This window comes from Bidens hawaiensis, unplaced genomic scaffold (assembly GCF_021521415.1).
Source record: "Bidens hawaiensis isolate Kalapana, Puna unplaced genomic scaffold, B.hawaiensis_p1.1 tig00040689_1, whole genome shotgun sequence".
NCBI classification, from domain to species: Eukaryota; Viridiplantae; Streptophyta; class Magnoliopsida; order Asterales; family Asteraceae; genus Bidens; species Bidens hawaiensis.
Genome location: NW_027497198.1, coordinates 1 through 57,759, shown reverse-complemented (window position 1 = coordinate 57,759; position 57,759 = coordinate 1). Strand labels below are relative to the sequence as shown.

General features: G+C 33.1%; 1 protein-coding gene, 1 long non-coding RNA gene and 2 pseudogenes across 10 annotated transcripts; all 4 read left to right on the top strand.

Annotated features, from left to right (window-relative positions):
• Positions 1-2,074: 2,074 nt before the first annotated feature.
• On the top strand, positions 2,075-41,519 carry LOC143592314 (cathecol O-methyltransferase 1-like). 2 transcript variants are annotated; one of them, XM_077072259.1, is made up of 4 exons: positions 2,075-2,488; positions 39,815-40,125; positions 40,951-41,015; positions 41,104-41,519. In XM_077072259.1, the coding sequence occupies exons 1-4, from the start codon at positions 2,094-2,096 to the stop codon at positions 41,416-41,418; spliced, it is 1,086 nt and encodes a 361-aa protein (XP_076928374.1). In that variant the 5' UTR covers positions 2,075-2,093; the 3' UTR covers positions 41,419-41,519. The 2 variants fall into 2 exon arrangements, with proteins under 2 accessions (XP_076928374.1, XP_076928376.1); XM_077072261.1 differs by lacking the exon at positions 2,075-2,488 and adding an exon at positions 35,189-35,489.
• LOC143592324 (caffeic acid 3-O-methyltransferase pseudogene) lies at positions 4,524-7,933 on the top strand (annotated as a pseudogene). Its single transcript, XR_013145903.1, has 3 exons — positions 4,524-4,836; positions 7,419-7,483; positions 7,568-7,933. The product of XR_013145903.1 is annotated as a caffeic acid 3-O-methyltransferase pseudogene (transcript).
• LOC143592322 (uncharacterized) lies at positions 9,476-12,356 on the top strand. Of its 6 annotated transcripts, none has more exons than XR_013145899.1 (8): positions 9,476-9,524; positions 9,627-9,773; positions 9,841-9,920; positions 10,537-10,631; positions 10,705-11,068; positions 11,172-11,243; positions 11,456-11,638; positions 12,148-12,356. It is a non-coding gene; the product is annotated as an uncharacterized LOC143592322 (long non-coding RNA). The 6 variants fall into 6 exon arrangements; XR_013145902.1 differs by having other exon boundaries at positions 9,841-9,967; XR_013145898.1 differs by having other exon boundaries at positions 10,537-11,068.
• Positions 41,520-46,186: 4,667 nt separating the features above from the next.
• On the top strand, positions 46,187-50,326 carry LOC143592315 (caffeic acid 3-O-methyltransferase-like; annotated as a pseudogene). The gene is made up of 4 exons (XR_013145896.1): positions 46,187-46,587; positions 49,145-49,455; positions 49,861-49,925; positions 50,017-50,326. The product of XR_013145896.1 is annotated as a caffeic acid 3-O-methyltransferase-like (transcript).
• The last annotated feature ends 7,433 nt before the right edge of the window (positions 50,327-57,759 follow it).

Genomic DNA, 57,759 nt, shown 5'->3' with positions numbered 1-57,759 from the left:
TTTAACGCATGGTAAGTGATGTGTTTCATTATCTAAAGTTGAAATAAAAAACAAAATGAACTACTAATTTTGATATGTAGGTTAAAATTACAAATATTGTATAAAAAAATATTTAGAGATTTATGAAATTTCAACAACTTTTTATTTCCGTATTGTGTAATATGTAATTTATTATACTATATATTATATCTTTATATCATTTGAACATATTTACATTGTGTTATTATCTAAACAAATTTATTTATTCTAAATCGTGTTCTACACGGGTCTTAATGCCATATGTCATTACACATGAGTGATCCTTACAAAATTTTCCCATTTCTCACATGTTAAATATATATTTCTTTTTCTTATTAATAGTTTTATATTTTGTTCTTTTTTTTCTTTTCAATATATTATTATTGAGTGAACTGCGGTTTTCGTCCCTATGGTTTGTCGAAATATGTGGTTTAGTTCAACAGTTTTCCTTCATCTCTCTCATATTAACTATGTTGATCTTTACAAAATTTTCCCCCATCTCTCTCGTATTAACTACATTTCTTTTTTTTATATTTCATTTTATTTTTTTTAATAATTTCATCCTAATTTAAAAGAATTAATACCATCATAAATATGTTAATTTGTTTAATATAAAATGTAATATTAGTTTTATTTCCGTATTGTGTAATATGCAATTTATTCTACTATATATTATATCTTTATATCATTTGAACATATTTACATTGTGTTATTATCTAAACAAATTTATTTATTCTAAATCGTGTTCTACACGGGTCTTAATGCCATATGTCATTACACATGAGTGATCCTTACAAAATTTTCCCATTTCTCACATGTTAAATATATATTTCTTTTTCTTATTAATAGTTTTATATTTTGTTCTTTTTTTTCTTTTCAATATATTATTATTGAGTGAACTGCGGTTTTCGTCTCTATGGTTTGTCGAAATATGTGGTTTAGTTCAACAGTTTTCCTTCATCTCTCTCATATTAACTATGTTGATCTTTACAAAATTTTCCCCCATCTCTCTCGTATTAACTACATTTCTTTTTTTTATATTTCATTTTATTTTTTTTAATAATTTCATCCTAATTTAAAAGAATTAATACCATCATAAATATGTTAATTTGTTTAATATAAAATGTAATATTAGTTTTTTATAAGTAATACGAAACGGGTTGGTTTCTTTACCGATTAAAGTATCAAACATTGTTTATATCAAAACAGTTTAAGATTAGAATGAGTTTTGGTCCACGAGTTGGTTTAAAAAAGTTGTCATTTACAACTAAGTTTTGATATACAAAAATAACAAAGAAATAATTTATTATTTATGAATTTTCTAACAACTTATTTCCAAATTACGTAATGTGTAATTTTTTTTATTGTATAATATATCTTTATATATGTGATACATTTTTTTTGTATTTCACATTATGTTATTATTTAAAAAAAATACTTATTCTAACCAGTGTGCTACACGGGTAACTAACATAGTATATATATATGACCCGACTCGACCCGACCCGATTCGACCTGACGGTTGTATTACCGACCATAAAAATCCCCGACCCCTGTGAGAAAAATTTCTGAATCCGCCACCGTACTCAAGGGGCCGGTAGATATATTTACACTATAATAATAAAATAAAATAAAATCAAAGGAGACAACTGGCCTCCATACCACAAGAGTAGATCCGCTTCTAGAAAACAAAGACTAAAAAGATTACCGATAGCCACTTTAGACAGCTTCACCAATTCAAACCGAACCATAAACTACCTAACAACTAAAATGTTGTATATATATATGAACCTTATAACAACTCCGTTTTTTCCCGGCAGTTACACAACACGCTCGCTTCAATTTATTGGTTCACAATCACCTCTAAAAACACATTAAAAATATATAATATTTCATGTTTATAATTTATTGGCGAGGAGTTGGTGAGACTTGCCCATCCACTAGCAACTAGGAATAATACGGTTTTGAGTGGTATATATATTATTGGAAAGTGAAAATATATTTATTAACAATAATACTAGTGGTATATATAACACCACTCAAAACAAAGGTTCACCACATCACTTCCTTCAACCATGGACTCTTACAAGATGTCTGAAGAAGAGGAAGGGCTACTTAGAGTCTATCAAATCAATGAGGGCATAGCTCTTCCAATGGTCATTAAAACCGCCACAGAACTCGATCTCTTTGAGATCATGGCGAAGACTCCTGGTGCTCACTTCTTTTGTTTTGATCTTGCTTCTAGTCTTCCTAGACAAACCCATGAAACCCCAGCATTGATTGAACGAGTTCTTCGGTTTCTCGCTAGCCAATCGATTCTCACATTAACCGTAGTGAAGGATGAACATGGAGATTCTAAGACCTTATATGGCATGACACCCTTGTCCAATAATTTTGTCCGGAAACAAGATGGAACCTCTCTTGCTTCATCAGTTCTTTTTATCTATGATAAAGTATTCATTGATTGTTGGTTAGTAATCCGTATTTGCATCTTAATATCTTTTATATATCTATGGACTATGTGATAAAGAATTTCTTGAGTGGATAACATGTGAAACAAGTTGTAGTTCATATGAACAATTGTCTTTCTCCTCCAACCACCCCCCCCCCCCCCACCCACAAAAAAAAACAAAAACAAAACAAAAAACAAATAGTTAAATGCTTTATGACTCAAAAGGGGGTATTACTATGCCAATTTTATTTTAACCCATTCATATATTAGGCATTATGTGATATTGTGAAATAGTATGATAAGATATGACATAGCCTAGTATGGTACAACGTAAGATAACATATAACATAACATAATGGTTTAGTTGTAATATAACGAAAATATAGTATAATGTTGTGTGGCTAATTAGTGTGGTATGGTGGTGTGCATGGTGTAGTTTTACCTTTTTGTTTGTGCATGGTGTATACATACACTATTTTGTTATTCTAAATGACATGCTTGCCTTTTGATATACTTAAATTACATTTTCGTATAATTGTATATTTATAACTACTTTTAATATTTTGAACTAATTGATGTAACAACATTGCATACAATTGCTTTAAAAATGATTTAAAACATATTGTATAATCACAAAAAGACGAAAGGGAGTTGGTTCTGATGCAAATCACCTAAAGTGTGATATATCCAAAATATTGCAAATTATAGTATTTTAGATATTCTAAATGCTTGATTAATTACCTATGATTTTACTTCTCTACCTAATATTTTTTAATTTGCTTGCACCAAATCTGTTTTAGATAAAAACAAATTTTAGTGAGTTGCAAATGGTTTTATTAATTAAAAGTTTAAGTTGTTTGGTATGTTTCTTTTATAGCTATATGTTATAGTTAATGGTCATTTTCGTTCCTGTGGTTTGCCACTTTCGCCACTTTAGTCCAAAGTTTGAATTTTTGTTAATTTTGTCCTCACAGTTTTAAACATTGGCCAAATATGTCCCACCGTATAACGGCATCCAACTATGCCGTTAGTTTAAGGGGTATTTTCGTCTATTACATTTTACTAAAATTTTAATAAACAAGTAAATAAATAAACATATTTTCGTTTTCTCTTTCTTCTCCAACTCATCCTTCTCCTCCTCCACCACCACCACCACCATCCCAACCCACCTGCACACCCACCTGACCACCCCTACATCTCAAACCTCAATTTACAATAAACCACCAGCCAACCCGTCTTCCATCTCCCCTAAATCAATAATGGGTTAACCCTCAATTTACCCTCACCCCCAATTCCACTGTTCCGATCGTCTTGATACAATTGGCGACAACAACGGGCGTGACCCACCTGCTCTTCCTCATGACAACTCCGCCCTTAATCGGTTATCAGAATCCATAGAAGTAATATTATTAGAACCCTCCAGTTCATCTTCAATACCAAGATTCTGGTGGCCGGAATTTGGGATTTTTTCCGGAAAACGAGCGGAAACCGCGGCCGGAAAACGAAAAAACGAGCAGTCGCCGGCGTTGAATTTTGGGAAATTATGTGACGAAATCTGAGTTATTTGTGGTGGTGGTAACACGCGGTGGGGCTGATAGGTTGTGGTGGTCATAGACGGTGGTTGTGGTGGTCATTAGTGATCGTGGGTTGGTGGTGGCTTGATGGTGTCGAACTACAGGTTGAGAGAAGAGACACAGAGAGAGGGATAGAATATATTCTTTTAGCTTATATATATATATACTTATTAAAATGTGTTTTATTAAATAAGTGGGTAAAATGACCAATATACCCTCGTATAAAAAGACAAAATACCCTTAAACTAACGGCATAGTTGGATGCCGTTAGGCGGTGGGACGTAATTGGCCAATGTTTAAAACTATTAGAACAAAATTAACAAAATTTTAAACTTTGGACTGAAGTGGCGAAAGTGGCAAACCACATGGACGAAAATGGCCATTAACTCCTATATGTTATATAATAATATGATATATTATCTATTTAACCTTTTATCAATGAAATAGTTTTTTTATGATTGACCCATTTACTTGGGGGCATGTATCACCTGAAAGATGCAATTGTTGAGGGAGGGGTCCCATTTGACAAAGCTCATGGGGTAAATGCATTTGAGTATACTACAAAAGACAACAGATTCAATGAGGTATTTAACAAGTGCATGTATGACAACACAAGAATAGTGATGAAGATGATTCTTGAGAAGTACAAGGGATTTGAAGGGATCAAAGAGTTGGTAGATGTAGGTGGTGGTTTAGGTGCTAATCTTGAGCTTATTGTTTCTAAGTACCCTGATATTAAGGGGATCAACTTTGACCTGCCTCATGTTATTAAGGACACACCTCCTTATCAAGGTATGTGTTCAATTTCATAAACAGATACACATTCATTGTATCATGTATCATTAACAAACCGTAACCGGTCATAGGTGACCTAGGTTATGTTATACATAATCAATTACAACCTGTAGCGTCAACATTGATCGCATGTACGTGGATAATCTGTTTTTTTTGTATCTATATGATTTTACTTTGTTTTGTGAAGAAAGTGGTCCTAAGTCCTAACTTGTCTTGAATTTTATATTTGTATACTAGATTAGTTACCCGTGTAGCACACGGGTTGAAATAAATAAATTTATTTAAATAATAATATAATGTCAAATACAAAAAATATGTTCAACAGATATAAAGATATATTATACGATAAAATAAATTATACATTACACAATATGAAAATAAAAGGATAGAAAATCCATTAATCTCTAATATTTCTTTGTACACAATATGATACGATCCAGGAGACCCGACCCGTAACTGACCCGGGGCTTGACCCAGTAGCAACTCAGCCGAATAAGAAGGAAGAAGGAGTCAAGGCAGTTAAATTTGTTTTTCCATGTTGCATTTAGTTATTTATGTTCTTTTCCATGTTTCATGCATTAAGTAGGCTAGTGGGGTAACCACCTGCACGTTGTTTCTTTAGGCTTAAGTTTAGGTATTGTTAGTTTCAACTTTCCTTTATATATTATAATGTTCTGCATTGAAGAACATATTAGAGTAAATTGTTCCAAATCCTTTGTTTGTCTTCTTTCTTGGAGTTTTGCCTACTCTAAAGGCAACCCATCACAATATTTATAGTTTTACTTGTTACTTTACATCCTATATCAAAATTTAGTAGTTTAACATTGTTTATGATTTTAACTCTAGATAATGCAACTCATAACTGGCCACGAGTTAAAATAATTTGCTTAAAAAATAAATGAACCATCTATAGTGACTGACCTTAGTTTTATCAATCTTAATTGCAAAACACAAAATAAAGTGAAAATTTCGTTTTTTGAAATTAAGCATTTCATCTAAAGGTGTAGAAAATTTCTTTTTAAGAATAAAAATGTGAGTTTCAGTATTACTTCTGGATATGAATTTCGCTTTTATAACACAGTTATCATATTGTATTTTCACATGTATTTTGGTTTCATTGCGTAGACCATTTAACCATCATCACTTCAACATCATCATTAAGGACTAATCTATAACTTGACAACCTTAGATTTTGAGGTCATTTAAAACATCAAGAGATATATAGTTTCTTGTAATGTATCGTTATATGTATGATAGATACCATAACAAACATTTGCTAATTTCTTGAATGACCTCATTTTTTGGTGCAAGTATAACTCGTTCACTAAAGAAATCTATATATTTGAAATGTTTAATAATTGAAGGATATATAAAGTCAATTTATCATCTGATTAACAATGTGTTAATGTCTAACATTTGTATATCTGTGGTAAGAAGTTGATTTATCCATCTAAAAAACCAAAACATGTAGTCTAGTATTTATATATTTTTGTAGATTTTTAAGATGATAAACTTAACATAAACAATGAGTTGATTAAAAAGTAAATTAAAAAAAGAAGTTGTAAGTGACTCTTTTTTTAAACCTACCTGTGGGCCGAAATTCATTCAAACTATAAATTGTTTTAACCTGAATCATGCTTGATACTTTAATCATTTATAAAAACCCGCTCATTTTAATTAACATCAACATTGAGAATACATCAACAATGAATTTAAGGGTTGAAAGATAAAAAAAACTTGTAATTTAGTAAATATTATATATATTTAATAAGTTAAAATTTATTAAAATTTAAATTTTAAATTAATTTTGTCTCTTCATCCAATAATACCATTTCATATAAAATCTCAATATTAATTAACTAATATAATATATTTAAAACCTTACTTTTTGAAATCATTATTCAAAATTAACATGAAAATTAGTTACTTATAAAAAGTTAATATTAATAACTAATTAGGAAAGAATTATTAAAAAGGGAGAATGAAAGATTGAAAAAAATATAAAAATAAAATTATTAATAAGAAAGAGAAATTGTATTTAATATGAGTGAGAGGAGGGAAAATTTTGTAAAGATCACCATGGTGATAACATGTGACACCTAGAAAGCTTTGTTTATTATGTAGTATAAATATATGTATATGTATATGATTTTTCTTTGTTTCTCGAAGAAAGTGTTCCTGATTTCTAATGTGAAACAATTATTGGATTATCAAAGCAAACATGAATTTTTGTATAATGAATTATTGTTTTTCTATCAAACTCATATGCAATTTCCTTATCAAGAATAAGCTAGGCATTTTTGTTTATCATGGACTTAAAGATGAATAAGCATATTTTGCTAGTATATGCATATAACTAAACTTTGACATCCCAAACTCATATGCAATTTATATATTGTTGTTGTAGTTTAGTTATATACATTGTTACTAAAAACGGTGATATAATTCGTTAAGTTTGCTACGAGTTGGAAGTAATTTGTTTTCTTACAATTCAGTCGGAGTTGTTACCGATGGTCCTAGTTTGTTGGGATATATTCCTTTTATCAAAGGATTTAATGATGGTTGATTCTCTTGACTAGGTGTGGAACATGTTGGAGGAGATATGTTCCAAAGTGTTCCTAAAAGAGATGTTATTTTCATGAAGGTTGGCACATCAACCTTTTTAAGATAATCTTTGTTTAAATAATAATCTTTTTTGTTAATTAACTTCAATGATTTATTTTTTTAGTGGATACTTCATGATTGGGGTGACACTAATTGCCTCAGGCTTCTAAAGAACTGTTGGGCGGCGTTGTCGGATTGTGGTAAGGTGGTGGTGGTGGAAGCAGTCATTCCCGACCCTGAAAGTGATATAAGTTGTAGTGATGAAGCTTCTAAGAGCGTCATCGGTAGAGATATGATAATGTTGATTGCTAACCCTGGCGGCAAAGAGCGAACCGTAAAAGAATTCAACGTGTTAGCCAAAGAGGCTGGATTCACTCCTATGAAAATTGTCTTTAGGGTCTCCAACTTTTGCGTCATGGAATTTTACAAGAATATCAAGCTTATATTTTGAATGTAATGACTATGTAAGAGGATTTGAAGTTTGGACTTAATATTTAAGTTCATTCTATATGACAATAAATAAAAACATTGCCTTCAATACAAATAAAAGTCCATTTAATTACGACACACATTTTTAGTGGCATTTAGATTTTGTGCCACTAATTTAGATTTTTAATGGCACTTAACAAATTTTTAGTGACACTTAGTTTTAGTGCTACTAATTTATAAATTTAGTGACACTTTGCGTATGCCACTAAAAATCTAGTGTCACATATTTTTAGTGACATTTAGCTTTTGTGCCACTAATTTAGGTTATTTAGTGACACTTTGTGTATGCCATATTTGCTTCACACAAAATTTTAGTGATACTTAGTTTTTGTGCCACTAATTTATGATTTAGTGGGACTTTGCGTATGCCACTAAAATTCTAGCGTCACACGTTTTTAATGACATTTAGCTTTTGTGCCACTAATTTAGTTTTTTAATGGCACTTTGTTTATGTCATATTTGCTTAGCTCAAAATTTTAGTGACACTTAGTTTTAGTGCCGCTAATTTATGATTTTAGTGCCATTTTACGTATGACACTAAAATCTTGTGGCACACGTTTATAAAAGCATTTAGCTTTTGTGCCACTTTTTATTGGCACTTTATGTATGTCTTCTTTGCTTATAACACATTTTTAGTGTGACTTAGCACCAATCTATGATTTTAGTGGCACTTTGCGTATGCCATTAAAAACTAGTGGTACATGTGTTTAATGATATTTACCTTTATGCCACTAATTTAGGGTTCTAAGGGCATTTTTCGTATGCCACTAAAATCTAGTGGTACACACTTTTGATGGCATTTAGCCTTTATGCCACTAATTTAGGTTTTTACGCATGCCACTAAAAATCTAGTGACACGTTTTTAATGAAATTTAGCTTTTATGCCATTGAGTTTAATTGAAGACGATGCGAGTGTGCCATATTAAATTTTCGTCAAAACCTTGATGTCGACTAAAAGTTAACCAACGTAAATATGAATTATTTAATGTGAAAAACCGAGGAATGACGACCATTCTCCTCTTACTAGTCAAGATTTTGTCAAGAGAATTTTTTTTAATTCTTTTATAATGTAAAGGCTGTATAAAACCTGAATGTAAGTAGTTTACAAATGATATGCACTTTAAAGTAATCTAGAAAGGGTTCGGAAAGAGGGTCAAGTTAATGACTTTCCGTTTGTTATTCCATTTACCTGAACAAAATAACAAGGGGGCTTCGACCAAGGTACCAATCAATTGGGATACAAGGGGCTTCCACCAACTCAGTTGCGTCTACGGTGTCTAACTTTTTTGTGTATTTTATACTAGGGATGAGCAAATTGATACCGGTACCGGCACCAAAATCGGTACCGATTTGGTACCGAATCTGTACCAAAGTTTTGAGTTTCGGTACCGGTACGGTATGTGACCGGTATTTTACGAATTTTTACCTTCAATACCGTCCCGGTCACGTACCGGTACCGAACCGAATATGTTAGGACCAGGACCGGTCGGTACCAGTACGGTCCCGATCTGATCACTATTTTATACCATGTCAATAACAAAGAAAAAAAATCTGTACCTCCTCGTTGGAACCTGCCCCAAGTTGCAGCATAGGTCTGTTTTCTCTGCTTAATTGCTTAAACCTGCACTTTTCTTTTCATAGGTTGACATTTTTATTCCTAATGATGCATCTCCAATTCTCCCTCCCGATCGCAGAAACCCTAGTTTTCAATCTATCGTTTACATCTCCGTTCTGCATCTTCATAACTCCATCCTTGCTGCAGCTCCCGTTCTGCATCTTCATAACTCCGGCGATCCTTCGATTATTAATCCACTGAATCTTCGATTTCTTCGTCACCGAAGGTAATCAATCGTCTTCAATTCATCGAATTCACTTAGAATTTGACCTAATTTCATTTAGAAGTTGCAGTCTATCAGTTTCAGACTGAGACAGAACAAGTTTGACCGCCGGTGACGGACCTCTGGATGACGACTGTTTCTCTATCTGCGGTATGTTAATATATGTTGGTTCATTTCCGTGCTTGAGTAGAAATTAGGTAAACATTTGGATTATTTTGCTGCTAGGTTTTCATTGATGTATTTTACTATTTGTACCTTGTTTGTTGCTAGCTGGTATATAACTTGTAGGAAAAAAAAAGATCTAGGTTATTTCTGCTCTTTGTGATTTACTTATAAGCACACAAATAGTTGATCAAGAGATAAGTATCATTGTTAAGAGTAAATTGCTTATTTTAAGAGTTCCTGAAGATATGTGTTATTTTCAGTTTATATCAAGTTGTTATATGAATGTACACATTGTGAGTATTAAATTTCACAATCTTATATAATTTCACAATATGCAGAAGTTATTAAAAGTTCATAGTGTTAGTGTGTTGGTGCTTGAAATTTTGTCAAGATGTATAAAAGGAAATTTTGAGTTGAGAAGTTTGAACCAATGTATACCTCTTAAGGAGCTTTTTACTTAATAATATCACATAACTTGATATTGTTTATAGGCTAGCATACTCAAGGCTTATTTATAATCTTTTCATAATTGGTTACATTTATAACTAGAATAGAGTTCCATTAGTAATATTTTGATTTGAGATGTGGTTTTGAATTTCAGTTTAAATATGGACGCAGATGTTGTGGCTAGCAACCTGCTTGATAAGTGCATGAAAATGGAATAATTGACAATGATGTTGGCTTTGGTCAAATATCGTAAACCACTATAAACTTTGTTGTATATAACTGAATCATTGTGTTTGATATTTATGATTTCACTGAAATGCAGCATGTAGAAAAAAAGCTTGAACCATTGGAGACTAATGTACCGGCCAGATGGGCCATCATCCTGAGAGAAACACAAACTAAAAGATCAGGTATGTTTAGTATCTTTAGCCTCCACTTTTGATTCAGTTACTTATGAATGAGCCTTTTGTAATTTAGGTTTAATAAAACAATTAGCTTTTAAAAAAATAACATAATTTTTATAATCATACATGACGTACTAACAGTGCAGAATTTTGTAACCAAGAGTGATTGGATCATAACCAATCCTAGTTGTATTGAATGTACTCAACAAAATTTCTTTATTTTGTATGCATGAGTTTATTACATGCGGGCCAACAACATGACTACATATGAACATTCAAGCAGTAAGGCTAGACCTTTGAATACCTTCAAAATAGTTCTAACAAATAAATTCAAATAACTCAAATAATATGTGAATGATTATGATTTTGTGTAATGAATGTACAGGTAGCGCAATATTCAAATGAAGTTGGCAATGATCAAAACCTTTCCAATGACGTTGATCAGTTATTGTTTTAGGTACCACTTTTGTCATAAATTTATTAGTTTATACTAGCTTCAGTTAAGTCAATGAAATCAAACATTGGCATGAGTGTTAATATATTAAACAGGTTTGGTTTTTCTTTTTTTTTTTTTTAAATATATATGAAATTGAATTGATTTGTTATCCTGTTTAAAACTGTTATTTACCATACACTTGAAACTGACCAACCTCAGTTTAATGCATGCAGGTGGGTATTACGTGCGGCCCTGCTTGCAGTGTGACCCTTTTTAATGATTCACAATATGGATAAATGGTGCATTCGCCAAACATGTTAACCTGATGCGTCGAGATTGCTATACATCGCTATACATATATCTCGCTTATATTTGATCTACAAACAGCGCCCGCAAGTAGTTAATATTATTAATATGTAAGTATTCTCTTTGGGATACTTAAATTCTTTTTTTTTCTTGCATATTATTTTAATGTTATGTGATATACATATATAGAGAGAGAGAGATAGAGAGATAGAGAGATAGATAGATAGTATGGGTAGATATGGATAGACACGAGGCTACATATCATGTTTCTGTTGTATGTGCAGTTTCATGATATATCTTCACATATATGATCATATATGGTTCTCATTTCTGAAAAAAAAATAAAGAACCTAGACCTGAATTTGCAGCAATAACTGCTACCGTGCCTATAGATGTTGAGATATTTATTCACATATATGATCATATGTGGCTCTCTCATTTCTGAGAAGATCCTCATATGAACCGGTGGATGACATCAACTTTGGCCATATTTCATCCTAAAGTCAATGGATTCAATTTAGTAAGCTATGTAATTGGTTGGTGCAACTTGAATTTGCTACCTAATAGTGTTCATATTGTTTGCATTTTGAAAAGTCTTAATTTTTTTATTTTTTATTAGGTACCTAACATGAAGATTGAAGACTATGAAAGAGATTCATGAACGCAATGACATTTTTAGTTTTTATTAAGATATTTGTTTGTTTTCCTTTTTATATATTTGATGTTTAGACTTGAGATTTGGCATTTGGTATATATTTGAAAGATGATCAAACTATTAAGTACGGTGAAGATATTATGCTTTCTATATTTTAGGGTATTTATATTAATGTGATTTAGACATCTATAGTGGTGTTAAAAGTGTGGTGAAAAAGTGCCACTAAAATCTAATGGTTTATCAAATAAAAAAGTGTCGCTAAGAGTTTAATAGTTTGTAGTGGCAAACAAGAAAAAGTGCCATTAAAGCCCGGAAGTTTGAATGGCAACGGAAAAAGTGTCACTAAGCCCGTAAGCTTATAGTGGCATACGAAAAAAGTGCCACAATAGCCCAGAAAGTTTGTAGTGGCAAACGAAAAAAAGTGCCATTAAAGTCCAAAGTGGCAGACGAAAAAAGTGCCACTAAAAGTCGAAAAAGCTTTAGTGGCAAGCGAAAAAAGTGCCACTAAAACTTCAAAAGTTTGAGTGGCACTAAAACTTCAAAAGTTTGAGTGGCAAACGATAAAAGTGCCACTAAAAGGCTTTAGTGGGAGCACTTCTAGTGCCACTTTTTTTGTGTGCCACTCATTCCAACAATGTTCTTTAGTGGCACTTTTGTGGTTTATTGTGACACTATTTGTGTGCCATTAAATGGCTTTTTGTTTGTATCTTCATCTCTGTTAGGGTGACCAAATTAATGAGTTCGATTTGAAATGAGTAAAGTTTAAAACCTTTTGGCAGAGTTGGGATTAAGCTAATTTGAAAGTTATCAATCTTTATAAATACAAATTGTCTACAAAGACTTATTACAGAGAATTACATTAAGTGAGAGTGGGCTATATATGTCTCGCTAACATAACACGCGCGTGCACACAAAAAAAACCCGTAAATGGAACCGATAAGTGCAACAAACAACAGTATGTTAGTTGTTAGTTATTTGACCTAAACTTTTGGTGTGTTCTATAGAAAGATGAAGAGACTAAGAGAGGGTTGATCTTGAGTGGGCTTTAATTTGCAAGAGTTTTTGTTGGACCACAGCTTTATAAGCCACAAAACAAAAGCCTCGAACTTCACGTAGTGGTGAAAAAAAACCCAAATTCAGAATTGGACCACAAAAAAAAAATCGAAACCGGTTTATATCGGATTTTTACTACTCGAGCCCATACCCGACCCAACCTGTATGGTACGGATAGGGTATGCATTTCAATACGAAAACCTTTACCATAAACCAGACCCGATTTGTACCCAGTATTACTGAAAACTGGAATCGGTTCCATACCTGGTATCCGGGAATCATTATTTCAAATACTCGATCTATACCCGAAGTTACCCAAAAAATACATGAACGCCACAAAAATACTCCATAAAAGTGCAGACCCTTAAAAACTCAATCTATACCCGAAAAATACCCTAAAAACCTGAATATAGGGTTTCTTTCAATACCCGAAAATAAAGTACTCAAATACCCGGTTCTATACTTGACCCGAACACGGTTTATAGCATATGGTTTTTAGATGAATGGTCGAACCTCTATATTATGGAAAAAAAGAATGTTTGCTTGGTTACAGAAAGACTGCAGTGAGAGCGCCATAGTTGGCGTCTTGAAAGGTACCATTTTATGGGTCCGTTAGATGAAAATTGTACTCGGGAGTTGACAGAACTACAAGAGGCGATGTCGGGTTTGCAATTACGGAATGGGATCGTGGATCAATGGACCTGGACCAACAGAGAAGTTGATTGTTTCATCGTCAAAGCTGTGAGACAACTTATGCAGAAAAACCGACAGATTGGTTCAGTATTTGTGCCGAGATGGGTGAACTAGATTCCTTTGAAATGCATGATTTTAGCTTGGAGGGCGGGCATGGGTCGGCTTCCGGTTAAAACCGAGTTGATTAAAAGACACATTCATGTTGGTTCAACGCAATGTTCTTTATGCGAGTGGGGTGAAGAGTCGGTGGATCATCTTTATTCGAGTTGTATAGCTGCACATGAGGTTTGGAATGCCATTGGTTTCTGGTGCGGGTTAAATCCCATTTTTGCCTTTGATGTTCGAGACCTTCTGGAAGCGCATAAAATGGTGACAGGTAGCAAGTGGAGGAAAAACATGGTTCATGGAATTATCATTATTGCTTGTTGGTGTATCTGGCGTGCAAGACACGAAAAGATCTTTAGGGATACGAGAACACCTAGATTTTTTCTGTAATATTAAATGCTTATCCCTTTTTTTGTGTCAAAATAGAACAAAATTTAAGGTATTGTCTTGGAATGAATGTTGTAAATCTCCTATATACATGTAATTTTCTGACGGACCTCGCTTTGAGGCCCTAGTTTGGGGTGTGATGAATGAAGCTTAATTTTCAAAAAAAAAAAAAAAGATTAATATACTGAGCTAAATGAAAACGGATACGTCAAGTTGTTAATAATAGACCTAAAGAAAGTGGTGCGTTACCAGTTTTGTACATTTTGCCCTTGGCATCCGTCTTTCTATAACATGAAATACGTGTAATGAATATTTTTGTTAAATGAAGCAGTTAGTTAATTATGAAGATAACGTGTAAATTAAAATATTGTCGTGTGACTCTTCTTTCGTGACTCTTTTTCTATCAACCGAACAAAATGTCACATTTTGATTCATTATCTAAAAGGCTAAAACAAGTCATTGTGAGTTGAGTTTTATTTCAAACACGTCAAATCAAAACAAGACAGGCTGAAAGTAAGCTCCTTAATCGTTTTTTTTATAGAGAAAATATTGATCCTTTTATATATAACACAAACCGAACTACATCTGGATAATGAGTAAACGAGCAACAAGCTGCGCCGCTATTCCCTTGTGAATCGCAAAGCCTATTCTACTAAATATAAATCCTTGGTTCCTCGGGCTCTGCGAGTCACTGTGGACCACCTTCTGCACCCGCTCCAAGAAGCGAACCGTCTCGGGAGCTAGGGATCCAAAAGTGTCGAAGACAAATGTGGCAAAAAAATTTTAAATCTTCTATTTAACTGATTATTTTAAACTATTTATTGCTTTTATGCTAGTGGTATCCATTATGGGGAGTCATGACTCATGACTATTGACAAGGATTAAACGGTTTATTAATGATTTTTTAATCATCGTAAATTAAAACCAAACATATGGCCACTGAAATCTAATCAAATCAAGTTGTTACCAACAATTTGTGTTCTATTCGGTTTCCTAGTTTGAGTTTGGTTAGTCAAAATTTAGCTTACCTGTCTAAGTATCTCACGCGCAACTATAAAACACCCGCTACATAAAACTTAACAAGTTATATGAATTTTCATGTCAAATATATACCTTTCTACTTCAAAATTGTTGTAAATCCTAATTAGTGATGGACCCATAAAATTTTCTCACAAGTCAAAAAATTTCTCGATTGACTATCGCTATATACTCAAAGGCCGTAGAGATTTTTATACTATAATAATACAAAAAAAAAATCACAGGGAACAACCGACCTCCATACCACAATAGTAGACTCACTTCTAATCCTAGCATTAGTTTCATAAAAAAAACTTTACACTTCATAAAGATACCTAGCAATTTTTGTTTAAATCACAAAACAAGCTGATCAGTATGGTTTTTTAAACATTTACAACTCGATCTACCAATTTAGAGAACAAAAAAAAATGACTTTGAAAGACTACCGACAGTGTTACAAAAATTATGACTATTCGCTGATTAATCTCTAATTAACCACTTTAGACAGCCTCACCAATTTGAACTGAACCATAAACAATTGTAGACAATCTCATTTCACGTGGTGATATATATATATATATATATATTAATATATATATATTATTAATTGTTCAAATAAAAATAAAGAGTTTCCTAAGAATAGTAAGAACCAATAGGTTTTTGACATGTGGCATTACAACTTATGGTGAAAGAACTATTCTAGGAAACTATGTCTGTTATAATGGTAAAAGAGTAATTCTAGGAAACTATGGCGGTTTTTGATAATTTTAAATCTCAACCATTGATTGGTATGATCCAATGGCTATGATTTATTCCTAGTCTTTCTAGGAAACAACTTGTTTTCAGGATAGCCCTCCCCTATATATATATATATATACTAGTTTTAAAGCTCGTGTAACACACGTGATGATCTAAATAATTAAGTTACAAATAAAGCAATACATCATGTATATAGAAAAATGTATTACATCTATGCTTGTAACATCATACATAAAATGATTTTATTTATGATAGAAAATGATTTTTTTTCCAAAAAAAGAACTTAATAAAAAAATAATGCACGTCCAAAAACATACCCAAGAACAATCTATCTATTGAAAATTTATTCTCGATATCATATATGTATAAGTGAAAGAAATTTGGTTATGAACTAATTTCGGAGAATACTTCTCATATAATAATAGTTTTGAACTACATCATGAAAAAGATTTGGATAGGTTTGAGGGGCTTCTCGACTTTGTAAAGTGACAAAAATCAAATAACAGGTTAACCTGTTCAATTTTGTGAATGTTTTGCTTCACTTAAGCATAGTTTTGTTTGACATGCTTCACATACAACATTCTGATCAGTATTCAAGAAAAAGTCAATGCTGACACAAATGTTTCTACTTTGATAAAAGTTAGAAGCATTGATAGGCCTGAGGTGGCATGTCGGAAGTGTTTGTCATCTTTTTTTTTAAATTTTAATAGTCATGAGAAAAATACTCAATGTGCAAAATCCCAGATCTTTTGACTATTTCCAAAAGCGTCCTTAAAAATAAATTCAAAACTCAATCACATTTAAAATTCTAACTTTCATTTGTTTTACATTATCAAGTCAAAACTTTGAACCCGTAATAAGTTTGACAACAAATCTATTTGCATTCTCAAATTTGTAAAAATATTCAGATTATCCTTTTTTTACCCGTAACAAATTTGAGCCAAATGTAGTTAATGTGTACCAAATGATCTATTGGCCAATTTTTAACCCGTAATAATCAAATTTAAGTTACGCAAAAAAAACCGAAGCAATTCTTGATAAAAAAAACCCTATAAACTAAATATGATAAACTTTATTATATTTGAAAGTGATCGGTATATACTATCTTTACAATTTAACACATATGTTTATATTTATATTTAAATAGATAGATTTAAATCATATATTTATAATTTATAAAATTATATGACAATGTACAAAAAAACCAATAAAGAAATGGATTAATTTTTTAAAAATGGATCAACTTTTGAGCATATATATTTATAATTTAATGATTAATAAAATTACTTCGTAAATTGAAACCATATCAGAGCATTTTTTGTTTATTTTATTTACAATCTTCAACAACATACATATTATAGTATGTTAATGATAACATTTAAAATTATATTCTTTTCAATATTTAACAGACGGTTTGTTTTTAAATTTTTGGATTTTACCAAGTATGTTGTGATATACATTCTAACAATGTATAGTAGTATAATATATAAATATTTATTTTTATAAAACTGTATATATATATAATATAAATAGAGTTGAAAAAAATTGAATAATTTAATCATGTTATAGATATAATATAAATGAAGGGTAACATATTAGTTTTGGAGGGAATGGTTGAGATTGGTAGTTTTTAAACTACCAAATAGTTTCATAAGATTAAGGGTTTATGCTACATAGTTTCTTAACTCTAAAATCAGCGTCAATGTGATTTGGAGAATCATTTCCATTAGAAGTGGCTCTAGGCCTTTTCTTTACAAGTTTGGAATTGATCTACATGCAGCCTGTGTAATTGAGCTCCCTTCTATGTTCTTGGGATGGGGGTGTCATCGAGCCTTTCGAGCCGATATGCACCTGGTTCGGAATCTCGTTGTTTACGCAGTATGTAGTCTCCAACATTGAAGCTGCAGTTTCATCCGTGTTTTCCCCAACTGGGGTTCTACACGCATTAGCCTGCTTAGCGTCCATTACGCTACGAGGTGAGTGAGTTTCCCATTTCTGACGAATGCTTCGACGACGTCCTTCAAGGATATGCATTCATCCGTGGTATGGCCTTTTGTCCTGTGGAAGTCACAGGATTTGCTCTGATCAGCGTTGTGACGCTGTCGGATTATTGGAGCCTTGGGCCATGGGAGCCTCTCGGTGGCAAATATTTCGGTGACGCTTTTGGTGAGTGGCGTCCATCTGGAGTTCCGGTTCGACGACTGCATGTTATCCCTTCCGCCTAACCGAGGGTGCGAGCCGGATGAGGTGTCAAAGTTTACCCTTGACTGCCAAATACCAAGCTTCCTCTTTTTGTTTTTTCGGGCGGTAAGGACGTTGTTTTCTCTTGTTTTTTGAGTGTAGAGGTTTGTGCTCTGGGGAAGATCTCTACCCAGTTGCTTTTCCGTTTCCGCGAAGCGTTTAGCTGCTGTCATGATGGCATCCCACGTGGATGGCATGCCATCTTTACCCGTTAAGGTGCGGATGAGCTCTGGGTCTTCCGCGCCCTGGATGAAAGCAGCGCGAACAAGATCTTCGCTAACAGTGCCCAGACTTAGCTTCTTTGAATTGAAGCGTGTGATGAAGTTTAGTAAAGACTCATCTTCCTCTCGGATGTAGTTGAGGATCGTCCATTGCTCTTCAGTATACTTTCTTTGTTGACTGAAGTGTTGGCTGAACTTTTGCTGGAAGTCTGCCCAATCGTAGATGTGATGGACCGGTAGACGGTCGAACCACGCTCTGGCTGCCCCAACAAGCGTCATTTGGACCATGTAACACCACGTGGGTTCCGTCCAATTGCTGACGGTTGCCCCCGCTATGAATCTGTTCAAATGATCGTCTGGGTCAGATATACCATCATATGTGCTTATGTTAGACATTTGTTTGGCACTTTTCGGGGCAATTGCTTCCGCAATGTCCCTTGCAAATTTGGACGTTCCCGCATTTGCAACAGTTGGTCTGAAGGTTTTAGAGAAGTCACGTGGGTTTCCACCCGCGTTTTTTGGTTTAAATGTTTCTCCAAAATTTCTTCTGTGGAAATCTGCTTGTTTACGCTTCCCTTTCGCCCTATGGCGCGGGTTTGCGTCACTGTCAGATTCTTCCCAATCTTTATCATACTCGCACTCATTACTCATGTTGAGCTGTTGTCGAGTGCTTCCGATTTCGTCAGCCTGTTGGAGTGAACGTAAGCGTTCATCCAACTCAGCTTGGAATTCCTTCTGACGTGCTTCCGCCCACGCTTTAACTTGATCAAGTGTTTGGCGGGGGAGCCTCGTCTGTTGTCTCTCCAACTGGGTATCGGTGAATCCCAGGGGAGGATTATTTACTGCACTTGCCCCGGCTTGGGTAACCGGGGTAGTGTTCGTAAAAATTGTGTACTCGCCGGTGTTCCCCCCAGTAGCTGGGGTTGTGGTTACCGGGGTTTCTTGGTCACTCGCTGGCCTTGGCACCGGAGTAACCTTAACCATCTTTCCAGAGGTTTTGAAAAAACTGAGAAAATTAGTTCTAGCTTTTATGCACGGATGGCGCCAATGAAGAAACACTAAGTGACCCCGGCAGATTACGGATAATCCTAGGGTCAAGTAGATGTTTCCCACGAGGGTTAGGTCCGGCAAAGATGGTTATTCTTCTGATGACCTGCAAAACAGACACCGTGAGCTCGTCACTGAGAAGGGGGGGGGGGGTACCTCCTTGTGACCACCCTCCGGCGTGAGAATCAGACTAGATTGCTCTGAATATAAATGTATATTAAGAGAAATAGCTAGAGCAGATAAGATATGTGATGGTATAAGATAGTATGATACCGTTCCAAGGTGTTGGAGTATTTATAGCCGAAGGTAGGTTTCCAAGCAGGTACAGCCAGCTGTATAATATTCCTTTTCTACCAACTGTGGGCTACGCACGTGCCGTGCTGGTGGTTGGTGGGTAGGCAGCGGCTGATAGTGACATGGCCGGCTGTGTACTATTCCTTTTCCACCAGCTGCAGGCTATGTACGTGCCACGATGAGGGTTGGTGAGTAGGCAGCGGCTGATAGTGACATTAAGTACTAGAGCGTGCTGCTCGTCGTACTGTTGTCAGTGAGCTGTCACCCTGTGATTGGTTCATGGGCTGCTTTGGTCAGATCTTGTCTATTTTGTCAATACCTTGGCAGTATAGTACAAAAGATCCTCCAGAAGCGTACGGACTGGCTCATTTGGGCGGGAGTATCTCCGCCTTGCTCATTCATTCTTCAGGTGACATTACTGAATTATTGAGAGTTAGTGCCTTGTGCATGTAGCCTTGCTATTAGTGCGGGTAGCCTTCCCTGATGGCTTGTATCCGCAGCTGCGGGAACAGGCGGGGTACTTCACCATTGGGAGGCTTTTCCTGCGGGAACAACTTGCGTACTTCGCGTAAGGTCTTCATCTCTCTGAGCATGGTGGGTCCTGCGGAACCAGTTGGTCTTTGCGCAGACGTCCCTCTTCAAGGTGAGTCTTGCGGGTCCAACTGGGCTCTGCTGGGACCTACCTCTTCAGGTGACCAAATTAATGAGTAAAGGTTATAAGCTTTTGGTAGAGTTGGGATTAGGCTAATGTGAAAGTTACTTCTTATATTGTATTATCTGGTTTATAAAGATATCAAACTTTATAAATAGAGATTGTCTACAAATACTTATTATAGAGAATTACATTAAGTGGGAGTGCGCTATATGTATCACTAACATAACACACGCTCGCACGAAAATAAATAAAAATAAAAATAAAAATAAATAAATAACCCTAAATGGAACTGACAAGTGCAACAAACTACGGTATAACCTTCGTAAATTAATAATGTTGGGACCGAGTATTTTATCAACTTAGTGAGACATTATTATATCGATAAACTAATATTTTTTTAATTTAAAGAGCTTTTATGTATGACCATTAAATTTTCCAAGTGAAATATACATTCACAAATTAATTGAATTTGTTAAGTTTATTGTTTTTGAATAACTAAAAAGTTAGTTCATTGAACCAAAAAAATAAATTACAAAAACAACTTTCAAGACGCATTTCTTCTTCATGTACATTAAACATGGTTAGAAACTGATCACTATAATATGTCCGTTGAAAATTTTTGATATCACATCAACTATGGCTCATAAACTAAAAGGTGTTTAAAAACAACCATGACCAATCAACAACGAAAACTATTATGCAAGTATAAGAGAGATCACTAAAGATGCACTCAACAAGATTTGGAATCTTGTAGTAATAGTTAATTTATAGTTTCATCGGGACCAATATATATACACTAGGATTTCAAAAAAGTTGTTATTTAATTTTTTGTCTATTGTGGGCCAATTTTGCATTGGTCCCAAGTTGGAACTAAACAAATTATTAATTTTATTAAGGATACTAATTTATCGAGTAATAATTTATATAGGTATGCGAAATATGTGACGTCCCTAAACTTTTGGCGTGTTAGTGCTGTACTAAAGAAAGATGAAGAGAGAGTTGATCTTGAGTGGGCTTTTATATGCAAGAGTTTTTGTTGGACCGCAACTTTATAAGCCCAAAACAAAGCAAAGCCTCGAGGCTCTAACTCACAAGTTGAAAATCCAGATTTCTCAAATGTCTTAGGAAATGAAGCGCATAATATAAGCAATTCCAAACACCTTATTATTTTTTAAATAGTTTATAAGTTACTAGGTTAAAAACCCGTGTGTTACACGGGTTGGAAATTAAAATGCTAAAATTCATATATTGTTTAGGGTCCTTAAAAATAAATATATCACTTTTTGACTTCTTAACGGGGTTTTTCCAATTGTTCATCTTTTAATTTCCCGGTTCTCGTTTTACTTTTCTTCAAAATAATCCCGATACATAATAAACTTTGGTTTCTCATTAGATATGAAGGTTGATAATGCTGATAAAAACATAAAATATATTTAAGAAACTTGTGTATCTTCCTACTTAAATATACAATAACATCGTAAGTTAAAAAATGTTATATTTATACTTTGATTGGCTCATTTCTCTAAAATAAACCTAATGGCAATTTACCAATTCACCATAACACCTCAAGTAGATTTTACTTTCTTACCACAATTCACATATATAATAAAGGAACTAATTATCTTTATAAATACATTAGTTGTTCAATCGAACATACTCAACTTGTTATGACTTTATAACTACACCATTCGTTCAATCAAACATACTCGACTTGTATTGGCCCGTTAACTATGAAATGCCCTTTTTGGCCAATAACCCGTGAACTATGAAACAAACGATGCGAAAAAAATACTAAGATGGTTAGAGATGGTCAACCTAGTTGCATAAGCCGTAGTTGAATTAATCAAAAACAATACCTAGACAAGTTAATGCTACAATACAACAAAGACAGTAGAATTCAGCTTTCCCTGCAAATATACATCAAACCAATCATAATAAATTACAACTTATGTTTTTGCATATACATATATAAAATATTATGTGTGGAAAATAAAATTACTCATTACTCCTCAAAAGAAAGTAGGATGACTTGAAAGTCTTACCAACAATCACGCTTATGCAAAAATAATTTCATGTTAATATAAACTTGGTTCACATTGCAAAAAAATAACTTATTAGTTTGATTCATTAACCAAACGTCAAGATACTTTTCTACAATCATGTACTTTACAAAAATAATTTTAACTTAGTAATTCAAGAAAAGAAAACATAAGCACATCCAACGGCTATAGTTAATTATATGAACATGAGTCACTTAATATAAATCAAAACCTTCTTTTTGTCAAGAACTTTATTGTCAAAAAAGCTTAGATTCAGTAAAGCCATGAAGTTTTTCTCTCAAATTTTCCCAGTCTTCACAATTGAAAACTTCTGTCAACATAGTTTGAATACAGATCAATTGGAAGTTGTTAATTAATAAATTATCAAATAGAACAACAATTATTTTGAAAAATTGTTATATTGATTAGATAACTGTGCATATCTAGTCCGAAAAACCTAAAGTAAATATAATAAGTATAACTAATCCAAGTTTTCCATTCATATTAAGAAACTTTCAAAAATAAATAATATTTTAAAAAAAGGTATTTACCAGATAATTTCTAGGTGGATGGAGGATAACTCTAAATAAACTTGGCCATATTGATCGATAAAAAACATGTATCCGCGTATGATAGTAAGATTAAATTAAATTTCGTCATTCAAGTAGTTGGCTATTAAGTACATAGAACCAATTGATCTAGTAATTGAAGTAAAATTGAAGTAAAAACAAACTAATTTATGTTGCTTAATAAGTTTTTGAACAGACACATACACCCTATTTCAATAAGTTTTTGAAAAAGCCATCACATTTGAAAGTGTACATACAATAAGTGGATGCAAAGAGGAAAAAAATCTGGACAACGTAATCGAAGTATACAATTAATTGACATATGGAGGCGTTATCGAATAAATAATCGGATGTTATCATATTCAATCGGAAAATACATATTTGGGGTATTATTAGTGTTTGCATACAATCGGAATAGGGATTTTGGGGAAAATAAAGATTTGATAACCGGATGGAATAGGAATTGGGGTATAAATTTGCATACAATTGAAAATACAAAACGGAATAGGGATTTTGGGTACGAAATACATATTGTGGTATGAAAATAATATAAACATATACGGGTTTGAAACATACTCATTTAAAGATCTAGATTTTATGCGCAAACAATGTTGAACGGCGATTTATATCTCATTAGGGCTTTTTAAAGAATGTTTTAATTGTGTTAAGGAATGTTTTAATTAAAATGTTTTAATTAGAAAAATTATGAATTAAATGTTACAAGATAAGGGTGTCACTTGGCACAAAAATAAGTCAATTAAGTGCCATGTGGCACAAACATTATTTTTATTTCTTATAATAGTAGATAAGTTGGGGAAAATAAGCAATCCCAAACACTTCCTCGGTACAAATTTCGGTATTAAGAATCAAAGTTGTTGATGAGAATCAACTTTGTTTTCTATACAAAAAATGTTGTAACTGCATTGGTTATGAAACTTATAACCTAAGCTATCCCGACAATTCTAAAAGGATTGCAAAAGTTAATTGCATCTGTAAATCCCCTATATAACGAAATCATATGGTCTGATTTAATAAGTGAGTTTTCATGGTCGAATTTCACATTTTAGATCCTCTAAGTGAAATTTCTAACTTTTAATTAGAAATTTTATATAAACGAAATACTTTAATATGAAAGTCAAACAAAATCTAAAAATACTCAAAAGATTGAGTTTCCATATTGTCAAATGAACATAATCTTTTTAACTCGTAATACCGATTCATTTATTTGGAGTACTGAATACTGACCAGTCACTTTATATCACTTTCAGTATTATAAAAATCTCACTCAGATAATATATTAAAGTTTGTCTAATACTTTGATTGTTCCTTATCGAAACTAAATCTGAAAAATCAAAAAAAAAAACCCCATGTAAAAAAGACCCAAAGAGGTCCTAAACTCTGAAAATATGTTTTGAACAAATAACTTGTAAAAAATTAAATTATTAAATAAATACTCATTTTATTTTCCCAAAATCGAAACCCTGTTGTTTTTTGACAATCTTCACAAAATTTTAAATCACATTACCAATCAGAATTGTAACAATCAAAGTTTATTCGATTAATTTATGACACTAAGTTAGATAAACCGGATAAATTTTGATGAATTGAAACAATTGCATCATCGTATCAACTAAGTCAAACTTATGCCATGTTGTACAAAGTTATATAGAAATCTGAATAGAACTCATTAATTTCAAACCTTCAAACCAAAGTTATAAAATTTGAGAAGTCCTATTTCATAAATTGGATTTAATCAAAGAAACAAAAGGATATAATTAATTTATCGAAACCCATGTTTTTGTCTTAAAGTTGTCTAATATTTTGATTGTTCCCTATCGAAACTAAACATGAAAAATCAACAAAAAAAAACATGTAAAAAAGGACCCAAAGAGGTCCTAAATCCTGAAAATATGTTTTGAACAAATAACTTGTAAACAATAAATTAATAAATAAATACTCATTTTATTTTTCCAAAATCGAAACCCTGTTGTCTTTTGACAATCTGCACAAAATTTTAAATTACGTTACCAATCAGATATTTAACGATCAAAAGTTTATTTGATTGATTTATGACACATAGTTAGATACACATGATAAATTTTGATGAATTGAAACCATTACATCATCGTATCAACTTGGTCAAACTTAGGTCATGTTGTATAAAGTCATATAGAAATATGAATAGAACTCTTTAATTTCAAAACAAAATTATAAAATTTGAGAAGTCTCATATCATAAATTGGATTTAATCAAAGAAACAAAAGAATATAATTAATTTATCGAAACCATGTTTTTACCAACGAATCTCCTATGAATGTTTAATTTTTGTGTTGCTTTCGATAAATACCCATGCTGATAAATATCGATTGAAACACATGTACAAAAAAAATCAAACAACCCTTATAATTCTAATGTATAAAACAAATGCAAAAGCAGACGACAATTTAATTGAATATATATAGTCTAATTGCATTTATACTTTGAATTAGGGTATCATCGTGATAGAATTAGGGTTGAGGATTACATATGAATATGTATATAACAATAGAATCTGCAAATAGAATCTGTAATTTGAATATGCATAATGGAATTGCTTAAATTGAATATGTATAGTACAATCCAATTACATCAGAATACGATTAATGATTATCATCATGGAATTAACGTTGAGGATTACATATCAATTCCGATTGTCATCAAAGAATTATGGTTAAGGATTACCTTTAAAGTTGAAGACATCGATTACAAATAAATTTTGATTGAGAAGAGCATCGGCCAACAGAAATTTTTAGGTTTAAGTCTGAAGGATGGAAATGGGATTGCTTTTGACATAGTCTGATTGTTTACATAAAAAAAATGCCAAAATTTCATGTGCCAATTTAAAGAGATTTGATGAAAAGTATTTTTGTCACACCCCGACCAAAGGCGGCGGAACATGTCGGGGTGCAACGGATTGCTCAAGAACACTATGGTACTATTAAAGTGACGATATTACTAAACTCGTTTATTTCATTCAATAATCAGAAATACAACTTGTGTAACAACGTGAAAATTTCGAGTTCAAAGTATCAACTTTCCAAAGTCTAGGGACTAAAATTGCCAAATTTCAAAGTTGAAGGTTTAATTTGAAAACTCTGATTTCCTGACCCATCGCGCTATGCGATGAGTCAGAGGAGAGCCCCGTCGCGTATCGCGATGGGGTACCTGACACAACGTGACACGTGTGCCATGTGGCACACGGTGGCACTGGTTATCGCCACGTGTTACCACGTGGCAACACTGCTGCCACGTGTAGCGGTGCCTGCCACGTGTCAACACGTGGCAGGTCTACGCTGTGAGTCAGCAGACCTATATTGCGATACGCGATAGGTCTGCTGAGGAACCTATCGCGTATCGCGATAGGAACCAATTTCAAGTCTATAAATAGCAAGGTCCGGGCTTCACATTTTGCAGACCAAAACTCAGTTCACATCTCTCTCTATAACATCTCTCTAAGTCCCGACAATCATATAAACGATTTGCCTCGATAAGCGGGCCCCGATCTCTTGTTTGTGTACACCGTTTCCTCGAAGTTTGTGCCACCCTCCACCCCCAATCATCAAGAAGGCGTTGTTATGGCAATGAGTCCCGAAAGACGTGCCGACGTGTGTTGAAGTTGGCATATCAAAGTTGATCGAGAAAAGTAAAGCGGCGTCGGAGTGCTGCTCAATTCTCTAGGGTTTCTATACGCCACTTAAGGTTAGGCGTAATATCGAATTCAATATAATTTAATATTATATTCAAGGATTAAGCCTTAAGTCGAGGTTATACTCGATACCTCGATAAAAGAAAAATAAACATAACAAAGAAACGAATGAAACTATGATTATGAATATTATTGGATACATATATATATGTGTGTAAGTATATGTGTAAATATTCTTTGTTATGAAATATTATTTAATGAATAAAGAGTATTCTTAAATAATAAAGAAAATAATTACGTTTCTTTGAGAAGAAGAAACGTCGGGTTTCTAAATATAAACTAAAGGTTTATAAACTTACTTTTAAACTAAAGGTTTTTAAGTAAACAAAGAATTGAACTAAAGGTTCAATCGAGGATTGAGATATAAGACTAAAGGTCTTAAGCCGGATCGTGTATCCGACTAACAAATATTTATACTCGTACTATAGGTGCGAGATAAAGAAAGGGAAAGAACCTTTGACGGTGAGTGAAGCCGATCCTAAAGAGACAAGGTGAATACTCCCCCAAACTTTTATTTATTTAAAATGAGTCAAACATGTTATTTGAAATTGTTTACAAGGAACTATGTGTTCCTAAAACCGTTATAAATAAAGGGTATAAACCTAGCCCTCAGGCTGTGGTATACGTATGTCTGGATCCTTACATAGGTGGTACTATGCGATGTATGGGCATGATCGCACCACCCTTGGTCGTAGGACGCTCTCCTGCAGGGAGTACGACCTTATGTGTATATTTACGGGTACTTAACTAAGTCGAACGCTGCGGTGTTTGCTGAGGTGACCTAGCGTAGAGGCTCATATTTATAATGTGTTATTTGACTTTGTTATTCCTAAGCCACGTTGGGCCGAGGCAGGCGTAGTCTCGAGGGGTAATAAAGTAAAAGAGTTATTTTTGCGTCAGCGTGTTCACCAGCATTCGTTGCTGACGTATTTTCTTACATTTTACAGGTGAACAAAGCTAGAGCTTGGCATGACGAAGTACTAATATCCGATGGCTCGGATTCTTTTTGTGAACTTAATGTTTTAATGTGGTGGTTTGGTAAACATAAATAAATAACCTTTTGTTAACTTAAAACAGGTATTTACAATCCTGTCTTTTGAATATATTTAAATGTTACACTTTTGATCCTTAAAGTTGTATGAGACTTCCGCAAACTAGCGCAACTCTGATTTATTTACAAACACGATACCAAGTTATGGGTCGCACTCCTAGGCCCTGGAAGGGGGTGTGACAACTTGTTCAAGATAAAACACAACCAATTTCATATAATTATATATTCATTAAAATATCCTAAAGGTATGATCTAAGTGATGAGTCTTCAATATTCACGAACAACCTAAGAGTAAACCTGTAACATACGTAAAAATAGATTTGATCAACACGAATGTTGGTGAGCAATACAATAGTTTTTGACGTGTGTATATAATGAGGCAAAAATCACAATTCACATGTGTAAATAGAATAATGCAACAACCATTGTAAATGTAAAGTAAATAATTGTGGCTCATTTCTACTTGGTAACAGCCAAAATACTCGAAGAATGAGGCCCTATTCTACTAGCACAAGGCTAAAGTAGTTAGGGGTGCGTATGATCATACTTATTGAGGCTCAACAACAACATAAAATAAACACTCGTGCACATAATCAATTTGAGGCATAAACAAAAATTGAGCAAATATTCGTACAAACACATAATGTCGAATTGTGGATTTAACAATGAGGTCATAAAACAAGTAAGTTTGAATATGGTACGCATGTCACCCCCAAAAGTATAAAAGCGTAAAAAGGGGGAGTGTGATTACTCACATGGAATAAGTAACTTGAAGAATTAGTTTGCGGTAAAACGAAAAGATAAGTTCAACGAGCAAGACCTAGATTGAGAGGGTTTTGAGTTAGTAGATGGTCTTAAAAGCTTTAAAGCAAAATAACATGACAAGTAATATAAATAATTAAAGTTTGAGGGTTAAAGTGTAAATACATAAGAAATTGAAGTAATGGTTTTTGAAAAGTAAGTTTGCTCGAAATCGGGTCTCGATATTCTATTCATTAGTTTTACTTAACCTTGTTAAGTAAATATGTGGGGATTGGTTTAATGCAATAGTGCATGGCACTTTTAGATATACCAAAACGAGATTTTAACGAGTGTTCGGTTAGTTAGTTCGGGTCTTGATAAATTGTCAAATCCGAACCCGAAATTCCAAAGTGATAAATATCATGAGATAAATTATTTAAAAACAAAAACTTAACTAATGTTAGAAGTTCTATTAAGGAGAAACTCCAAACACAAATTTTAAGCGAGTGTTCGGTTTTATCGGTCCAAGCTTGTTATAAGATCAAGTTAGATCCGATATACCAAGTCTTTAAGAAAACATTTATAATTAGTTTGTAAAAGATCTTAAAGAGAAAATGTGAGATTCGGTGTCCCGACACACTACTAGTGTGTTTCAAGCGAGTGAACTCGGTTTAGTTCGGTTTGTTTGGTTTGGTTGGTTCAAGACTTGATATGTGACCAAGTTTGGGTCCAACAAACCCATATTATATTAATAAATACAAAAATGTAAATAAAGAACTTAAACACTTAAATCTTACATACAACTTGTTTTAAAACAATTAAATAAAGAGTTAAACGAGAGTTCGGTTTCGGTTCGGTCCTTGAATCGGTATGAGACTGAGGATGGTTACCACATACCCAATATCATTGAACATTTAAAATAAACTTAGAAATGATAATACTCAAGTCTTACATACAACATGTTAATAATAAAGTATTTAAATAAAAGTTCGATTTTGGTTCGGTCCTTGACTCGGAATGAAACCGAGGATGGTTGCCACATACCCAATACCATAGAACTCAATAAAATGATTTGGAAACTAAAACGACTATAAACTAAACAACATTAGTAAGCTTATATAAATTAAAGCATAAATTAAAGTGCTTAACAAGGACTATAATAGTCCTCTATGTTTCCTTGCCTAGCAATACACCTAAACCGACATGGAAGAAGAAGGGAAAGCCAAGGAAACAAGGGGAGTATGTTTTAAACAAACTTTAATTAACAAGAATTAGTTAGAAACAAAGATTAGTATTAGTTTGACCTTGAGAAGTCAAACTATGAAGAGTTTGAGTTTGAGGGATGAATACTTAGATCTAGATTGGGTAGAGTTTGAGGTGAATGAGCAAACTAAAAAGGGATGAAATGGTCTGTTTACATAGGAAAAGAGTAAGGGTTTGGCCCTTTTAAGAGTTTGCATGCAATTGGATAGGTTAAATTGGTCAAACAAGGCATAAAACAACAAAAAACGAGCTAGTGGGTTTGCAGACAGGTGGCCGCGCCCCGTGACCACCTCACCCTTCATGGCCGCGCGGTGCGGCGCCCATGGTGGTGGGGTTTGGTCCCCATCTTTGGTTTTTGACGATTTAGGCCCCTGAAGTTCGTTTTAAGCCATAAAAGGGTGTTTTAACGTACCAAAAAGGACGCTTCGCGATCCAACAAGTGTGAAACAAATTCGTAACATAAAAACCACTATTTTTATTAATATCAAAGAATCCGAAAGATAAAACAGGACGGGTTTATCGTACAAAAACAAATACGATTAAAACGAAAATGACGAATGCCACAGTTTTAACGAAAAAGAAAAAAAACAAAAAAATGTCAAAATGTCATGTGACAATATAAAGATATTTGATGAAAAGTATGTTAGTGAAAAGGAAAAAATAAAAAAAAAATGCCAAAATGTCATTTAGCAATTTAAAAAGATTTGATGAAAAGAATTTTAATGAAAAGAAAAAAAATAAAAAAATGTGGATCTTACAGGAGTGTCTCCTCTTGTTGGGCTCAGGGACCGTGGGTTTGTTGTGGGTCAGGATGCGTTGAAGGCTCAATCGGGCAAAGTTGTTAAACACGAGAAAACTTGTTTAGAGAACCAACATGTCTTTCTCCCATTTGCTTTTGATACATTTGGTTTTCTGGACCAAGAGGCTGTGAATTTTTTGAGTAGGGTTCAGTGTGTTGTACAAGAAACCTCTTCAGCTCCTAGGTCCCAAAGCTTCGTTTTTAGTAGGATTCGCTTTGCTATTCAAAAGCGGGTTGCGGCGCAGCTTATTGCCGGTTTGTCTGTCACTTTATTGTAATCGCTTTGTGTATGGAATCAAATATTCGTATTCATTTGAAAAAATGTTAAAATGTCATATGGCAATTTAAAGAGATTTGATGAAAAGTAGAATATGGTTAGTTTAAAATCTAGTTATTTATTAAACATGTAGATAAAAATTTTACTTTTAAATCATTTTCTAAAAGCTATTAACTTTATTGTTTATCTCACTTGATGTTTAGAGTTAACTTATTTTTGGGCCTTTGACAATAGTATATTAAATCTAATATAGTAACACGTAAGTTATTCTTTTTTCTTTTTCTTGATAGCATATCTCCACCCGGAAAATCATACCCAAACTAACCCGACTCGTAAAACTTGAATCCAATAAAAGACTAACCGAGCTTGAACCGAAGTAATTCGGGTTAGTTCTTTGGTTTGATTTATGTGTTTTGGGTCAACCCGAAGGACCCGATTAATTTTTGGTTTTAAAACCAAATATACTTTTAGGTATAATAGGTTAAAGAATTAGCCACTAATGTTATCAAAATCTAGTCCTAATCGACTGTTCCCATTCCACCAATTATGGATCAATCACTTATTGTTAATCTATGTTTTCCGTTTTTGATTAATAGCAACCGTAACCGAATAACCGAATCACGCTCGATAAAAGAGTGTCATGGTTGGAGTTTGTTTTACTTTTATTTTAAATTGTTTTGATTTAATTACTGCTTAACGTTACGAGCGAAGAAAACTATGTGTTTTACTTTTAGCATTATAGTTTTTAAATTTTTTCTAGGATACCCGAAACCCGACTCCTAATCCGAAAAATCCCAAACCCGAATTATCTGAACATGAAAAATCTATGAGAAATTTAGAATCCGAACCCCCCCCCCCCTCCAAAAAAAACTTGTAGAACACCTCTATTAAGAGCATCTACAACAAGATGTATTTTCCAAAGTTTGGACAGGGCCGGCCTAGGGGTGTGGCCGGGTAGTCGACGGCCACAGGCCTGACACCCCGCTAGGCCCGAAAAAAAAATTAGAATTTTTTTATGTATTTTTATAAAAAAAATTATGTATAATCAATGTTTCAACATAATTTCGTAACCACTAGCCTAGCCTAGTTGTAAAAAGGTATGTCATCTAACAAAGAGATTGTGAGTCCTAGTATTAGTTGAGACATTTTTATGTTTATTTTTATACACAAGTTTTTTACATAACTCAAATAATAACTAAGTAGTAAGTAAGCCCACTTAAAATTAAATTGTTTAAACCCAAAAAAATGTTTCTTTTACTTAAGACCCAAAAAAATTTCGCTTTTGGCCCAAAATTTTTTTTGTCTTTTCGGAGCCGGCCCTGAGTATGGATAATGTGGCATGAGACAAACTTGAGGCTTAAGGACTTTACCCATTGTGAGCAAAGTTTGTGAGTTAAAGTTTGCAAAAACAAACTTAATGCAAACTTCTAGGGTGGGTCTCAAGGTCAATTTCTCTCACATACTCAATACACATATTATATATACATACATAATTTTAATATTTTTAATAAGGTTTGTGAATGTTTGTTAGTGTGAAAGAAAGTTGATGTTTTTATGAAAAGTTTGAAATTTAATGTGAAACTGACGTGTAGCTGATATGACGGTTTGTAAATATTTGTTGTTATGGATGCTCAAAGATGTTATGAGTACATGACTTCTTGCTATCACAATCACAAATTTGGTTTCCCATATTTTCAACCTAACAGTCGTCGTTTGTCTTGTAATGCAAATGTATTTGGTGGAATACTCACCAACCCTTCAGCCCGACCTAATGTTTATGTAGTAGTCTGTATTAGAGCATCATCAATGCAACACACTCGTTTTTTATTTAAATTGTCAACTCATCATGTCACATTATATTTTAAACCAACCTACAAAAATTGTTATTTCTCGTCCAATGGTTATTACCCGTTCTTGTTTCAAACCACTACCTCATCACCTACTTTTCAATTTATTTAATTGATATTGATTTAAATGTGTGCGTGTGTTTTGTGGAATAAGACAAATGATTTGGATGGGCACACTCTCGATGGTTCTTTCAAGTTTTTGTCAAAAAACTATTAAGCTATGTGTGGTGGATGATGCTACAAAATGGGGCGACTTGTGTCATGTGACACCTAGTCAGCAAAATATAGGTTTTTGTTTTAGGAGTGTAATGATGTTGCACTCCATATATATATATATATAATGGTTCAAATAAGAATAAGATGTTTCTTAGGAATGGTAAGAACCAACAAATTTTTAACATTTGGCATTACAAATGGCGGTGAAAGAACAATTCTAGGAAACTATGACGGTTATAAAGGTGAAAGAGTAATTCTAGGAAACTATGTCGGTTATTGGTAATTATAAATCACAAACATTGATTAACATGATCCAATGGCTATGATTTATTCCTAGTCTTCCTAGGAAACTAATTATTTTTAGGATAACCCTCCCATATATATATATATATGGGTGGGATCTAGAGAAAACTCTTTTTAAAGAGAGAACTAGAGAACTAGTAAGGGACTATTTTTAACTATTTTATAAAAATTATTTTGTGATTTTTTTTCTTTTCTCCTTCTAATAAGATGATATTGTTCATAAAAAAAACTGTCGATGTAATGTGTATGTGCATTAATGTGTATTGTATTTATAAAATAGTGTTTTATTGCATATAATACAACACAAATACATTATCTAAATACACACTATTGAATATACGCAAATACAACACTAATAATTGTATGCAAAACACATTATCGCATATATGTAATACAACACTAATGCACATATGCACTATATCGATTTTTTTAATTTTTTTATATAATATAACACTATTGCAAATATACAATACAAACAACTGTATATATACTATTCAACACTATTTCAAATATCAAAATGCACACTATTGCACATATGCATTATAAAAAAAGTCGGTGTATTGCATATATGCATTACTCGTTAATTTTTTTTATTTTTTTTATTTTTATATTTTTTGTGGTGAAGAATAACAAAATATAAGAAAGATGAAAGAAAAAAAATTTTAAAATATTTTTTTTTAATTAAATTAAAAATATTTCATTATTAGTTTTCTAGTTCTCTCCATAAAAAGGAGTTCTCTCATGATCCTCTCCCTATATATATATATATATATAGCAAGGTTATAATAAGAAGTAGATTTTACCTAAAAAGTGTAGAAAATGTGTTTTCACCATTAGGTATAATAGAACACACCGCGCTATAAACACACCACAACTAAAATAAAACACACCGCACAATAAACACACTTTCCATATCCACCATTAGATCAACATATCTAACGCACCAGATTACTTGTTACACTTCTTAGACACACTCCACCTTTTATTTTAACCTCACCATATATATATATATATCACACACAAACTATTATAATAATAAAAAAACATTGCATGCGACAAAAACTATTCGCCCAACCCCTTATCGCCCATCTTGTCCAGCCCACTACGGCAGGGGTGTTAACGCCCCTTTTAATCACCCCACTACGACTAGTTGTATTATCAAACAATATCACTTTAATAGAATCAAGATCAAGTTTGTTGTTTATGTTTTAATTTCAAACAATTCCTAAAAAAGTAAGCAATAAGACTATTCGTAACGGAGCGCCTTCCCAACCCCACTCCCTCCAACCCCACCCCACCCCACCCCACCCCACACACACCCACACCCACAAAGAGGGGTACCTTGGAAGTTATGGCGGTGGGGCACTTCCCCCACAATGGTGGTGATGAAGGATCGTGAGTGGTGTGGTGGGGAATGATTGGTGGAGGTGTTTTTATAGTTTATTTCTAATAATAATATAAAATAATAAATCATGTTATTGGAAAGTGAAAATATATTTATTAAAAATAATAATACTTTTGAGTGGTGTGTGTATATATATAACACCATACAAAACTAAGGCTCACCACACCACATCACTTCCTTCAACCATGGACTCTTACAAGATGTCCGAAGAAGAGGAAGGGCTATTTAGAGTACATCAAATCAATGAGCGTATAGTTCTTCCAATGGTCATTAAACCGCAAAAGAACTCGATCTCTTTGAGATCATGGCCAAGACTCCTGGTGCCCGCTTCTCTTGTTTTGATGTTGCTTCTAGTCTTCCTAAAAGAACCCACGAAACCCCGGCATTAATTGAACGAATTCTTTGGTTTATCGCTAGCTACTCGGTGCTCTCATCAACCGTAGTCAAGGATGACCAAGGAGGTTCTAAGAACTTGTATGGCATGAAAGCCCTATCCAATCATTATGTCCGAAGACAAGATGGAACCTCTCTTGCTTCATTAGTTCTTCTTGTCTATGATAAAGTATTCGTTGATTGTTGGTTAGTTATCCGTATTTGCATCTTAATATCTTTTATATATCTGTGACAAAGTATTCCTTGACTGGGTATCATGTGATGCAAGTTCTTCACATGAACAATTGTCTTTTTCTTTTTTTATTCTTACGAATAGTTGATAAATGCTTTACGAGTAAAACTGGGGATTGCCATATCAATCTTACTTTAAACAGTTCATGTTAATTTTAAAGGTAATGTAACGATATAATGTAATATATTATGATATAACAACATATATTATGTAATGTTTAATGTAATATAATATGCTATAACAACTTAATAACATAGCGTAATATAATGTAATGTTAGATGTATATAACATAATATAGTATAATGTTGTGTAGTTTCGTGTGGTATGGTATGGTGGTGTGTAGTTTTACCTTTTTGTCTGTGTATAGTGTGTACGCGGTACACTATTCTGTTACATTTTCGTATAACTGTATATTTATAACTGTTATTTATTTTAACGGATGTAACATTACATATAATTGCGTTGAAAATGATTAAAAAAAATATTGTATATAATCACAAAAAGATGAAAGTGTGTTGTGTTTCTGTCTTTCTGAGGCCGTGCGTAACTGGGCGAAGGCGATTGCGGGTGATGGGGGCTACAAAATTGATGAGCACAACCCCCCCCCCCCTTCCAGGCTAGGGTGTGCGTGGTGCGGTTTATGACTAAAACCGAACCAAAACCCAAACTTTCGGTTTTATAATTTTTTAAAACCGTTCAGTTTCAGTTATTTCGGTTTTCGGGTTCGGTTCGGTTCAGTTTTGGATGCGGTTTTTTCGGTTTTGCTAATCGAGCCAAAACATTTTAGGCTAAAAAAAATACTTGACTTAAGTTATTGAAATTGAGCATGATATTTTTTTTCTTTAGACTAATGATTAAATAAAATATTGAATATTTAGGCTTCAAATATTAAAACTTAATAAAATTAATAAAAGATACATTTAAAATCAAAAATCAAAACTAAAATTACTAGTATTATTAGTTATTAAACCATACGTAGCAACCATATATATTTGTTATTAACCATATGTTAAAACTAAACAAATGATCGTCGGTAGATTTTGTTTTAATGGTTACGGATAAGATATTATGGCTATTTCAATTTTTTTGGTTATTTAGGTTCGGTTCAGTTTTTTGGTTCTAAATAAAATACAAAACCAAACCAAAACCAATATTTCGGTTTTTACTAAAGTTCAAAACCGAACCGTCGGTTTCTAATCCGATTTGATTTTTTCGGTTTGGTTTTTTTGGTTTTATCGGTTTTGTGCACACCCCTACCCAGGCGATAATATGGGCGACTAAGGGGGGGGGGGGGGTTGTAGCCGGTTTGTTATGTTAGGCTACAACATCGTTACACAATTAAAACAAAGTCTTCCCTTTACTGACTGAGCGTCAATAACACAAATCACCATATTTTGTAGCACCCCACCACAAATAGCCTGATGCAAATCACTTAAAATATCATGATTACAAAACTACCATGGATACAGTGAGTTGCAAATTGTTTGGTATGTGTCTTTTATAGCTGTTTTATAAATATTTTACCCATCTAACCCTTTATTAATGAAATAGTTTTAAATTTGACCTATTTATTTGGGACAGGTATCACCTGAAAGATGCAATTGTTGAGAGAGGGATCCCATTTGATAAAGCTCATGGGGTAAATGCATTTGAGTATCCTACGAAAGATAAAAGATTCAACGATGTGTTTAACAAATTTATGTATGACCACACAAGAATAGTGATGAAGATAATTTTCGAGAAGTACAAGGGATTTGAAGGGGTCAAACAGTTGGTAGATGTAGGTGGTGGTTTAGGTGCTAACCTTGAGCTTATTGTTTCCAAGTATCCAAATATTAGGGGGATCAACTTTGACCTGCCTCATGTCATTAAGGATGCACCTCATTATCAAGGTATACGTTTACTTTCATAAACACCTAAGCATTCACTGTATTATATATCATTTAGCATACGGCAATCGGTCATAGGTGACATTAAACTAGTGATTGGTGACCTGGCTCAAGATATACCGAATCAATTACAACATGTAGTATCACATCGCAATGTCGCATGTGGATAATCTTTGTTTTTGTCTTGACTAGGTGTGGAGCATGTCGGAGGAGATATGTTCCAAAGTATTCCTAAATACTTCCTAAAGGAGATGTTATTGTCATGAAGGTTGACACATCAACATTTTAAGATAATCTTAGTTTAGATAATATATATATATATATATATATATATTTGTTTTGTTAAATAACTTCAATGATTTATTTCGTTTTAGCAGATTCTTCATGACTGGAGTGATACTAATTGCCTCAAGCTTCTAAAGAATTGTTGGGCGGCATTGCCAGATTGCGGTAAGGTTGTAGTGGTGGAATCAATCATTCCCGACCCTAAAAGTGATATAAGTTGTAGTGATGAATCTTTAAAGGCCACCATCGGTGGTGATATGCTAATATTAATTGCTAACCCTGGCGGCAAAGAGCGAACCACAAAAGAGTTAAATGTGTTGGCCAAAGAGGCTGGATTCACTTCTATGGAAATTGTCTGCAAGAATGTTTTTTGGGTCATGGAATTTTACAAGAATATATGACTTTTATTTCGAATGTATTTTGGATGTAATAGTTGTGTAAGAGGATTTGAAGTCAGGACTTCATATTTAAGTTACTTCTTTGATTGTATTTCTCTAGTTTATAAAGATATCAATCTTTATATAAAGAGATTGTCTCTACGGGACTTATCCTACTCTTTTAATAAAATAAAATAATTATGATATATGTCGCTTTACTGTTAAATCTTTCAATTTCTATCTTCATAGTTATAAACTATGATCTTAATTTACATTAATAGATGTCATAATTAATAATTATTAACTTTCCTTTTACACTCTATTTATATTATATCTATATATTTTTATAAGTATAAATATAATTAACATATTATATTACTATATATTTCAAAATATACTTTGTGAAATTCAAAAATCAACAACAAACCGTTTTTGTTAAAGATTGAAATTAAAGAATATAATTTCAAATGTAATGTGATTTAAATTATACATCCACCTATTCTAATAAATTAATAAAATAATTGTAAGCACGTATTGGTTTATTGTTAATCCTCACAACCCCCCCCCCCCCCCCCACACACACACACAAAATAATAATAATAATAATAACAACAACAACAACAACAACAACAACAACAACAACAATATATGTCAGAGATCAATAATTATTTACTTTTCTTTTACACTCCATTTATATTCTATCTATAACATGATTAATTATTCATTTTTCTTTAAACTCTATTTATATTATATATATATACACTTTTACAAAAATAAATAGTTACATATTATACTACTATACATTATTAGAATATATTCCACAACATACTTAGTAAAATCCAAAAATCAACAACAATCCTTGTATGTATGGAAACTGATAGAAATCGGTCCGTAAAAAACGTAACGAAAACCGATCGAATGTAAATTTTGTTTGTTTTGTTTTACTTCCGATACCGTAACGAACATGAAGAGAACTGACCAAATTCGAGTAGACTCAACACGTTTTGTTTTAGTTCTAGTACTATAACAAACGTAACGAAAATCGACAGAATGCTGATTTTTATGTTTGTTTTTTTTTGTTTTAGTTATGGTACCATCACGAATATAAAGTAAACCAACCGAATTTGCGTACACTCATTGTCCCAATGTCCGGTATCTACAACGATCGGGTTTTACCAACACCTGAGTTTCACCGGCTGACGTCACCCATTGGACCACCTCAATTTTATTAAATTTTTATTTTGGTTTTAGTTATGATACAATAACATATGTAACCGGAACCAACCGAATTTGGCGTCGACTTACCGTCCCGTCACATGTGATCGACAACGCTTGGGTTTTACTAATTGTCCCGGCGCGTTGCGCCGGGTAAAACACTAGTTGTATATAATCACAAGAAGATTAAAGTGTTTTGGTTCTGATGCAAATCACCTAAAATATCATGATTACAAAACTATTATGGACCCAGTGTTATCCAAACATTTAGATATTCTAATTTCTAATGATTGGTTAATTACCCATGATTTTACTTGTCTACCTAATTAATATATTTAATTTTCAAATTTTAGAAAAATCAAATTTTAGTGAGTTGCAAATGGTTTTAGTAATTATTAATTAGTTTAACTGTTTGGTATGTTTCTTTTATAGTTGTTTTATAAATATTTTACCTAGATCCCCTTTATTAATGAAATAGTTTTTTTTATGATTGACCCAATTATTTGGGGGCAGGTATCACCTAAAAGATGCAATTGTTGAGGGAGGGGTCCCATTTGACAAAGCTCATGGGGTAAATGCATTTGAGTATCCTGCAAAAGACAATAGATTCAATGAGGTATTTAACAAGTGCATGTATGACAACACAAGAATAGTGATGAAAATGATGCTTGAGAAGTACAAGGGGTTTGAAGGGGTCAAAGAGCTAGTAGATGTAGGTTGTGGTTTAGGTGCTAATCTTGAGCTTATTGTTTCTAAGTACCCAAATATTAAGGGGATCAACTTTGACTTGCCCCATGTCATTAAGGATGCACCTCAGTATCAAGGTATATAAACACACACACATTCATTGTATTATATATCACTAACAGACCGTAACCGGTCATAGGTGACCTTAAACTAGTGATAGGTGACCTAGGTCATGTTATACATAATCAATAACAACCTGTAGCATCGACATTGATCGCATGTGGATAATCTATGCTTTTTGCATCTATATGATTTTATTTTGTTTTGTGAAGAAAGTGGTCCTAACATGTCTTGAATTTTATATTTGTATATATATGCATATGTATATGTATATGATTTTACTTTTTTTCTTGAAGAAAGTGGTCCTGATTACTAATAATGTGAAACAATTATTGGATTATCAAAGCAAACATGAATTTTTGTATAATGAATTATTGTTTTTCTATCAAATTCATATGCAATAACCTTATCAAGAATAAGCTAGGCATTTTTTTATCATGGATTTAAAGATGAATAAACATATTCTGCTAGTATATGCATAACTAAACTTTGACATCCCAAACTCATATGCAATTTATATATTGTTGTTGTAGTTTAGTTACATACATTGTTACTTAAAACGGTGATATAATTCGTTAAGTTTGCTACGAGTTGGAAGTAATTTCTTTTCTTACAATCTGTTCTGAACAGTCTAACGTACATGACCCATTATAGCATTATCCTTTGACACCCGAAACTATGCCTATCCCCTTAACATAGACCCTTGCATGCAATATCAAATGTCAGGTCTTGTTACTTGATTATTAATAACCGGTCAGAGTTGGTACCGATGGTCCTAGTTTGTTGGGATATATTCCTTTTATCAAAGGATCTAATGATAGTTGGTTGATTCTCTTGACTAGGTGTGGAGCATGTTGGAGGAGATATGTTCCAAAGTGTTCCTAAAGGAGATGTTATTTTCATGAAGGTTGGCACATCAACCTTTATAAGATAATCTTTGTTTAAATAATAACCTTTTTTTTGTTAATTAACTTCAATGATTTATTTCTTTTTAGTGGATACTTCATGATTGGGGTGACACTTATTGCCTCGAGCTTCTAAAGAACTGTTGGGCGGCTTTGTCGGATTGTGGTAAGGTGGTGGTGGTGGAAGCAGTCATTCCTGACCCTGAAAGTGATATAAGTTGTAGTGATGAAGCTTTTAAAACTGTCATCGGTGGTGATATGATAATGTTGATTGCTAACCCTGGCGGCAAAGAGCGAACCGCAAAAGAATTCAACGTGTTGGCCAAAGAGGCTGGATTCACTTCTATGGAAATTGTCTGTAGGGTATCTACTTTTTGGGTCATGGAATTTTACAAGAATATCTAGCTTATATTTTGAGTGTAATAACTCATAGCTATGTAAGAGAATTTGAAGTTTGGACTTAATATATAAGTTCCTTCTATATGACAATAAACAAAAACATTGCCTTCATCTCTGTTAGTCACCTAAAGGTGACCAAATTAATGAGTTCGATCTGAAATGAGCAAAGATTATAAGCTTTTGGTAGAGTTGGGATTAGGCTAATGTGAAAGTTACTTCTTATATTGTATTATCTGGTTTATAAAGGTATCAAACATTATAAATAGAGATTGTCTACAAATACTTATTATAGAGAATTACATTAAGTGGGAGTGCGCTATATGTATCACTAACATAACACACGCTCGCATGAAAATAAATAAAAATAAAAATAAATAAATAACCCTAAATGGAACTGACCAGTGCAACAAACTACGGTATAACCTTCATAAATTAATAATGTTAGGACCGAGTATTTTATCAATTTAGTGAGATATTATTATATCGATAAATAAATAATTTATTAATTTAAAGAGCTTTTATCTATGACCTTTAAATTTCCAAGCGCAATATACATTCACAAATTAATTGAATTTATTAAGTTTATTTTTTTGAATAATTAAAAAAGTTAGTTCATTTAACCAAAAAACTAAATTACAAAAACAAGCTTCAAGACGCATTTCTTCTTCATGTACATTAAACATGATTAGTCGAATCTGATCACTATAATATGTCCATTGAAAATTTTTGATATCACATCAACTATGGCTCATAAACTAAAAGATGTTTAAAAAACAACCATGACCAATCAACAACGAAAACTATTATGCAAGTATAAAAGAGATCACTAAGGATGTACTCAACAAGATTTGGAATCTTGTAGTAATTGTTAATTTATAGTTTCGTTGGGACCAATATATATACACTAAGATTTCAAAAAGGTTGCTATTTTATTATTTTGTCGATTGTGGCCTAATTTTGCATTGGTCCCAAGTTGAAAATAAAAAAGTTGTTATTTTTATTGAAATTATTAATTTATCAAGTAATAATTTATACATGTATGGGAAATATTTGACCTAATCTTTTGGCGTGTTAGTGTTGTACTAAAGAAATATGAAGAGAGAGTTGATCTTGAGTGGGCTTTTATATGCTAAGAGTTGTTGTTGGACCACAACTTTATAAGCCCAAAACAAAGCAAAGCCTCGAGGCTTGAACTCACAAGTTGAAAATCCAGATTTCTCAAATGTCTTAGGAAATGAAACGCGTAATATAAGCAATTCCAAACATCTTATTATTTTTTAAATGGAAAAATACCATAGAAAACCAATATACTTTCTTTTTTTGCTCACAAAAGTCCCTCAACATTTTTTTGCACGTTAAAATCCCTTTACGTGTTATTTTTTTAACAAAATTGTGATATTTTTAAAAACTATTTTTAAATCATTTTCTAAAAGCTATTAAATTTATTGTTTATCTCCACTTGATGTTTAGAGTGTTAACTTATTTGGGCCTGTGACAATAGTATATTAATTAAATCTAATATAGTAACACGAAAATTATTCTTTTTTTTCTTTTTCTTTTTCTTGATAACATATCTCCACCCGGAAAAACCCATACCCAAACTAACCCGACCCGTAAAACCTGAACCCGAGTAAAGACTAACCGAGCCCGAACCAAAGTAATTTGGGTTAGTTCTTGGGTTTGATTTATGTGTTTCGGGTCAACCCGAAGAACCTGATTAACTTTGGGTTGTAAAACCAAATATATTTTTAGGTATAATAGGCTAAAGAATTAGCCACTAAAGTTATCAAAATTTAGCCCTAATCGACTGTTGTCATTCCACCTATTATGGATCAACTGCTTATTGTTATTTTTTTTTTCTTATTGGCTCCTTTTATATTTCATAGAAACATCCAAACGATTTACAATGAAGTGGCAGGTAAGCGGGCAACAAGCTGCGCCGCAACCCCCTTTTGGATAGCAAACCCAATCCGACTAAAAACAAAGTTTTGATTCTTATGGGCTGATACGTTACTATACACAACTTTCTGAACTCTATTCAAAAGGTCCACGGCATCCGGAGCTAAGAAACCAAAAGTGTCAAAGGCGAAGGGGATAAACACGTGTTGATTCTCCAAACAAGCTCTCTCGTGTTTAGCAACCTTGCCCGATGCCGCCTTCAATGCTGCCTGGCCTACTACAAATCCAGTGCCCCTAATCCCAACAAGAGGGGACACTCATGTGAGGTCGACACAAGCGTGTTTTCCCCCTACCCACCCAAAAACAAGTATATCGGCCGGTCGTAATGTAGATCTTCCTTCTTGAGGATCCGTAAGAAAGTTTACGGGGGCTTCCTTTTTAGCCAAAATTCCGGCTCGTTTAAGAACATCGCATAGAACATCCCTCACCAAATCATGCCTGTACTTAAACCCAGGCAACTCTTTGCAGTGAACCGCATGCTCGCCAAAAGAATCCAAACAAACCTTACGGCAAATCGGGCACGGCTCATCTACCGGAAACAAAGGGATCATTAACCGATACTTCAGGATGGCCCGATACTCCAAAGCCGACATATGTTGGCCCAATCCTTCAATAGGTAGAACACTTAAGAAATCTTGAGCCCGAGGAGCCCGAAGACACTCAAACACCGCTTTCTGACGAGGGGATAAATCAAACTTCATTTCCAAACTCTTGATGATTCCACTATAAAGTGCACTCGCCAAAGCATGTTGGGCTTTTGGGGGGCGGTGTCTTTATTAGAGAAACCACTAATATCAAAATCGGGAAGTGAAATGTGCAACCGATCTATCGCACTCCCATAATCGGAGTCAAACCCATCAATACCACAACCTCGAAGAATGTGGTCTTGTAATTCCCAAGATTGCGCCATCGAGGCCACAAACGCATAAGTAGAAACGTCTGAAGCTGAAAATAAACCCAAACCTCCAAAACGAGTCGGAAGTGATGCTAACCTCCATTGAAAATCTCCAAAGAAGGGACCACCACAAACCACGATGTCATCAATCGCCCCCCGAAGGCCATTGTCAAACACATAAAGTGCTTCCCCTACATACACAGGTTGGCATGTTCTGAGACCAAACAACAACTTTCCAACTCCCATACATGAGCGGAGCAAAAGGAGCTCGCATTGAGGGTCCCGCAAATAACAACCGTAATTGAATAACCGAATCACGCCTGATATAAACCGTTACGGTTGGAGTTTGTTTTGCTTTTCTTTTGAATTGTTTTATTAGGTAGCATTGATTTACTACTTAGTTATTTACGTTGCGAGCGAAGAAAAATATGTGTTTTAATTTTAGCACTGTAGTTTTTAATTTTTTTTAGGATATCCGAAACCCAAATCCCAATAAAAAAAACGAACCCGAATTATCCGAACCCGAAAAACCTGTGAGAGATTCGGGTTAAGTTTTGGTTCAAAACTTAAAACTTTGAAATTCGAAAAACCTCATTCAAGAAACCCGAAACATGTAGAACACCTCTAACAAGAAAGGGCACAACATCACTAAAAGTCTAAAACAATAGGTCATGAGTACATGACTTCTTGCTAGCACAAATATGGTTTCCCATATTCTTCAACCTAACAGCCGTCTTTTGTCTTGTAATGCAAATGTATTTGGTGGAATACTGACCAACCCGTCAACTCGACCTGTAATGTTTGTGTAGTAGTCTATATTAAAGTATCATCAGTGCAACACACTTGTCATTGATTTGAATTGTCAACTCACCATGTCACATCATATTTTAAACCAACCTACAAAAACTTTCATTTATCGTCTAATGGTTATTACCCGTTCTTGTTTCAGACCTTTACCTCCTCACCTACTTTTCAATTTATTTAATAGATACTGATTTAAATGTGTGTGTGTTGTGGAATAAGACAAATGTGAGTTCGAATTTTGATTAGCCCACTCTCAATGGTCCTTTCAAGTTTTGTCCAAAAACTATTGTTGTCAAACACTATCGCTTCAATAGAATCAAGATCAAGTTTTTTGTCTGGTTTTAATTTCAAACGGCTCCAACAAACAAAAATTTTCGTAGTGGGGCGTTTTCTCAAACACTACATGTTTCGGACCTTTACCTCCTCACCTACTTTTCAATTTATTTAATAGATACTGATTTAAATGTGTGTGTGTTGTGGAATAAGACAAATGTGAGTTCGAATTTTGATTAGCCCACTCTCAATGGTCCTTTCAAGTTTTGTCCAAAAACTATTGTTGTCAAACACTATCGCTTCAATAGAATCAAGATCAAGTTTTTTATCTGGTTTTAATTTCAAACGGCTCCAACAAACAAAAATTTTCGTAGTGGGGCGTTTTCTCAACCTATTACCCCCCCCCCCCCCCGTTTGCTTGGAAGTTATGGAGGTGGGGGGCACTTCCTCCACAAGGATGGTGTTGATGGATTCTGATTGGTAGGATGATAATTGGGTGGGGAATGATTGGTGAAGGTTATGTTTTATTTTTAAAATAATATAAAATAATAATGAGGTAATGATTGGAAGGAGGTACACAACTTTTGTGTATACTGGCCCTTTAATGACGTGGCATCATATAACGTATAACGCCCATAAAATAGTTATCAATTACACATGTCTAATACAACTTTGAGGTGTTGACGTGACTTTGCCCATCCACTAACAAGCAAAGGAAATAATACTATTTTGAGAGAAATGCATCATGTTATTGGAAAGTGAAAATATATTTATTAAAAATAATAATACTTTTGAGTGATATATATAACACCACTCAAACAAAGGTTCACCACATCACTTCCTTTAACCATGGACTCGTACAAGATGTCCGAAGAAGAGGAAGGGCTATTTAGAGTACATCAAATCAATGAGCGCATAGTTCTTCCTATGGTCATTAAAACCGCGATAGAACTCGATCTCTTTGAGATCATGGCGAGGACTCCTGGTGCCCGCTTCTCTTGTTTTGATGTTGCTTCTAGTCTTCCTAAAAGAACCCACAAAACCCTGGCATTAATTGAACGAATTCTTCGGTTTCTCGCTAGCTACTCGGTGCTCACATCAACCGTAGTCAAGGACGGCCAAGGAGGTTCTAAGAACTTGTATGGCATGACAGCCCTATCCAATCATTATGTCCGAAGACAAGACGAGACGTCTCATGCTTCATCGCTTCTCTTTACCTACGATAAAGTACTCATTGAATGTTGGTTAGTTATCTTCATTTACTTCTTATATCTAGCTTCCTTAGAATAAGCGTAGTGGGATATGTGGGGGTTGGGGGGGGGGGGGTTTCGGGGAAGCTCCTTTGAGCGCTACTACGATAACGGAAGAAGGGGCTCCGGAGGTGAGGCAACAACCAATTCTAACCAATCAAATACCTCACTTACATTTTTATAGTTATAAAAGAGATTAAATAATAATTATGTTTTCATTTAAACCATTGCACATTTTTAAATGAGAAAGCTTACTGAATGTCATTCGGTGTACGTGACTGTGACATGACGATACCTTTTTTCACTATTTAATTATTCCTCTACACATGGTCTTACTAATTGAATCTGGTGACATGATATCCTCACACCGATAGTAAAATAAGTAGATAGGGTATCATGTCAAGTAAGTGTAGCACCCTAACTTTTGTTAACAATAAAGATGTTCCCACCTTTTTTTTTCGGTTTAAAATTTTGAAACTGTTTAAACCGGTCATCGGTGTGGTTTCATAGTTGGTTATTTTACTTTCAGTTGGTTTCAAAAATTTAAAACCGTAGCGAACGGTTTGGTTAGTTGTTTATACAGGAAACCGGTCGCATGTTGAATGCATTTTAATCTTTTTATTATTTAGTGCTAGATTTGTTTTGTTATGTAAATTACATATAGTTGAAATATAATTTGACAAAATCTATTTTAATACAAGTAAACTTGGATACTACATTTTTAAATTAACCTAGTTCATATATGATTTGTTGTAATCTTTGTTCTTGTTATTGTTTCGCCTTCTAGATCTTCCATTAATGTTTAATATTTTTATTTCAAAAATTATCATTCTTATTCTCTTAAGTATCATATTTTGTTGATACTTTGTTAGGATTGATGATGATACAATTAAATTAATAATCATTTTGAATAATATTTATTATCAAAGCTTAAACTATGAAACCAAATGGGAACAAGACCTTTAGTAACAGTTAGGTATCAATTTCAATGGTTCACTTTAGGTTTTGGTCGACAAAAACAGTACTAACGGTTAGGCTCACAAGTTTAACTTAAAAACCATCATAACCGGCATTAACACCCCTACGTAACATATTAAATTTTCTTTATATTGATAAAAAATAAAGACAGAATTACAGAAATCGTTCTTTATGTTTGTATCAAATTTCATTCGTTGTCATTTATTTTTAAAATTAACATGTTTTGTACTTTACGTTTCAAAATGCTACCCCCGTTTGTCCTTTAGCCTTAACCCAGTTAGTTTTTCTCGTTAACTCAGACCATGTGTTTTGCACATGAGGGCAAATTGGTCAATTTAGGTATTTAATTAAAATACTTTAATATTAAAACAACAAGTTAAATAACTTAATATATGCGTCTCTCTCTTCCCCCTCTCTCCCCTACTTACCACCATCGTACCGCCCCGTAATTGTTGTTGAGCTTCGACACCATTGATTTGAGTCCAAAAAGATGAAATTAACCAAGAAACAAACTCTAATCGGAGCAAACCATAATCCCCAAATTGGAATTTAGTTCCCCTTTTCAGATTTGACACTCCTCTTCTACCTCTGGTCTGAAGGTGAGACGATGACATAAGAGGTAAGAGAGAAAGAAAGGGGTGAGAAAGAGATGGTGGTGGCGGGCATAGAGAGATGGTGGTGGTGGTTGGATGTGGTGAGTTGAGAGAGAATCTGGTAGAGAAAGAAAAGGTGGAGAGGTTGGGTTGGATTATACAAATATAATATATAAAAATATATTTATAAAATGTTTTAATTATATAAGTGTTTTATTAAATAAGTGGGTAAAAATATCAATTTGCCCTAATGTGCAAAGAACATGGTATGAGTTAACGAGAAAAACTAACTGGGTTAGGACTAAAGGACAAACGGGGTAGCATTTTGAAACATAAAGTACAAAACATGTTAATTTTAAAGATAAATGACAACGAATGAAATTTGATACAAACATAAAGGACGATTTCTGTAATTCTGTCGTTTAAAATTAAAAAGAATAAAATGCTCTCTTTTATGGTGTCGTTTTAGTCGTTTAAAAATCGTGGGTGATAAGTTAGTTTAAAATTTAAATTAAAAACATAATATGATTAAAGATGAGGGGGTAAAGTTGTAAATTGAATAAATTATGTTTAAAAGACAAATTAACCCCTATTAACATATATACTTTATGCATGACCATTTATAAAACTCTTAAAATCAAGTGTCCCCATGATTTATATATATGGTATATAGATTGAAATCAAACATGGTTATAGACATTATATTTCTTTTTTTAATTTCATATATTTAAGTGAAAAGACACATTTACTCTTGATTTAATAGTGAAAATTAACGCAGTTAGCGATTTGGGCGTAACTGGCAAAAACTTGGCATCCCACACCGTCATCAGACTAACAAAGTTAAACTTATTAGTCAAAGACCATTGGGACCAAATATGACATAAGATGGGACCAACATCCAACTCCTTAGTTGGGATGGTTATTCTTCAATAGCCCACAGTTAAGATTATTTAATCAATTTCTTTTTTTATTTGGGATAGGTATCACCTAAAAGATGCAGTTATTAAGGGAACAGACCCATTTGACAAGGCCCATGGGATGAATGTATTTGAGTATTCTGAAAAAGACAATAGATTCAATGAGGTGTTTAACAAAAGCATGTATGACAACACAAGAATAGCGATGAATATGATACTTGAAAAGTACAAGGGATTTGAAGGGGTTAAAGAGCTAGTAGATGTAGGTGGTGGTTTAGGTGCAAATCTTGAGCTTATTGTCTCTAAGTACCCTAATATTAAGGGAGTTAACTTTGACCTACCCCATGTCATTAAGGATGCACCTCCTTGCTCAGGTATTCATACATTCAATTTAATGAACACATACTCACGGTAATTACAATCCTTGAATCAAATCACAAATCCACCTAATAGTTTAGTTGTATACATTGTTACATAAAACCATGATATAATTCGTGGAGTTTGCTATGAGTTGAAATATTTTTTTTGCTATGAATAGTCTAACGTACATGACCCATTATAACATTATCCTTTGACCCCGCAAAGTAAAAATCCTGGATCCAATGGTAACTACGCTCATTCCCTTAACATAGACCCTGCATGTGATCTCTAATCCTTGTCAGATCGTGTTAATTAATTATTAATAACTGGTTAGAGTTGTTATCGATGGTCCTAGTTTGTTGGGATATGTTCCTTTTATCAAAGGATCTAATGACAGTTGGTATGATTCTCTTGACTAGGTGTGGAGCATGTCGAAGGAGATATGTTCGAAAGTGTTCCTAAAGGAGATGTTATTTTCATGAAGGTTGGCACATTAACTTCTTTTTTTAATGTAATTTTTTGTTTAAATAATAATCTTTTTTGTTAAATAACTCTAGTGATTTATTTCATTTTAGTGGATACTTCATGACTGGGGTGACAATTATTGCCCCAAGCTTCTAAAGAACTGTTGGACGGCATTGCCAAATTGCGGTAGGGTGGTGGTGGTGGAATCGATCAAATCCTGAAAGTGATATAAGTTGTAGTGATGAAGCTCCTAAAACCATGATCGGCGGTGATATGATAATGTTGATTGCTAACCCTGGCGGCAAAGAGCGAACCGCAAAAGAATTCAACGTGTTGACCAAAGAGGCTGGATTCACTTCTATGGAAATTATCTGTAGGGTCTCTACTTTTTAGGTTATGAAAATTTACAAGAATATGTAACTTATATATTGAATGTAATGGTTGTGTAAGAGGATTTAAAGTTTGGACTTAATATTTAAGTTCCTTTTATCTATCCATGCTATATAATAAATAAATAAATAATTTGTCATGTGTCATCTCTTACATGCATTATTACTTTTTTCTTCTCGCCTCTCTCTTCTATTAGTTATTCATTAATTATAAATATTTTTGAGAAAATTACTGTTTTCATTCCCGTGGTTTTAGGGTGAAGGCACAATGAGTCCCCAAAAGAAAATTTAAGTTGGTTGAGTCATTGTGATTTCAAAAATGAACTATTTGAGTCCCTGCTGTTACTTAACTATGTTAGCTTCAAGGGTAGATTCGACATTTCACTTCTATATATATACATTGTCACTCTGAGTCCTTAAACAATCATTTTCTCTATATTTTTTAAAGTTCTTTTTATATATTTTTATTTTATTAATTTCTATAGTTGATTTTAGAAAACGTATTTTTTATAAAAAAAATTAGGTTTGTTTATAAAACATTTTTATTAACTGAGCATTTTCATTATTTAACTTGTCTAATATAAATTATATCGTTTTTTATATATAAGAAAATATTTATAGATATATGAAACATGTTAGCTCCTAAAACTTACTCAGCGGGTTCATTGTTAAAAACACGTGGATCTTTAACTAAACCTGATCTGTCTTTTTTTCCTCTATAATCGTAATCTTATTGATTCTCTTTTACTGATCTTGCTGATCAAAACCTTATTGACTCTCTTTTACCGTAATCTTTCTGATCAAAACCTTATTGATTCTCTTTTATTGCGTATTTTTCGAATGATTGAAAGATTTCTTCCATTTATGCATGGTTCGTATTTTTCTAATTGTACCGTTTCTATTCTCATAATACTATTTTACTTTAGTTGTTACCATATTTTCAGTGTATCATATAATGTTGTATTGAACGAAATATTAAAAGATTTATGATTTATTTTTAAGTTTATGAATTGCATTTGTAATTCAACTTCCTACTTATTTAATGTAACACAAACTTTATATGTCATTCTTTTATTTATAAAGTTATCACTTGCATAATTTAAGTTTTTTAACCTGCGTATGACATGGGTACTTAACATAATTAGAAATAAAAGAAAGTATGTAGAACTTTAGAAACTCATTTTAGTGTGTGTAAATTTGTGTTGTATGTTTTTAGTTTATTAGTGACCGGTTCATAAGGCGCCACTATTTGTCTTTACTCCAAGCAATACGAAAATGGTTCATCTCATTTGATTATTTTTTTACTTTTAATTCTATATAATAAACTTTTTTATATATATTGATACATTTTGTTAAAGTGACATAAATCAACACTTAAGGATCATAATTGGTTGATGATGGTGCATATCAGTACTCTTTGTTTTACATCTAATAATTATGTGACTTTTTTTTGTCACATGTTAACTGATTGTGAAATTCATTATGCTTATTATACTTCATTTCCAGGTCAATGTATTATACAAACTTGCATCAACTAGAGTTTCGGGCCAAGCTGATATAGAAAATGAGTTGTTCTGATCCATAAAATACAATGATGCCATAGTGAGTTTTGTTTCCTTAATGATTTGTTTATATCCATTTATATTCATGAAGCAAATTTCATATCTTCTCGAAATACTATCCTGGTGGCATTGTGTTGTCTGTTATAGGCACGATGCTCATATCCTTCTTTTTTTTTGTTTTTTATTTCAAATCTTGCAAGTTGAGACCATAAAGTATTCTTGACTATTAGAAATGATAGGAAAATGGTTGTAATTATGAGTGTTGCAAACCGATTCTATACAAAATCATTGTAAGATCATGAGCAGAGTGTTTGAAATATTAATCTGTTTCTTTCAAGTTGGTTGTTTAATATTATGATTTGTTTGTGTTCTATCTTATATACAAGAATCTTAAAATTGTTTGATATATGGTGGATTGATGGTTTGGTTTTTCAGTAAAAGATAATAAATAAGATTACGGGTATAGAGGAAAAGAAGACGGATCGGGTTTATTTAAAGATCCACATGTTTTTAACAATGAACCCGCTGAGTAAGTTTTAGAAGCTAACATGTTTCATGTATCTATAAATGTTTTCTTGTATATAAAAAAACGATATAATTTATATTAAGACAAGTTAAATAATGAAAATGTTATATGGTTACTTAAAAATTTTCGGAACGGTATATAAAATCCGAACACATTTATCTTTGGATCCTTTTGGTCCGGATGTATCATAATTCGTCTATTTGTAATTCCGAAAGAATGAATATTGATCAATTAATAATAAAACATAAAGAAACTAATTTTGAAATTTGTATAAAAACTTATGTTTTCTAATTCTAAGTCGTCCCACCACCAACTTGTACTAATCACTAATTTGTCTAAGGCATCCATCATTTGGCTTCTTTTCTAATTATAATATTCATTTTCTAAAAGATTAAGCCCATGCTTGCCTCACATTAAGTGTTTACTATTGAAATATTTTTGATTCTTGCTATCCTATTAGAACTCTATGTGCTCTCAGTCTTTCAAATTTTATGTTGGGCATGCAACTTCGTTCGCTCAGGACGAGAAAACACATTTGACAATCGCTTAATTACGCCCTAATTTGAAGCCTTGAAGATATCAATCAAACCCTTGATCAGTTGTTCACTACATGATGTCGAGTAATAACAATAGTCACTAATGTGTGTTTGAATAAATCTCTTTTTCACCAGGGTTCACTCCAACTATTAATGTTTAATTGCGTGATTTTTAACATTTGAAGTATGATTTTATCCAAGAGAAGTCCATATAAAGATATGTGCCGTCATATTCCTATGTTAGATTTCTAAGAAAAAATATATTTCTTTTACGAAAAATGTCGTGATTATAAATCCGTTTTAGATCCACGTACTATAAAGGTTCAACCGGTTCAGATTATTGTTTATGTTAATCTTCCCTAATCGTCTTATTAAAAAACATACATTCTTGCAGGAACACCTTTTTAATAATTAATCATATTTAATAAACTGATTTCTAACTAATAACGTTTGATTTTTCAAAAGTCCTTGTCGAATCTTTGTATTGTACCTGTTGTCTGTTGAATAGGTATCTTGCTCCTTACTAATCACCAATATTATTATTAATAAAATTCATTGCCGCTCAAAAAGAGAAAATAATAACTTTTAAATTTTAAAAATTGGTTTTCAATATTTTCAACCTAACACCTCTTTTTGTCTTGGAATATTACCAATTACACATATTTTTTTTGACAATCATCTCTGAAATTAAATAAAAAATGGTCGCAAGACATGGTTGTGGACTTGTGGTAAAGGTGTGTGATATAAAACTAAAAGGTTGTGGGTTCTAGTCTCACTTAAAACATGGTGAAAATATTAGCTGTTAAAAAAATAATAGAGAGACGCGACAAAGATGAGTAGGGGATGGTCAACTGATGGAAGCCATCTACTTGATCAATTGCGTGATTCCTAAAACACACATGGTCTCCAACGAATCAGGTGAAGTTGTGAAGAGTGTGACAGAGAACAAATCAAACCAAGATGATCCGCCATGTTCACATATTTTTCTAGCAATGTTTAAAACTACCTTCAATACTCGAGTGAGCTTTCCTGAAACCATAAGAATCCTAAGCCTTAATTAGCATGACATACAAACCCCCTCCACTACACATATAGCTTAACCATCATTTTGTACTATCCCATCAAACCAGAATGCTACACATGTTTTCTAGCTTATTTTTATTTTTTCGTAGTTAAGCCCATTAAAACTTATATTTAACCTAAAATAACTCATTACCATGTATTAAGGCTCATATAAACCCATAATTTACTTATTGCCGCTTTACTAATAAGTGAGTAGTTGGTGAGATGTGGCCCATATCAATATTGAAGTTCTACTAATTAAATAACCATTGTAGACTACATGAATTAGATTAAATACAAATTAAAAAATTTATGAAAAAGCATATACAACTCAAATAAAACCACGGTGGCATTGGGGTATCTTGTCCAAATAGTCATAACAATTACTAATATCTCGTTATCCAAGTTTGATTCCAAGAATAATGGTGTTCTCCCATTTTAACGTAATACATTTGTTGAATTCTAACCTTGCCCCCCCCCCCCCCCCCCCCCCCCCACCCAAACCACTCTCAGAATCATAACATGGCTTGATCAATTTAAAATATAGAGTAATTATTTCCTTAAGTAGAGTTAATGTTTAGCAGGTTAAGGCTCTTTCTATTTTGCTCCTTTATTTGTATGTTAAATTGTTGAAAGAGACAAACATGAATAAACATATGGGAAGAGTAATTGTGTTTCAATAATTACTCACTCTAGTCATAGACATAACTATTTTACTTATAAAACAACCATGATTACAACAATGCTTGCTTTATATATACATAATAATAATTACTCTACTTACACGATATAATTATTCTACATATAAAATAACTATTTTTATAAATATCATAATTATTCTTATAGTTGTAGTAATTATTTTCTAAATAAGTAAATTTATAAATAGTGTAATTACTTTGTAACTAGAGTAACAATGCTTTAGGTAGAGTAATTAAGTTGGGGGGGGGGGGGGTGTTTGTAGTATACTATTAAAATAATTAATACCTTTTTTATGTGAAAAGCCTGCCTCATCAAAATCAAATCGTTAATGCTTGTGTGTAGTGGTCACTGGTCTATAGTTTATATAATATCATTCAAAATCAAAACTAAGGCTCACCAATAGCCATTAATCATTTGATCAAACCATGAACTTGTCACAAGAAGATTACAAGATGTCCGAAGAAGAGGAAGGGCTGGTTAGAGTGAATAAAATAGTCGGGGGGGCATGGTTCTTCCTATGGTCGTTAAAACGGCTATAGAACTTGATCTCTTTGAGATCATGGCGAAGACTCCTGGTGGCCAGTTCTCGTGTTTTGATCTTGCTTCTAGTCTTCCTAGACAAACCCTTGAAACACCGGCATTAATAGAACGTATTCTTCGGTTTCTTGCTTGCCACTACATCAACCGTAGTCAAGGATGAATATGGAAATTCTAAGAACTTGTATGGCATGACAAAAGTATCCAACGATTTTGTCAGAACGCAAGACGGGACGTCGCATGCTTCACTTCTTATCCTATTTATCTACGATAAAGTATTAGTTGATTGCTGGTTAGTTATCTATATTTACGTCTTATATCTAGCTTCTTTACACATGATCCTAATCAAAATGACAAGAAATCCTAGTAAAGAAAGTTGGTTTTAGTATGAACTAGAGGTGGCAATGGGAGTGGGTTGGGTTGGGTTGGATTTGGGTGATGGGTCAGGATGGGTATGGGTCAAGATGGGTATGCGGTCAGGATGGATTTTTAAAATAGAGGGTTAGGATGGATATGGGTCAAGATGGGTTACCCATCTTGACCCAAGTGAAGGTTGACATACAAAGGGTTTTAAAAACCTCTTAAAAAAATAATAACTCAAAATATAAATAAAAAACGCAAAATGTAAAATAACTAAAATGTTTCCCCCATCATCCTCGTTCATTAAAAAAAAAACCATTTTGTACCAGTTCAGGTTCGAGTTTTCGGGGGTTTTTTCGGTTCGGTTTTGTTTTTTCATTTCGGTCGTTTCGGTATTTGCTCGGTTTCGATTTGTTTGGTTTTCGGTTTCAGTGTTATTTTGTTTTAGTCAGTTTTTTCAGTTTCATTTCGTTTTTTTTGTTTCGTTTCGATTCATTTGTTTTATTTGGTCGGCTACGTTTCAGTTTTTTTGTTTCGTTTTGGTAAGCTTTTTGATTGTATTTCGCTTTTTTTGTTTTGTTTTGGTTAGTTTTTCGGTTTCATATCGGTTTTTTTGTATCATTTTGGTCGTTTTTCTATTTCGGTTCAGTTTCGTTTCAGTTTTTTGTTTCGTTTGGTCGGTTCGGTGTTTTTGATTCGTTTTGGTCCAGTTTTTAAATGCATTTAGTTTTTTTATGTTTCCTTTTGGTCAGGTTTTCAGTTTCAATTCGGTTTTTTTGTTTCGTTTCGGTCGTTTTTCTATTTCGGTTCAGTTTCGTTTTGGTTTTTTTGTTTCGCTTTGGTGGGTTCAGTGTTTTTGTTTTGTTTTTGTCAGGTTTCAGTTGCATTTCGGTTTTTTTTTTGTTTCGTTTTGGTTGTTTTTCTATTTCGGTTCAGTTTCGTTTTGGTTTTTTTGTTTTGTTTCGGTCGATTCGGTGTTTTTTTTCGTTTTGGTCGGTTCAATGTTTTTATTTTGTTTTGGTTCGCTTTTTAGTTGCATTTCGTTTTTTTTTGTTTCGTTTTGGTCAACTTTTCGGATTCATATCGGTTTTTTTGTTTCGTTTTGGTCGTTTTTTTATTACGATTCAGTTTTATTTCGATTTGGTCGATTCGGTGTTTTTGTTTAGTTTTGGTTAGCTTTTCGGTTGCATTTCACTTTTTGTGTTTCGTTTTGGTCGTTTTTATATTACGGTTTAGTTTCGTTTTAGTCGGTTCGGGGTTTTTGTTTCGTTTTGATCATTTTTTGGGTTTCGGATGAGTTTTGTTTCGCACGTGATAGTTTGAATAATTTTGAATTAAATAAATTTTAGATAACTTGGGTATTTTGTTTTGACCCATTTTAACCTATAAATGAAACTCACTTGTATATTTCCAACCCATCCTGACCCATTTGAAGAATTTTTGTGATCCATCCTAACCCATTTAACTTTTAAAGTTTATCCATCTTGACCCAAAACAATTCATTTGGGTTGGGTTTGCCACCCTTAGTATGAACAGTTGCTTTTACAAGTAGTTAATGTGTTAAATGCAATTTGGAGAAACTAAACTATTACCATTTCAATCTAATTATATAGATAAGTTTATTTTGAAGGATGTATACACTTGGCTTACATCCAACTCAAGCCGAAGGTGGAAATTGAATGGCCCAACGTGTTAATTTGGTAATATTAGTCTCAAATCAGAACAAAAAAAAAACTTTTTTAGAAGTCCAAACGGATGGAAATTATAATTTAGAGTATAAAAGAGTCAAGACGCTTAAAATCTACTTGAATTGGTTTGTCATCGAGTCAAACTTTAACTAGATCACGCGTAAATTTGAGCTATATACCGAAACATGTAAACTTAAATAAACCTATTACTTTCAATATTATATAATATGATATAATATAATATAATGAAACATAAATGTAATATAAATGATATAATCTGATTGTAACAAGATAGGGTACGATAAGATATACACAATTAACAACTTCATAAAACATAATATAACAAATTTTGTTACTAACATAAATCTAAAAATACGAAGTTATATATGTATTAGTTATTACATCCAACTCTTTATCAATGAAATGGTTTTTAAATTGACCCAATTTCCAATAAGAAAAAGAAAGTTAAATTAATCATCATATTATTTTATTTG

Bases quoted from the DNA above. Each gene is read 5' to 3' on its own strand.
- LOC143592314 (XM_077072259.1), top strand. From the start codon at position 2,094: ATGGACTCTTACAAGATGTCTGAAGAAGAGGAAGGGCTACTTAGAGTC. The intron at 40,126-40,950 runs GTATATAAACAC...TCTCTTGACTAG, and splicing joins GGATGCACCTCAGTATCAAG to GTGTGGAGCATGTTGGAGGA. The intron at 41,016-41,103 runs GTTGGCACATCA...ATTTCTTTTTAG, and splicing joins GAGATGTTATTTTCATGAAG to TGGATACTTCATGATTGGGG.